Here is a 72,089-nt window from a genome sequence, read left to right on the forward strand (position 1 = left end):
GGTACTTTAAGAAAATAAAAATAAAGAGAACATTCTAGTTCAAATCTATCTATCCTATAGCACCTACTTTATAAATAGGCTTCCAGTCTTCTCACGCATAACATAGCAGCATAGATGGTCTGATGGAAGTAAAGATTGACGATGAAGGACAAAGGACAACAGTCCTCTTTAAAGAGATCCTGACCCAGATGAGTCCTGATTGATAGATGGCTGTGTCAAGCCAATCATAGGTTAGTCACATAGATCAGAGAGAAGGCTTGACACCTTTTGGAAGTTGGGAAATGGGCTCTTCTGTTGTCATCTGTCCTGCACTTTGTGGTTTCAAGGGAACAAGAGACTCTAAGCACTCTTAAAGCAACAGGCTAGTCTGAATTGTAAACTACCTCAGATCTACCTCTGGTGATTGCACAAAAGAGGTGCTGTAAATTAAAGCATTCTCATTGAACTCAATGGAGAGTAAAGCTCCACAACCCCTTTCTCCACTCCCACAGCAAATACAGAGATTACTCTGATGTTTTTAAGATGTTTTTTAAAATGTTAAGATGTTTTGTTTTTAAGATTTTTTAAAAAGATGTTTTGTTTTTAAATATGTTTTTAGTGTTTTATCCAGGAGTATAGTGAGACAATTTTCATTGGGTGGGCAGAGACAAAAAGGGGGGGGGCAGAAGGATTGGGGCATCACTCACTATAAAAGAGGTTTCGGGGGGGAAAGTTTTCATAGGTAATGACAAAAATAAACCCTAATTTATGCACTTTAATTAGGAACTTTGACTTGTGACGTTTTCAAAAAAGCAAATAAATTTAAAATACATTATTTTCCACATGCAAAATATTTGTGTAAACTAAATAGCTGTGATTAGGAAGTAAATGTATATTGTGGAAATCATCCTACCACAATGATCTGAACTGTTAATAAAACTTAATGAACCGTGATTTCTCTGCAAACGTGTGGAGGAACTGTTCACTTGGGGTTGGATCTGGGTGTGGTGTAACAGCAGGAACACCAACACAAGATAATAGGTCACAGTTGCAGAGATGGCTGAACAAGAGCCTACCTCTGAACAGCTGGGCCCAGATTGTGGCTGAAAATAAGGAGGATGAACACTCTGTCAACTACACGCCCCCTGCCCAAAAGAGCATCCAGGAGATCCAGGAGCTGGACAAAGATGATGAGAGCTTACGCAAGTACAAAGAGGCCCTGCTAGGAAATGTCACCATAGCTGCTGATCCCAGCACTCCAAATGTGGTGGTAACAAAACTGACTTTGGTTTGTGCTCCTGCTCCTGCTCCCTTGGAGTTGGACCTCACAGGTGACCTAGAGAGTTTCAAGAAGCAGTCTTTTGTGCTGAAGGAAGGTGTTGAATATAGGATAAAAATCGCCTTTTGGGTGAACAAGGAGATTGTTTCGGGGTTGAAGTATATTTAGCAGACATTCAAGAAAGCAATAAAAATGGACAAGATTGACTGTTCACTTGAAATTCCTTCAAATATGTTACTTTCAAAAGCCAAGATTGCTAAGTTTGCTGTTCTCTGATGAAGCAGTGAACACCTGTATGGTGTCAGAGCATGCGTCCAAGTTGAGAATGAATTTTCACACACAGCTGTAGATGCATGGAAAGGTAACATTATCAATGTTATTATTTATTAAATTTATATCCCGCCCTTCCTCCCAGTAGGAGCCCAGGGCAGCAAACAAAAACACTCTAAAATATCTTAAAATCAGACTTTAAATATATTTAACAAAACATATTTAAAAACATCTTTTTAACAAAGCTTTAAAAACATCCTAAAAAGCAATTCCAACACAGATGCTGACTGGGATAAGGTCTCTACTTAAAAGGCTTGTTGAAAAAGGAAGGTCTTCAGTAGGCAATGAAAATATAACAGAGATGGCGCCTGTCTAATATTTAAGGGGTGGGAATTCCAAAGGGCTTCTGCAATACCACAGCAGATACGACCTCCTGGAGCTTGGTCAGAGAAGCAGGACACAGAATAATGGGCTCAAGTTACAGAAAGCCAGATTTCAGCTGAACATCAGGAAAACTTCCTGACTGTTAGAGCAGTAAGACAATGGAAAAATTACTTCAGGAGGTGGTGGTCTCTCCAACACTGGAGACATTCAAGAGGCAGCTGGACAGCCACCTGCTGGGTATGCTTTAATTTGGATTCCTGCATTGAGCAGGGGGTTGGACCTGATGGCCTTATAGGCCATTTCCCACTCTATGATTCTCTGATTCTAAGCTGCTGGGCAGCAGGGTGGATGGTACACCAGCACCAACCCTAGTTTATTGTCTCCTTGGCCAGACACCAGGTAGAGGCCTTCACAGCCAGCTGCAAGACAGAGTGGTTTCCTGGTGACAGAGATGGAACTTCTGTAGACCACAACAACCCCTCCCCCCATCCCTGCAGCTTGTGTTGCACCGAGTATCCAGATGAGCACTGAGTATCCAGGTGAGCAAAGCTGAGTCACATCAACTCCTCTCAGCTCACCCACCCTGGTCTCAGTGATACACACCAAATTGGCATCAAACTGTGAACTGTGGGTTCAGTTCTCCTGAGGCAACTGCTTCCCAGAACTAACTACCCTGGTCTCCTTTGCCATGCCAGGAAACAAATTAAGAGAAGTTTCACTTTAAAAATTAAATTGATACCTATAAACATCCCTTTTCATCACTTGACAACAAGTCACATATATGTTTCTCCAAACTACAGGTAAGATCCTCCGTGGCGCAGAGTGGTAAGTGGCGGTAACGCAGCTGAAAGCTCTGCTCACTGCTGGAGTTCGATTCCAACAGAAGGAAGAAGTCGAATCTCCGGTAAAAGAGGTTGAGGTCCACTCAGCCTTCCATCCATCCGTGGTCGGTAAAATGAGTACCCGGCATACGCTGGGGGGTAAAGAAAGGCCAGGGAAGGAACTGGCAATCCCACCCCATATATACGGTCTGCCTAGTAAACGTCGCAAGACGTCACCTTAAGAGTCGGAAACGACTCGCACTACAAGTGCGGGGACACCTTTACCTTTAAACTACAGGTGCTGGAATTAACTGTATAAGCACACAATCTCTGCTCTACAGAAAGGCCCTGGGCCAGCCAGCTAACACTGCTTCTGATGGCTGTACCAGCAAATCTCACATGCCCTATTTTTGTAGTATATACATTTGCATGAGAAGTTATTTAAGGTAACATTTATAGTAATCATTTGCACAGTTGGGTGGAGGTCTAAAATGGTTGCAACTAAGGTTCTAGCCACATTATACTCTTCAAAACCATTTTGAAATGATGTCAGCTTGAAAGGATATATTTTTCATTAAAAAAAAAAAAATTAGGGAAAAAATGCCTCCCAAACACACACACAATATTTCAGCTCCCCATTGCCTGAGCTAATCTCGTAAGGTCTCACTAGGTTTCCTGGGCCTTGGAGAGCCAGCTCACTCACTTCTTTGCTTCTTCTCAGGTCCTGCTCTGGACTAGGCTAGGCTGCTGCACAGTCTTGCCCTAAAAGACTAGACACACCCACCTGATGAACTAATAACAGAGAGTTGTAAGGAGGCCTCTATTCATCTCAGAGAGCTATAATTCCTTGAGTGGCTTAACAATCAATCCCTTTTCCTAGGGAATTCTGGGAATTGCAGCTCTGTGAGGTGAACAGAGAGTCTCCTAACAACTCTCAGCACCCTTTACAAAGTACTCTACCCAGGATTCTTTGGGGAAAGCCATGACTGTTTAAAGTGGAATAATAGTGGAGTAAATGTACAGTGTGAATGCAGCCGAAGTGGAGACTTTTTCCCTTCCCTTTTCAGATTATCAGAGGATTGGGTTACTACGGAATTACAGGGGGGAAACTGCGTGATAGCTTCTGTTTGCCAGTAACGTTATGTGAACCATGAGGATTAAAAGGGGCTGTGAGAAGCACCGGGCACACACTAAACCTCCGTGTGAATCCTGCCCAAGCCTATGTGACTGGAAGCCCAATACCACTACTTAACAGTGAATATAAGGGCTAATTAAGGATCATGTCAGACATAGGATAGTACTACTTGCTCATACAGAAACCACTGTCCTGGGTTTTCCTATGAGCAAGCATGGTTTCCCTATTGGCAAGTAGTGCCCCATCTTTTAGTAGCTACTGTACAGTTTGTGTCTGATCAGGGACTTTCCTCCAGCTTTGCTTTTTTTAAATTAAAAGTAAATCATCCTTCTAACCCACTGCTCACAAGCCACCACTAACTGGCAGGGGAACTTCAGTGACAGTCTAGGACCCCTAATGGAATTCAGCTAGTGCAGCCAGGGTAAGGTGGGGACCAAGCATTCTGTTGCTGATCACGTTATTCTGATCTTTGGTGTTTAGGTGAGGTGCGTAATGCCAAATGCTGAAAGATATGCAAAACGGAAACATAAAGCATTTCAACAAGCTACTGCAAAATGCGTTGTTGAGGATATGTTGAGGAAGCAAAAAATACTCAAAGAATGGTACTGTATCAATTGCAAGTGGTGAGAGAGCTGATATTTGACAACAGATGGTTAGTGCGTGGCTAAATGTAGTTCTGAATAGGATTGGTACAGCCTATTATGATCCCTGGCCTGCTGTTGTCCATTTCTTTCAACCAGAGACAGAAGACAATGTCAGCCTGTTGCAGAGATTTATGCTGAGCAAGATTTTGTTAAAAAAGAAAATCTTTTGGAGGTCTCAGCATTTTTAGTTAATTTCAAATGCCAAGTTTCTTTAAATCTCAATAATTTACTATTAAAATATGTTTCATGACATTTCTTTATTTAAATTAATGTAATTAATTATTTAAAATGAAGATTAAAAATGCCTTTTCGCATGATTTTAAAGTGCCCTTTTGAGTTCATCCCCTTCCCCCCACGCAAGCTGACTGGGCTTCCTGGTCCAACCCCCCCCCCCCAACAACTATGGGAGAAGATACTCATGATGTGGGAAGCCGGGATGTGTGTGGCTATCAAGCACCTCAGATGAGTGCAGTTGCTGATTTTGTTTTTAAGAAAAGTCTTTCCTTTTAGCCTTAAAAAAAAACCTTTAGGCACTGGTTGCTTCAAAAGTAAAAAACTTCATTTAAAAAAACAAAACAGTAAACAATAGCCTGGCATGAAGTAGGCATAAGAACATAAGAAGAGCCTGCTGGATCAGGCCAGTGGCCCATCTAGTCCAGCATCCTGTTCTCACAGTGGCCAACCAGGTGCCTGGGGGAAGCCCGCAAGCAGGACCCGAGTGCAAGAACACTCTCCCCTCCTGAGGCTTCCGGCAACTGGTTTTCAGAAGCATGCTGCCTCTGACTAGGGTGGCAGAGCACAGCCATCATGGCTAGTAGCCATTGATAGCCCTGTCCTCCATGAATTTGTCTAATCTTCTTTTAAAGCCGTCCAAGCTGGTGGCCATTACTGCATCTTGTGGGAGCAAATTCCATAGTTTAACTATGCGCTGAGTAAAGAAGTACTTCCTTTTGTCTGTCCTGAATCTTCCAACATTCAGCTTCTTTGAATGTCCACGAGTTCTAGTATTATGAGAGAGGTAGAAGAACTTTTCTCTATCCACTTTCTCAATGCCATGCATAATTTTATACACTTCTATCATGTCTCCTCTGACCTGCCTTTTCTCTAAACTAAAAAGCCCCAAATGCTGCAACCTTTCCTCGTAAATGAGTTGCTCCATCCCCTTGATCATTCTGGTTGCCCTCTTCTGAACCTTTTCCAACTCTATAATATCCTTTTTGAGATGAGGCGACCAGAACTGTACACAGTATTCCAAATGCGGCCGCACCATAGATTTATACAACGGCATGATGATATCGGCTGTTTTATTTTCAATACCTTTCCTAATTATCCCTAGCATGGAATTTGCCTTTTTCACAGCTGCCGCACACTGGGTCAACATTTTCATCGTGCTGTCCACTACAACCCCGAGGTCTCTCTCCTGGTCAGTCACCACCAGTTCAGACCCCATGAGCGTATATGTGAAATTAAGAGTTTTTGCTCCAATATGCATAATTTTACACTTGTTTATATTGAATTGCATTTGCCATTTTCCCACCCATTCACTCAGTTTGGAGAGGTCTTTTTGGAGTTCTTTGCAATCCCTTTGTGTTTTAACAACCCTAAACAATTTAGTGTCGTCAGCAAACTTGGCCACTTGACTGCTCACTCCTAATTCTAGGTCATTAATGAACAAGTTGAAAAGTACAGGTCCCAATACCGATCCTTGAGGGACTCCACTTTCTACAGCCCTCCATTGGGAGAACTGTCCGTTTATTCCTACTCTCTGCTTTCTGCTTCTTAACCAATTCCTTATCCACAAGAGGACCTCTCCTCTTATTCCATGACTGCTAAGCTTCCTCAGAAGTCTTTGGTGAGGTACCTTGTCAAATGCTTTTTGAAAGTCTAAGTACACTGTGTCCACTGGATCACCTCTATCTATATGCTTGTTGACACTCTCAAAGAATTCTAATAAGTTACTGAGACAGGACTTTCCCTCGCAGAAGCCATGCTGGCTCTGCTTCAGCAAAGCTTGTTCTTCTATGTGCTTAGTTAATCTAGCTTTAATAATACTTTCTACCAGTTTTCCAGGGACAGAAGTTAAACTAACTGGCCTGTAATTTCCGGGATCCCCTCTGGATCCCTTTTTGAATATTGGCATTACATTTGCCACTTTCCAGTCCTCAGGCACGGAGGAGGACCTGAGGGACAAGTTACATATTTTAGTTAGCAGATCAGCAATTTCACATTTGAGTTCTTTGAGAACTCTCGGGTGGATGCCATCCGGGTCCGGTGATTTGTCAGTTTTTATATTGTCCATTAAGCCTAGAACTTCCTCTCTCGTTACCACTATTTGTCTCAGTTCCTCAGAATCCCTTCCTGCAAATGTTAGTTCAGGTTCAGGGATCTGTCCTATATCTTCCACTGTGAAGACAGATGCAAAGAATTCATTTAACTTCTCTGCAATCTCCTTATCGTTCTTTAGTACACCTTTGACTCCCTTATCATCCAAGGGTCCAATCGCCTCCTTCTAGAATTTTTTGTTGTTGGTTTTTATGTTCTTAGCAATGTGCTCCTCAACTTCTTTTTTAGCATCCCTTATTGTCTTCTTGCATTTCTTTTGCCAGAGTTTGTGTTCTTTTTTATTTTCTTCATTTGGACAAGACTTCCATTTTTTGAAGGAAGACTTTTTGCCTCTAAGAGCTTCCTTGACTTTGCTCATTAACCATGCTGGCATCTTCTTGGCCCTGGCGGTACCTTTTCTGATCTGCGGCATGCACTCCAGTTGAGCTTCTAATATAGTGTTTTTAAACAACTTCCAAGCATTTTCGAGTGATGTGACCCTCTGGACTTTGTTTTTCAGCTTTCTTTTTACCAATCTCCTCATTTTTGTGAAGTTTCCTCTTTTGAACTCAAATGTGACTGTGTTGGATTTTCTTGGCAATTGGCCATTTACATGTATGTTTAATTTAATAGCACTGTGGTCACTGCTCCCAACAGTTTAGTTGCTGTCATTGTTTATCAGCAGTAAGTCTGCAAGGCTTTCTGATCTGCTGCAAGTCACCAGAACATGTGTGGCCAGAAAAGTCATGTGAAAGGCAGAAGGGGGTAAACCGCGCACTCCTTGCATACTGCAGCTCTCTAACTTCCAACTGCAGTGACAGGCAGGAGAATAAGTAGCATTTACTGTAAGTCCATCACTCGCAATGACTGTGGCTAAAAATGTGTCCTTGAGAAAGTTCTTTTCCCCTGAAACACGTTGCACTCACAGAACACACTTTCTGTAGTACCTGGAGTTTCCTCCCTTCCCTTTTTGCTGTCAAAAGCCTGCCTTGAACCAGAAGTAATATTTTAACACCCCCAAAAACACCTCCCTCTTTTCACTTCACAGCTATTCTTGCAGCACTGGTGGCAAGAATGGCTACAGAGGAGAAAAAAGAGTCTTTCCCCTTCCTTCCTTCCTTCCTTCCTTCCTTCCTTCCTCTGTCACCTCCAGTTATGTGAGTGTCCTAACTGTGTGGCACTCCTAACTTACCCTCTGGAATTCCTTTGCAGACAACTGCACTCCAACAAACAGATGCCAGAGGAAGGAGACGGGATGTCAGAGGCAAGGCAAAAAGCACAGCCCCACTGCTGCTTCAACACACTGATGATCTACATGTGGGCAATGTGTGAATAGTGCTAAAGTGCAAGCTTTTATGGAACAGTGACTAGGTGGTCCTCCTGCAAGACAGAAGCAATCATAAATGTTTGACCAGAAGTAGCGATGGTTGGAGTGGAGAGCCTGGCATCCAGGAGCCCACTTTCTGTGCAGTTCGTTCTTACTGTTGTGTCAACTGAAGGAGTTAGAAATGTTTAGCCCAAGAGTCATCAACCTTTTGGGGGCTAGTCGGCACATTTGGAATTTTGAGAAGGTGCTGTGATTGTTGCTGTAGGGGTGTGAAAGAACACAAAATGGATGTCATTGGAGTAGGGAATAACAAAAAAATGGCTGCCACAGAAAAGAGGTGGGACCACAAAATGGGGCACCAAGCCTTCCATGAATAGGAGAAAGAGAGAAGGCACCTACATCATCATAGCTCTCACTCACAGACAGAAGTGCTTTGCATCTTTTCAGAAAAGAAAGGAGGGTAGGTGTCTAGTCCTGGCATCCAATGAAATTATTGGAAAGTCAGCAGAGTTCACACAGCAGTTGCAACAAATCAGTCTGTTAAGACCACAGGTAAAGGTGAAAAAGGAAAGCTAAGGTTTATTCACTAAGAACATACATAGCCATCTCTCTGAGTAAGAGCTCAGACACGTCCTCACAACATGGAGGGAGAACAAAGGAAGAATGTGGGGTCTGAGAAGAAGCAGGGAGAAGTTGCTCAAACAAACAAGTTACAAGGAGGTCAGTGAGAGGAAAACAAAATGTGACTCTTCCTGTCTAGCACCTCCCATTGGTTCAGGTAACTAACCACAAGGGTTGTTGCTTCATTCCAACACCCCTTCTCAACCAAGCTTGGTCAAGTCCACAGGGTTCATCTTCTCTTGCAGAAGCTGAAACTGGTCTCTAGGAAGTGGCTTAGTGAGAATATCTGCTATCATGCCTTTCATTGGGCAATCCTGCCTCTCAGTAAGTCCTTCCTTGTGCATGTGTCTTATTATGTGATGTTTCACATCAATGTACTTGGTGCATGAACTGTTTTTCTGGAAGGGGTTCAGTGTCTCTTTCCCCTTTCAGGTAATTTGTGTCCATGGGTGTTGCTGTTGTATAAGCTTCTATAAGCCCTAGGTACTCAAGAGTTTCTTGGATCTTTTGTTTTGGGTTGAGGAGATAGCTCTCATCTTCCTCTCTTTCTGTTTGGATCCCAAACAGTGGGCAACTTCTCCCAGTCGTTTTATCTTTATCTCTTGGCTTAAGTGATGTACAATGTCCTCACAGTCACTTCTGTTCTCACAACCCAAGAGTAGATCATCAACATAAATCACTAGATAAGTCCATTTTCCATTTCTGTATGGTGTGTAGAGACAGGAATCAAGCTCACTCTGCCTGAAATCTTCTCTAATAAGTAACTGGTTCAGTCCCTGGCAGCTTGCTTCAGACCATACAAGCTTTTCTGAAGTTTACAGACAAGTTCCTCATTTCCTGTTACTCCACATCCAAGAGGCTGTTCCATGTAGAGCTCCTCAATTTCTCCATGTAAGAATGAAGTCTTTACATCAAGATGTTCAACATGTATTTTGAGTGATGCTGCAATACATATTGTGGTGTATTTCACTACTGGAGCAAATGTCTTGTAAATCTCTTTGTCTTTGTGAAAAGTCTTTGGCTACTAGCCTTGCTTTGTATCTTTGTATCTCTCCTTCTCCATCCAGCTTGACTTTGAACACCCATTTGCAGCCTATGGCCTTCTTGCCGGCAGGCAGTTCTGTGAGAATCCAGGTTTGGTTCTGGTGTAATGCATCTATCTCCTCTTGTGCAGCCTTCTTCCACTTGCATGCTTCAGCTGCGGGCGTTCTCTCGATTTCTTCCCAAGTTGGGGGCTCATGTATTGTTGCCACTCTTGCAAGGTAGGACAGTTGTATAGGTGGGATTCCTCTGTTTAGTCAAAATGAGCGTCTCGGTTCCAGGACAGCAGGTCTAGCTTCTTGTTCAGTGGCCCTGTCTACTGGTGTAGTGACCTCTAGCTCTGGACTTCCCTCTGCTTGTTGTACACCCCCTTCTGCCTGTGCATTCCACCTCTGCTTCTCTGACAGCTCTGCTGCTAGATAGGTAAATTCTACCTCTTGTGTTAAGCGCTCTGCAGCACTTTGGTTTGTGCTTGTTCTCTCATTCTCATCAAAATAAACATTACTCACTGTTATTTTTCCTGTAGTCAGGTTCAGTATCCTGTAGCCTTTGCTTCCTGGTTCATAGCCAACCATTATGCCTTCTTCAGCTCTGTCATCTAGTCTGGATCTCTTCTCTTTTGGTACCTAACAGTAAGCTGTTACGGCAGCATGGGCTGTGGGAAATAAAGTAACGTGTGAACAGTCCTGCAATCCAGGGAAACAGGTAGCCAAGTTCTGAATATGTCTGGAATGTGTGTGATTTCCTTTTCCTTTGTTACTATGTTTTGCTGTCTCTTGGTTTAAAATAAGTGGGGAAATGTCCTTTAAATGCCGTAGTACAGTTTAGAGGGTAAGGTATAGAATTTCCTTGGCACATTGTTATCTCCCTCCCCTTCTGTCCCTGGCAATAAAGCTTTGGCAAACGGTGGTGGCAATTGTGGCAGAGCATTTGGCCAAAGATGATACTGGATAGAGAAGGTTAACCCACTAGTGGCCAGAAGCTACTAAGGGGGTTCCCTAAACTGGGTCCCATCCATTTTGAAAGCCCTTGATAACACTTGTGTCTCCCTCCCCTTCCGCGAAATCCTGGGAAACGAAGCCTTGCAAGTAGCTTGAGCCGGTGGTGCTAGGCACTTGGGAAAGGTGGAAACAGGATTTGCACTGGGAAGGTTCAGGGCTCTGGCTGGCAGAGACTTCTAACTGGTTCCTGTCCCTTTAGACACCCCCCTCTTGTTTTTCCTTTTGAGAGTCAATCTGGGAGAAAAAGCTGGTGGCAACAGCTTTACGTGTGAGTGACTTGATCTGGGAAAGTGGCATTTGAAGGTGGCTCATCCCTGAGACTTATTTTGAGACTAGGTTTGGTTGTTTGTGTGTGCACTGTTTTACTCATTGCAATTGGCTTTTGGTGTTAGACATTTCTAAACTTATGGCAAAAGTGGCAGCCATAGAGGGAACAAAACGCTTTATGAGTCCAGTAGAGCTCCTATCAAAAATAGAGAAATGGTTGATTAATAAGGGAAGGTGCATGTGGGGTGATCATTGTTTTAAAACAGATGACCCTATACAAACAATAAATGATGCATATGAGGGATACTGTAAAGAGTACAAGCCTTCCAAATCAAACAAAGGTGCTGCAGCTGCTTGGGGACTTTATAAAACATGCAGAGACTTGTCAGACCTGTTTAAGGAAGAACGTAAGAAGAATCAGGAGTCAAGGAGTAAGTTGGCCCAGTCAGAGGAAGTATTTGAAAAGGAGTGTTTGGAGTTAAAACAAAAGTGGGGAAATGATTGGGAGAGTTTGAATGAGAAATTTGAAGGCGAACACATCAGTTTGACTGAGGCATTTGATCAGGAAAGAGAGGCTTTTGCAAGAGAGCAAGCCAATTTGAATGAGACACTGGAAAAGGAACGAGAGGCTTTTGCCAGAGAGAGAAGTAGTTTGATTGAGACATTTAAAAAGGAACATGTGGACTTGAATGAAGGATGGAGAAATGATTGTGACAATTTAGCCCGTGAACGAATGAATGTGGTGGCAGAAAAAATTAGGTGGACTTCTTCTTTAAGACAAATGGAGAGGGAGCGAGACGAGGCATCAGCCCAGGCTGAGGTGGCATGTCAGGGTATGAAAGAGAAGGAGGAAGAATGTACAAGGGCTAAACTAGCAGCAGAACATTTGGCGTGTCATGTAAGATAGCAGAATGAGACAGTCAGTCATGATAAGTGCCAGGCTCAAATTGAGGAACTGGAGAAAAAAATACAGATTCAGCAAGGCCTTGTAGCAGTGGTAGTCCACCTTCCGGGTGGGGGTCAGTGTTGGGAAGATTCCCCCTCTCTTCCCCCCTCCCAGAAGAGGCTATATCATCTGCTCCTTTAAATCCTGAATAGAAGGAGTCACAGGTACTTGCACCCATTATAATGAAAAATGTGGTGCAAACCATTGGGATTGGGCTAGCTCATAATAAAATTGTCCAAGAAATTGTACATTGGTGCCCTCCCCAGGCAAAGGCAGTGGCATATAGTTTGGGTTCTTTGAATAAGGACACAGTGTTGACTTGGTTAACTAGGGCAGATGAAATGTATCCTACTGCTGATGCTCAAGATCTAATGCAGGTGGCAAGATATTGTGCCACTGAGTAAGATGCAGCTTCCATTGAAGAAACTTTCAGAATGGTGAATGCAGGGAATGTGTATGATTGGATGAGAATTGTGATTAAGGCTCTGTTGCCAGGGATGAATGTGTTAAAGGCATATGTGATGGAGAGTCAAGGTGTAGGGGAAAGCCCAGAGGTTTATGTGAATCAGAAGAAATTCCTTGCACGTTTATCAGACCATGTGAGACTTCGGGGAGCTGGCCAGTATGAGTATAATGACAGAGAATTTCTGCAAGCTGTACACATGGGGTTAAATGCTCAAACGAAGTTAGCAATAGGGAGAATGGATCTTGAAGGTGTTACTTTGTGGGAATTGAGTGTGGCTATTTCGCAAGTCTCTGAGCTCCTTCGAGAGGTTGGAGGGGGGCAAAAAGCCGCCACTATACAGAAGAAGGTTCAGCTTGAGCTGATTCAAACTGTCACATATACTAATCAAGGGCCTCATTCATCTGTTATACCCAATTCAAATTGGGGACCCCAGGGAAGAGGAGACTACCACTGTTTCTTGGCCCCTGGTTCCAATCGGGGTAATTTAGCTTCAACAGGGGGAGATAGGAGACCTGGGTTCAATAACTCCAGAGCAACCACAGCAACTTTTCTCCCTCCCACAAAAGTTATGGCCCTACTCAGACCTGACAGGGGAATGAACTGGTGGATTTTGTGGAACCCATCCATAATCACATTTGGAATGCAATTAGAAATTTGGGAGAAAATATGGATCAGTTCCACAAGAAACCCACTGAAGCCTTGACAGAAGCCTTACATAGGAGAGTAACGGCACAGGCTCCTGATATGGCCCCCTCCACCTCTGCTTCTGTCCCCCCCCCCACTGCTCCTACTGCCACTGTCCAGCTCAGCTCAGAAGAGCAGAGGCAGGCCGTACAAGATGTGCATGATCGAACCCAGGGCTGCCTAGTTCCTGCTGCTCCAGTCACAACTGTGTCAATGTTAGCACCAGCTTTGTGGGGCAGAATGAATGTGGAGGCCACCACTTGGGAACTGGGAACAGGCTTGGTTTTTCCAGACGAATCCAGCCTGCAAAAACCAGGGGTCTTTAATGCGAACTCTGTAGATACGGGGGGAGGTGATTCTCTCCTAAAACTGGGTGTCATGGATCACAGTGCAAAACCCTCTTTGGCAAAAAGGGAAAAGTTTTCTTTAACCAAAGAAGTTGAAACTCCAGAAACAGTTGGAACCAGGAGGGCTCCTGTCTTTGAGCAAAGTCCTATTAACGTCCTTAAAGAGGAACATACCAAAACATCTTCTGAAAGTGCAGGCCCTCGTTTAAATGCTTCAGATTTGCTTGAAAACACACAAGATGTGCCCATTTCCATGGAAAGAAATACTGATTTGAATGCTTCCCTTGGGTCTACTACACCACAGTCTCTTGCTAATGAACATTCTTTTCCTAATGAACAATCTGTTGCTTGCAAGCAGCCTTTGGATAAAAAAAATTAGAAGAGCTTCTAGCTTCAGGAATAGTCTGTCCAGAATTTGAATTTAGTTTGAACATTAATACAATTTGGCTTCCAAAACAGCAGCTGGTTTCTGATCCCATCTGCATGAGAATGGACCAGTTGCAAAGCCCTGATTCCAACAGGGAGCTGCTTTCTTCATTTTCACGCTTTGTGTGTACAAATTCCAGCACTGATGCAAATGTGTTATTGCATGCAGTCCCTGACAGGCTGAGTATCAGGGAACCCAGAGCAATTGCTCTGCAAACGGTGTTCACCAGTGAAACTCCCTGGCATGGTACAAATGGAAGCACAATTGTATTTGGAATGTTATATGCTGGTGCTACTGACTGTGCTTTGTTTTGCATCTGCAGCCAGAGAAATCCAAAAGAGGAAGATCCCACATGTATCAGAATTAAGCACAAAATTAGGGAAAGGAATCTCAGATTCAAATGCATTACACAAAAAAGATTTGGACACAAAAGCAGCAAAGGATCCTGTAAGCAAATCCAAGTCTAAGAAATCAGAAGATGCAGGTAAGCCAATAAAGTGCATTCAGATAGTGGACAAAGACATGAGGTTAAGACTTAGAGACACACCGACAAAGATGCCTGCAATACTAAACATTTTCTTTGTGCCTCACTGAAGGTACAAGTTCTTGTAAACAAGGAGTGGAAGGACAAACCACCTGATGTGCTTTCTTCCTCCAGTTCTAGTTGTGTGCATGCATTCCAAATTCAGGACTTCATTGCCCAGGATGTAATATGGTATCCTTCAAGGATGGCCACTTCTGTCCGTTATTAAAGAACGTCTGTGGCTACCAACATACAGTAAAGAGTTGCTGTTTCACCCTGCTTCTCTATTTTTCTTCAAGTAAATTGGGCACGGCATAAGTGTTGCAATATGCAAGGTTTTTTTCTTTCCCACTTTGTTAATACAAAGAAAAGGTTTGCCTAGTTTGTCTAAGCAAGTGATTAAAGGATGTGAGGATGGGAGAAGGGAGTGCAGAGGTGTTCATGGAAGTGTTTTAAGCTTCCCTATAGCAGGTAAAAGCATAGTGACATCACCTTTCATAAAGGGTGGTATGTTGAAGGAACCCCAGTTCCCATTGGACGGGGTAGTCTAAGATTGAGGCATACGGGATGTAGACAGAAGATTTGAGAGAGGTAGAAAAACAGTGAAAAGGATAAAGAGTCAGTGACTATTTGTGGTGGGTATGGAATGTTTTGGGCAAATTAGTTGATTGACTCATGGGAGGGGGAGGGAAAAGAATAATCTCTGTGTTGTTTTCTTAAAGCACGAGAACATGCCCAATATCCTGTTGATGATATTGGGAATCTTAGGAGCACATGCAGAATGGAAGGCAGGCATTCTGGAGAATACTGGCATAGAGCCTGTCCCCACAAATACTTGGATCTGTTATCAAGACCCAGAAGTGGAGATGGCCTGTCGATTTCTAAGGTTGCTAAGTAATGCTTCCAGGAGACAACAGCTGGAAAAAGATGTCCTCCCTCAGTTACCTGTCGCACAGAGCACAGCTTGTGAGGAGACACGGTTAATTAGATGCACCCAGGGTCCCCAGAAGCAGCAAGTTCATTTTTGCAATGATTCTTCTGTGGACACCAAGATTTCTTCCACCCCACGATTCGGTGAAATGTCCCAAGGCAGCGACAGGATTCATGAAGAAGTTTGCAACATTTTATTGATTTCTATGGTCACTTGGGGGGAGGGATCCCCATTGCACTTCCAGGTTTTTATGGCAAGTGCCAAGAAAACAAGACCCACCGATAAACTGGCTCTTGTCCTGATTTCATCAACAGGGCAAGAATATCCCAGAACTATAACAAACTGGAAGCGGTTCAATGGACTTATGGATGTAACAAAAATACACACTGTTGGTCCCCCAGACTGGATAATTCCCATCCAGGAAAAGTACTGCCATTATGGACAATATCATATTCCTTTTAGGTCAATAGGTTATGATTCTGTTATAGAGAAATATAGTACCCCAGGGTTTTATAGGCTGGAAATAGGTTTATCATTTTTAAAAAATCATAACACTTAATCTCCTTATTAAAGAAGTAAACGAATTAAGCCATTTGGAAAAAACCCTTATCGGATCTCACGTGATAAAATTTAATCACCCCCAGCAATAGAGCAAGGGGAGGAATCAGAGGTAGATGAGGCTTTAGAGGACAATGAGGGAGGGGGTGTAGGTGACAGTCTGCTGGTTCCCATGGGCAGTTCTTCCAAGAGACCTCGCTCGACCTACAGGCGTCCTAACAGAGCCATTGGGGGATGACCTGGCACGCATGCCAAATCTGCCCCACCAGGACTCCCCGCCTGGCACTTCAAACACTTCCCCGCCTTCTGAAGCCGAGCTGGCACCTATCGAGCCTGTATGTCAGGCCCAGGATGTGACTCAGGAACCAGACCAACGGCTGTAGTTAATTCGTGTTTTATTAGGGTAATGTCCAAACAAAGACTGCGTTTTCTCATGAAGCAATACAGGGATACAGGTCCTGCGGCATTGGGAGAAAGTTGACAGAGCAAGGGACTTCTTCCCGCCTGTTCTTTAAGAAGGGGCCAAATGGGCGCGCAATCTTTCGCTCCTCCTTAACTGCCCCTCAGGTACTGCCCGCCTTCCCCCCCTTCTCTCCTGTCTTTTCAGCTGTCTGCGTGTGCGCGGTGAGGGGGGAAGCATCACCCCCTCCTCTTCTGAAGTTTCCGATTCCAGGATGGGGGATAGGGGAGGAGCTGATGGTAAACTGCCTCCCCGCTTTTCGGCTGTGAGCAGCCCTCCGTCTTCCCCCTCTTGCTCTGAGCCTGAAAGAGGGGGAGGCGTGAGAATGTCCAGGGAGGGCTCAGGCTCCCCGTTGCTAAGCGACCTTATCACTGGCAGTTCCTCTGTTTCGTCTTCACTCCAAAGGGGGGAAGTTCCTCCCCCTTCCCTCTGCCATCCATCCGAATACTCTTCTCCCAACTCTCCGGGATCCAGCTGCCCGGGATTGGGACCCCAGCTCTGCCTTCCGACACCATCCCCCCTCCCAGGCTGTGCCCCCCTCCCCTTGTCTGGCTTAGGACGGTGGGGAAAACGTTGATGGAAAAGTTTTACCAATTCTGGAGCATGCACATCAGCTGCATCTTCCCATGATCTGTCAGCCACCCCATAGCCTTTCCAGTGAATCAAGTACTGCAGCTTGTGGCGTCTGATCCTGGAATCTAAGATCTCCTCAACTTCAAACTCAAGCTGCTCATTTACCAGGAGTGGAGCTCCGGAGGTTCCTCCGGCCGTAACTCACTGGGAGGGGCGGCTTTCGTTAAGAGGGATCGATGGAACACAGGATGTATTTTAAACGTGTCAGGCAGCTTCAGTCGGTACGCCACGGGATTGATTTGAGTTTCTATTTTGAAAGGACCCACCCTCTTGTCTTGTAATTTTCTACATTTGCCCGGCATCTGGAGGAAGCGGGTGGACAGCCATACCTGGTCTCCCGGTTGAAGGGGGGGGGCCTCCTTCCTGTGCGGGTCAGCAACTCACTTGTACTCCGTTTTGGCTTCATTTAACTGCTGTTTCAGTGTCTGTTGCGCCGCTTGCAATTCCTTAAGGAAGTTCTCAGCTGCCGGTACCAGCATTCCTTCTGAGCTGCTTGGAAAGACTTTAGGATGGAATCCATAATTAGCGAAGAACGGGGTTTGTTGAGTGCTGGAGTGCAGAGAATTGTTGTAGGCGAACTCTGCAAAATGCAAATATGATACCCAGTCAGTCTGTTGATAGGACACATAACTTCGTAAATATCTTTCCAAAACGGCGTTCAAGCGTTCCGTCTGCCCATCTGTCTGGGGGTGATGGGCGGAGGAGAGTTTTAATTCCGTCTGCAACTGTTTCCACATTGCTCTCCAAAATTTGGCTGTGAACTGAGTTTCTCGGTCTGAGACTACGCTGTTTGGCAATCCATGCAGCCGGTAGACTTCTTTTATGAATAACTTGGCCATTTCTTTAGCCTCTAAGGCCCCTGCACAAGGAAGAAAGTGTGCCATTTTGGTAAGTAGATCCACCACTACTAAGATGGCTGTTATTCCTTGGGACTTGGGTAGATCAGTTATAAAATCCATGGAGAGGTCCTTCCAGGGTTCGTGTGGGACAGGCAACGGTTGTAACAGTCCTGCTGGTGTCCCTGTTTGTGTTTTTGTCCGCAGACAGACAGAGCAGGACTTTACATAACTCTCAATATCCCGACGCATTTTAGGCCACCAGAAGTCCTTGGCCACGTTCTGAATGGTCTTGTAAATCCCAAAGTGTCCCGCTGTGATGGAATCATGACACTGGCGTAGGATTCTGAGCCTTAATTCCCCTTCTGGCACATATCTGGCGGTTTTGAACCATAACAGTCCATTTCTCCAGTGAAAGGTTACTTCTGAGTCTTGACCTTGTCCCGTCTCCTGCTGATATTTTAGCATGTCTGCATCTTCTTGTGCCTTTTTGAGTTCCTCTTCCCATGAAGGCTGGCATACTCCCAACGTTAATTTCTCTGGTGGGATTACGTACTGAGGCTGGTCCTCGGATTCACTTTCTTTGTATTGTGGCTGTCTGGATAAGGCATCCGCTCTCTGGTTTTTGGCTTGGGCATGGTAAGTAATCTGGAAGTTAAACCTAGTGAAGAACTGGGACCATCTTATCTGTCTCTGGTTCAGCTTTCTGGCGGTTTGGAGGCTTTCAAGATTCTTGTGGTCGGAGCGCACTTCAATTCGATGAGAGGTCCCCTCTAGGTATTGTCTCCAGTTTTCAAAAGAGTCCTTGATGGCCAGCAGCTCCTTCTCCCAAACTGTGTAGTTCTTCTCTGCAGGCTTTAACTTCCGAGAGAAGTACGCACAGGGGTGCAGCTCCTTCCCTTCTTGGTCTAATTGTAGCAGGACCCCCCCCCGATGGCAAAATCTGAAGCATCTGCTTCCACTACGAAAGGGCGGTTCGGATCAGCAAAGTGCAGAATGGGCTCAGTAGCAAACCTTCTCTTCAGCTCCTCAAAGGCCTCGGTGGTGTTCTCTGTCCATTGAAACTTCTTCTTCCCCCTTAAACAGTCAGTCAGAGGAGCTGTTAATTTGGAAAACCCTGGAATGAACTTTCTGTAATAATTGGCAAACCCCAAAAACCGTTGTACATCCTTTTTGGTGACAGGTTGGCCCCAGTCCAATATGCAGCTTACTTTCCCTGGGTCCATCTCCACGCCTTCCGCTGAGATTCGATATCCAAGGAAGTCTAGAGACTTGAGGTCAAATCCACATTTCTCTAATTTAGCATACAGGTGATTTTCTCTCAGTCTCTTCAACACCGTCTTCACATGCTTCTTTTATTGTTCAAAGCCGGGCCATGTGGCCAGAGACTGTGGATTGAAAGGGGGGAAAGCCGAGCCGTCGGGAAACTAGAACACCCAGTCCACGTGCAGGCCGGTGCAGGCCGGTGTCCACATGTAATTGGACAGATTACATACGTGTCCAACAAGTCTCTAAACACGTCGTTCATGAATTTTTGAAAAATTCCTGGACTTCCACAAAGCCCAAACGGCATGACCAGGTATTCATACTGTCCGTAAGCGGTCAAGAATCCTGTTTTCCATTCATCTCCCTCCTTCATTCTGATCAGATTGTACGCTCCTCTCAAATCCAACTTCGTGAAGATTTTTGCAGAGCGCAGTCGGTCCAGCAACTCTGAGATCAGGGGCAGCGGGTAGCTGTTGGGGATGGTGATCTGGTTCAATGCGCGATAGTCGTTACAGGGTCTGAGTCCCCCCCCTTCTTTTTCACAAACAATAGTGGCGCTCCAGCAGGGGATTGTGAGGGGCGTATGAATCCTCGCCTCAGGTTTTTATCCAGGAATTCCTTCAGGGCCTCCCTCTCATTCTCTGTGAGAGAGTAGATTCTCCCTGATGGGATGCTGGCTCCTGGCACTAGGTCAATCGCACAGTCGTAAGGGCGGTGGGGGGGTAAAGTCTCTGCCTCTTTTTCATCAAACACATCTTTGAATTCTTCATACTTTGGCGGCAGGGTCACTTGCTCGATCTCTTGCACTGCCCCCGCTAGGGTGTTCTTGATTCCTTCAGGTTGACAGTTCTCCTGGCAATACTGTGAGGTGAACCACACCACCGCCTCCTTCCAACTTATTTTGGGTTCATGCTTTGCTAGCCAGGGCATTCCCAGAATCACCTCAAAGTTCGAGAGATCTGACACGTATAGCGAAATGAACTCTTCGTGCCCAGGGATTTGAAGTTTCACTTCCTCCGTGGCTTGTGTCACCCCTCCTGACTTCAGGGGTCTCCCATCGATAGTCTCCACAGCTAGGGGAGCGTCCAGTTTCCACCGGGAAATTCCATGACGCTTGACTAACTTTGCATCAATAAAATTTGTGGAGGCTCCACTGTCAATTAAGGCAGTGGAATTAAACACCACTCCTCTGGAAATTGTAATCCGAATAGGCAAGACCAACACCCCCTTTGAGGGAGGTTGGATCGTTGGGGGGCCTTTATACAACGCTGCCCCCAGTCCACCGGCCTGCACGTGGACTGGGTGTTCTAGTTTCCCGACGGCTCGGCTTTCCCCCCTTTCAGTCCACAGTCTCTGGCCACATGGCCCAGCTTTGAACAATAAAAGCATAAACGTTCCCGGAATCGTCTTTCCTTTTCTTCTTCCGACAGTCTTGGCCTAGCCCCTCCCTGTCCCTCAGTTGCATTACCTGCCATCCCTGCAGTGGGAAGGGTCTTGTTGCGGGATGCAGAGGCTGAGTATCTCGGGACCTCCTGCTTCCTTTCCAGGCGCCTTCCTTCCATCCGGTGATCTATCTGTAGGCATAGCCGGATGAGCCCTGGTAGGTCAGCGGGGGGGGAGGTCCTGGCCAACTCATCCAGGATTTCAGCATTTAATCCACTCCGGTACATAAACATCAGGGCGGCGTCATTGTAACCAGTTTCCTGGGACAGAATTTTAAAAGCATTAGTGTACTCGGAAACAGTCCCTTTAGCTTGCTTCAGAGCGCCTAGTTGCCGCGCTACTGTTTCAGCCCTTTGCGGGTCTTGAAACATCTCGGTCATCTCCTGTATAAATCCTCTGTACCTTCCTAAGACAGTATCCTTTCTCACGAGATACGGAGTCACCCATTTTGCAGCTTCTCCCTCCAGGAGGCTAATCATGAAAGCTACTTTAGCCCCATCGTCTGGAAATTCCGTGTGCCTGACATCCAGATATAACTCACATTGAGCCACGAAGGTTGCCAACTGATCACTTTGTCCCGCGTATTTTGGGGGCAATCCAATGGGAACCTTTACTACGGCAGCTGGAGGGGCTGTTCACATCTGGTCTATCGTGGCCTTCAAGGTTTGATTATCCATCTTCAGCGCCTTGACTGCTGCTAGCAGGGCTTGAACATCCGTCTGCAAATCAGCTACCTTAGTCCTCAAGATTTCCACTTCTTCCGTCTCAGAAGTGGGGTTCGTCCCCCCCGCTGCTCCCTTTGACATCTTGTCCCAGTCAAGTGAAGAGAGCGTTGAGGGTGATTTAGGTGGCTCTGTCAAGCTGTCTGGCCCAGGATGTGACTCAGGAACCAGACCAACGGCTGTAGTTAATTCGTGTTTTATTAGGGTAATGTCCAAACAAAGACTGCGTTTTCTCATGAAGCAATACAGGGATACAGGTCCTGCGGCATTGGGAGAAAGTTGACAGAGCAAGGGACTTCTTCCCGCCTGTTCTTTAAGAAGGGGCCAAACGGGCGCGCAATCTTTCACTCCTCCTTAACTGCCCCTCAGGTACTGCCCGCCTTCCCCCCCTTCTCTCCTGTCTTTTCAGCTGTCTGCGTGTGCGCGGTGAGGGGGGAAGCATCACCCCCTCCTCTTCTGAAGTTTCCGATTCCAGGATGGGGGATAGGGGAGGGGCTGATGGTAAACTGCCTCCCCGCTTTTCGGCTGTGATCAGCCCTCCCTCTTTCCCCTCTTGCTCTGAGCCTGAAAGAGGGGGAGGCGTGAGAATGTCCAGGGAGGGCTCAGGCTCCCCGTTGCTAAGCGACCTTATCACTGGCAGTTCCTCTGTTTCGTCTTCGCTCCAAAGGGGGGAAGTTCCTCCCCCTTCCCTCTGCCATCCATCCGAATACTCTTCTCCCAACTCTCTGGGATCCAGCTCCCCGGGATTGGGACCCCAGCTCTGCGTTCCGACACTGTACTGTCAGATGAGCTGGCAGAGGCTTGCCCCACCCTTTGTCCCCCGCGAGACGCCGTGAGAATCAGGTTGGCCAGAAGGTGGAACTTTGGAGGAGTCAGAGATTACGAGCGAAGACCTTCCCTATTTAAGGCAGTGCCCCCCCCGATTGGGGTACTGACTCAACTTTCTTCACATGCTGCAGAGTATGGCTAGATACCATAGCTAGGGACAGCAGTGAGTTAGTATAGTTAAGTCTATGAAGCGCACTACTTTTGATGTAACCGTTACTCTAATAAAACAAGAATTAATTCCCATCTCACCTCCATCCCGTGTCTCACACTCTGGGCAGGACAGCTTGACTCAGCCACCATCCCTGTTCTCCGACGTCTCCATGACCAAGAACATGGAGGCTAGTGGCAGTGCTGAAGGGGGAATCCCAGTGACCCTTGAGACCTTGTACACCGAGCTCCAGAACCTCCAAGCCATGGCTCAGAACCTCCAACTCGAGAACCAGAATCTCCATGCCTTGATTGCCCAGGAAGGTGTGATGCCGGCGCCAGCAGCACCTGCCAGAATCAAGTCTCCCATGGGGATGCCCTCCCGTGGGGATGCCCTCCCGCTACGGTGGCCAGAGTGACCAGTTCACCACATTCCGTGCCCAGTGCAAATTGTACATGCGTGTATGAGAAGCTATCTCCAACAGAGGACTCAAAGGTGGCGTTTCTCATCAGCCTGCTAGAAGGAGAGGCTGCCAAGTGGGGCACCCCATATCTGATACGAAATGACCCTGCGCTGGGGCAATATTCCGTTTTCATTGCAGCCACGGAAGAGATGTTCTGAGATCCACAATGGAAGGACACAGTGTTTTGCCAGCTAGGAACCCTGAAGCAAGGAAGGGGATCCATGGGGGTCTATACTAACACCTTCCGTGTCTTGGCCCAAGAGACTGAGTACAATGACCCGGCCCTGATGTACTTCTATTGAAATGGTTTGAACTCCGAGGAGTTAGATGAACTGGCGTGCACCTCCCCACCAGGCACCTTGGCCGAGCTAATCCAGTTGTGTCTGCAGATAGACAGTCGGCTCGAGGGCCATTGGTTGGAGTGCAGAGTGGAGCCGATCCATTCCCCGGCACCTCTCCCTCTCCCTCGCATCCATCACCTCCTAGCGTGGGAACCTCGACTTTGTCAGGGGTGGAGCCCATGCAAATTGGTGGTGTCCGACCACATTTGTCAGAGGAGGAAAAGGAGAAGCACAGGAGGGAGGGGCTATATGCCTGTACTAAGGTAAAGGGGGGCATCTGGGCTGAGGATGCCCCTCCAAGGTCGAGAAGACATCAGTGCCAGAAAACTCCAAATCCCAGCTCTTGTACAGGCCCAAGAGTTGGGAGCCAAGTCAACGAAGCAGTCTCATCAACAGCCCCTGCCATTGCAACCTGCCCTGCTCATGCCAGTCTGACTGAACCTGCCCACAGGACAAAGTTTCCAAGTCAAAGCCATGATTGACAGTGGGTCATCATCAAGTTTCATGGACTATAATTTTGCCCGCAAGCATGGTGTCCCCATTCAGACACTGGAGCAACCCTTGTCCATCGAGACCATTGATGGGCGGCCTCTAAATTCGGGGACTGTGACCACAGTGACCGAGTTGTTGGGAATGCCTTACTTCTCAGTGGTGAGAATCAGTCAGTCTTAAGTCTGATAAAGAGCCATAAAAAGAGAGCGTTGGGGTGCCTTGGATTGCCCATCAGTAGTCAGCAGCTCGACAGCAGCGTAAGCAGGCACACAGGTCACCTGATGAGATGCCTTGGATTGCTATGTAAATATGATGTGTTGTAGTCTATCTAAATGTGCATCTCTACATATTAATTAGCATGCAAATATTATGCAAATTATGTCATCTTGTCTCTTCTGGTGATGCTTTTCCTTTGTTTGGTGATACCTCCCTAATTGACACATTGCTTCCTGGAGCTGATGTGGGTCACTAGAAACAATCACAAAGCGACACTCAAGTTGGACCATAGGCCGATGGCTGCATTCACTCTAAGAATCAGCATTGTGTGGGGTCATCCATCAGGGTGTGTTGCCCCACATTGTTACTGTCTTGGAGTCTTTTTAGACTCTTCCCTCTCACTTGAGGCTCGAGTAGCCTCGGTGGTTAGGAATGCATTTTACCAACTTCGGTTGGTAGCCCAGCTACGTCCCTATTTGAGTAAAGAGGACCTTACATCAGTGGTACATGCTCTGGTAACCTCACGTTTGGATTACTGTAATGCGCTTTACGTAGGGCTACCTTTGAAGACAGTTCGGAAGCTACAACTAGTGCAAAATGCGGCGGCCAGATTGCTGACAAGGACCAAGCGGTCCGAGCATATAACACCTGTTCTGGCCAGCTTGCACTGGTTGCCAATATGTTTCCGGGCTAGATTCAAAGTGTTGGTATTAACCTATCAAGCCTTATACGGTGCGGGACCACGATACCTTGCGGAACGCCTCTTCCGATATGAACCGGCCCGTGCACTACGTTCTGCTACGAAGGCCCTCCTCCGGGTTCCAACTCACAGGGAGGCCCGGAGGGTGATGACAAGATCTAGGGCCTTCTCAGTGGTGGCCCCCGAACTATGGAACAGTCTCCCCGAGGAAGTACGCCTGGCGCCGACTCTGCTCTCCTTCCGGCGCCAGGTCAAAACCTTCCTATTCTCTGAAGCATTTTAAGTTACACTGATTTACTTTTTAAAATGTTTATTGTATTGGATTGATGATTGTATTTTAGTATTATTTTGTTATTCATTGTATTTTTATGCTATTTTATGTTCACCGCCCAGAGAGCTATTGCTAGTCGGGCGGTATATAAATTTAATAAATAAATAAAATAAATAAATAAAATAAATCACAGAGGCTATCTTTGGGCTCAGCCAGCGATTGTCTGCTATTGGATCAGGTTTATTTATTATTGGCAAAGCCAAAAAATGATGGCTCTGAAGCACAGGACAGTGTGGACGCAGAGGAAGACGGCAATGCTGCCGTAGCAGTTGCTCATGGAGGCGTCCTTGTGCTTGAGAACATGGTCAGCGTCTTCCCCATGACAACCCAGCCAGTTCCAGGATCCAACAGCTATTTCTACTGTCCTGAACAGAAAGTACAGCGGCTCTTCTTCAAAACGCAGCTTCTTCTGATATCTCTTCTTCATGGGGCAGCTGCAATGCTATCTTGGCATGAAGTGTACATTAGGAACAAACCAGGGGGGAAATAAGAGAAGCTAAATGAGAAATGTGTGTGGGTACTACTGATGTTCAGTAGTTCACTAGAATTGCCAGTGGAAAGGGGGCTGGAGTAAATAAAGACATAAAAATATAAAATATAACCAAATCTAGCCTAACCCTGGGTTGGACTGATTCATTAATTGATTGCTGATTCATTAGAATCAGATTCAATTTGATTATGTGTCGGATTATATTAAGAGTGCAATCCTTTACGACCACAAAAGTGTGTATAGGATTGCAGGCATTAATGCTATCAGCGTATTAAACTGAAATGGATTTACTTCCACGTGGACATGCATGGGTCTATAAGTCAGACATGCCGAGAAATCCACATGTATGTTTAAACTGTCACATGTGGACTATGGTTTTCAATTTTGCAAAAGCTTTCCTACCTGGAAGCCAATATTATTCATGTCACCAGGCAAGTAGCTATTTAAAATACTGCATTAAGTGCTTTTAAAGAAGGGTTGGTCAACAAGTCTCATGGGCCAGATCTGGTCCTCAACTTAATTTTACTCACTTCACACAAGGTGTCCTGCTACGTTTTGATGCAGATGTAGTAAAATACTTGTCCTTGGTTTTGCTTAAAAGGAAGATTGTTTGGGGGGATTGGGGTGCATCTGAGAGAAATTTCACATTTGCCCTTTGGATTTTCGATGTAACATCCTATACGTGTGACATTCTTATCACTAGGTAACGTTGACTTTATTATGGAGCCTGACTTCTGGACTTCTAACTGGCCCTGCTTTTAACCAGTAGTGTAGTGGCATATTCAGAAGTGCAGGGTCCCTTCATGTTAGTCAGCCATGCCCCCCTTTTTTTGCTGTAGAGCTGAGAATGAGATCGTTGTTAATGCCTTCTCCCACAACAGACATCCCTAGGAGACAATAAGTAGGAAACAGCAGGGAGGGATGGAGGGAGGCAGCGGCGGCAGCATGGCTCTTGCCCACCCCGGGGCTGAAACATCCCCTACCCCACTCTCCTCTGGCCATGTTCCTCAGAGTGGGAGAATGGGATTTTTATGAATCTCTGCCAAAGTTATCCTTATTATTATTACTATTGTTATTATTCATTTCATTTCATGATTATTACTGAAAATAATTTTGTTGTATAGAGGAGGAGGGTGTTAAAAAATGATCCGCTCTGGGTGTCAAATACGCTAGGTACGCCACTGCAACTATGTAAAATATTTACTTCATTATGACTGGGGAGAGGCCCTGTTATGTCACAATTATATGTTGAGATTCAGTGTCATCTTACACTCTAATATACCATTGCCTCTTTTTATGAAAACTAAACAAAATCCCAAGAATTCTGGTGAGCAATGTGGGAGGGTCGAGGCAGGGGCCAATGGCATGCACAGAAATTGGGACAAGGGCCCCTTGCTTAGTGGGGGCCTGGGGCAAATTGCCCCAGTTGTCCCAGTTGTCCCCTCCTCTTGGCAGCCCTAAAGCTTTGCAGTGTTACCAAGTTGTATGGCTTGTGTAACAGACCCTGTTACTCCCACGCTTTGAAAAGGCCCAGAGGAATCTACCTCTTATTTCTTGCTCATACTTTGAAACATAGGTTCTCCCTTCCCTTGCTTAGTTATGTGGGGTGCCTTTTCCTTCCATCCCAAGTTGGAGGAGTGAAGCTAAAGTTCTGTTTGGGGTGTAGGGATGGGCAAGAAATTCAATTCAGTTCACATTTCAAGCCGAATCTATGAAATTGGCACTTTCTGAAACAATATGAGACCGAAACACAGCCATCCTTCAAAATTCACACTTACTTAAATTTTGCAAAACTTGCTTGCAAAAATGTGCACACTATTCCAAACTGCCTACAAAAATATGCTTGTTAGGAGAAATTGCATGAAGATGCTGGGAGACTTTTCATGAGGATTTTTTTAAAAAATCACAAATTACTCCAGAAATGTGGAGAACTAAAAATGAGAAGCTGAGAGAAGCAAAATTAACAGATCTTTCCATCCCTTGTGTGTGCGTGTGCGCGTGTGTTGAGGCAGAGACTCAGTAAGGATTCTGAGAAGACAGGCATTAGCAACATGATTTTTCTATATTTGTTCTGAGGTCAGGCTGTTTGTGCGCTTTCTGTACAGTTCCTATCACCATGGTTTACCTGTGCTGCTCTAAGGATACACACAATATGATATGAGAAGTATTATGTGTGCCCCATCATCTGAATAAGAGGTTCTCTATTTGCACACTGGTATGGATTTGTTGTGGTTGGGTACAGAGCTAATCAGAATCCTAAGATCTGTCATGGCAAAGTGGGAGAAGGCTAGGTGGGGGCATGTGTTTCGGCTCTACACTGAGTTCAAAGGAAGTGTTGTAACTTACATCATAGTTTTGGCCAGCATGACTTTACACCTGAAGTGTGTGAGGGACTAAACCCACTCCTTCCCCAACATGCTCCCCCTCCCCATTGTTTGGCTCTTCCTCTGGCCAAGTGGCGTCAGTGGTAGAGATAGGATGGCAAAATCTTAAATTGCTCTATTCATGACAATATGCTGGTGTCAAGAACCTAGCAAAATCTCACAGAACAGGGTTATTAACACCAAATCCTAAAAAATCCACCCAGTGTAATTTGAACACAGCTTTGTGTTGCCATAGAAGGTAAGAAATGGTGGAAAGAACAAATTTCCTTTTTAAGAACAAATTCCTTGCCCTCATGCTCAGAAAGAAAAACATGAGGATGAGTTAACAGTTGCAGAAGAAGAAGAAGAAGAAGAAGAAGAAGAAGAAGAAGATGAAGAAAACGAAGAAGAAGAAAGGAAGGGTCCACACAGACAGCCCCATGGCTGGAATGTGGTCCCTTATCCCTCAGCTTATCTTCTGAATCTTGTTCATGGCTCTCCTGGCCCCTAGATCCCATCTCTCTGCCTCAACTAGGGACTGGGGAAAAATTTGATTCAGGTTGCTTTTAAAGGTGAACATATTTAATTTGCACTTTCTGAAACATTATGCAGACCAAAACACACTCATCCTTCAGAATACACACTTACCTGCATTTTACATTGTGTACAAAAATACATATAATATGATAAAGTGTGCATATAAATGCATATATTAGTGAAAGTAACATACAAAATGCATTAGGGAAAATTGCATAACAAGGTATGCATTAGGAGAAATTAGCACTAAAATGCTGATGAATTGTAATTAGTATTTTTTTAAAAATTAAAACTAATGTGAAAATGTGGAGAACCAAGCTTAAGATTAGAAAAATAAGAAACAGAGAAGCCAACATTTAAAGATTTGCCCATCCCTAGCCCTCACAAAACCAGTCTAGATTTTTGAAAGATATGCTTCCAAATAAGCACTAGCTGGATTGCAAAGGGGGTTACTTTTTTCTTAGGAACAAGCAATGGAATGTGAGTTTCTTTCTCAGCCGACACACACGCAGTGAACAAAAACATTCTCAAAAAATAAACTGAAAACAAAGCAAAATCTTCCCAAGATGCAATTCAGTAATTGGATACAAACTAATTCACTTTTCATACTTGCATTCAAAACTAGGCCTGCAAATTTGTTGTTGTTATTGCAGAATTCCAGTGGTAGGAGTGACATCATGACCTGCACTCTTCACCTGAAAAATCTGTATTCAGATTTTCTACATGTGCTGCCTTGTCTGCTGCAAAGCGTCCTGACTACATAAATAATCATGCTAAGTATTCTACAGAACTGGACTTCAGTCAAAGTAAGGTGCCTCATGTAGTTTCATTATTATTTGGCTTGCAGTGTGTAAGGTATGAAGCCCTTGTTCTGCTCTTCTTCCAAACAGTACAAGACACCTGACGGTTTCTTAAAAGATTCCCATTTTTAAAAGTTCTAACGCATGCCCAATTCTGTCTCTTCTTCTTTGTTATGATTTACCATTTTAAACAAGGATATAAACTTGAAGCTCAGGTAACTATGCTGCAAATTTTATTTTGGAAGAGTTTTAGATGAAAAGCCTAAACATGAGACACCAGACAAGGCTGTATGCATTTTCCACGGACATGTACTGTGGTATCCAACTTTGTACATGCCACTCACTGTGAAGTGCAAAGCACCACACACCCAAAAAGAAAAAGAAATCTAAAACTGCACAAGTGAAGTTGTTTGTGGTCTCCAACCTCACACTCATGTGCAAAAGATGGACACAGAAAAGGGCATTTCACGTGACCCACTGCTTCCATGTGTCCATTTCACTTACAAGGGAACAAGGCATGGGGTAGGCAATCGATTTACCACTTTGTCACAGCCAGAAAGTTCACCACATGTACCACATTCAGTCTCCAACCTGAGCTCAGGTGTTATCAGATTTTCTGATCAGGAAGCATTCTTTATCACAGTGTTTTGCTGCCCCCTTTGGCCTGATAGAGGTAGAGCATCAATATTTTTAACTCCTAGAAAGGTAAATACATTTTGTTTGGACTTTATGCAGCAAGTTGTGTTTTCTTCTAAAAGAATGGGAATTTGATGCCCCTGTAATGTCTTTTGCATAATAAGACATCTTTCAGTATAATCTTTGGTGATCCTTGCCTCCAAAGTGTATATTATTCTCGCCAATCCCAGGTCTAGATGTCCATAGGGCTTGAAGCCTCGCACTTCATGCTTCAAATGACAGCCAGTGTTGCTGCCTATTGCAGTTGCTTGAGTCCTGACTCAGACAACTTTTTGCAAGCATTAGGAAAGAGAAAGCTGGTTTTCAATACCCAGGCAAATAAATCAGCCCCATTCAAATCAGGATATGGATGGGGAGACAGCCTGGCTGATTATTGTATAAAAGCCCTTTGTTTTTGATTCGTAAATTGTAATATAATACATCTGCTCGGTATGTAGCAATTGAGGACTCTTTTCTAATGAGACTGCCTCCTCTCAAAGTGTTAGACAAGGGTGTGTCCTTGCTCCTATTCTGTTTAATTTATATCTGGCTGACCTCCCCCTGCTCTGGGGACAATACCATCCCACTCACTTAAAACTAGCCACACAAAATCTTTGTTCTTCTCTACATTGACGATGCTGTTTTAATCTCTCAGACATACTTGGGGCTTAAGAGATTAAAAAAAACAGAGACCACTTATGATTGTTTAATTATTTTTACACCAACTAATTTGTATTTTCATAATTTTGTAGTCTGTTTTAACATGTGTATTTGTTTAACATGTGTGTATTCAGTATTATGTGTTAGTGGTCAGGTGACCATAAATAAAGATTGAATAAAGAGAGCGAGAGAGGTGATAGTGGTAGTGGTTCAAAATCTAAAGGGTGGGTGGTATAACTGGGTCTAGATAAGGAGTCTCAGAGTGGAGGCTAGTGCTGGTGGTACCTCTGCCTGCACTTATGGAGGGTGGAACTGGGAGCTTAACACTAGAGGCTGACAGAACTGTTTAACCTCCAGCCCATCTGACCTCCTCTGACACAGTGGATAGAGGTTTGGATTGCAACCTTACCTGTCATCTTTTCTCTATACTTAAACCCCCAAACTCTTTAACCTTTCCTCATAACTCCATCCTTCTAATTATTTAATTGCCCTTTTCCAGTGCTGTGATATCTTTTTGAGGTGGGGCTTCCAGAACAGTACACAGTATTGCAAATGTGACCACAGTTTTATTGCAAGGCCTTCCCTAATAACCCTTAACATGGATTTTGCTTTTTTTTCAGTGCTGCTGCATACTATGATTTCAGTATGCTTTCTACCATAACTCCTAAGATTTTTCCTGGACGATCTGAGATTCTATCAGTTCATTTGTGAAATGGGGACTTTTTTGCATTTAACATTGGCCATTGGCTACTCATTCTATTGGAAGGAAGTCTTGGTTGCAGCTCTTCACAGTCAGCTTTTGATTTAATTATCCTGAATAACTTGGTGTCATCTGTAAATTTGACTATCTTACTGTTCACCCCTGACACCAGATAGTTTAATATGTTAAATGGCACTGGTCCATCCTAATATAAATTTGTGGTGGACTGCACACCCTCCATTTTGAAAATTGTTTATTTATTCCTACCCTCTGCATGCTGTTCTTTAACAAGTGATGATTTGCATATCCAAATGGACCATCATAGATCTAACGACTCAGACTGGGATCACCTGAAACACATTGCTTTTCAGTCACACAAGTGTATAGAGTAATCAAGTACACATTGGTTTGTGTACTTGTGATGGTATGCTTCTATAGATTGGCCAGGACTAAACTGCGTGCATAGTAAATTTATTCTCTGAAGTGCTTGTAACCAGCACAAGCTGCAGTGGCATATCACCACAAACTTTCTAATAGTTTTATTATTTATTTATATATAAGATTTCTTACCCACCCTTCACTATAAGGTTCCAGTACAATAGCTACAACAGAATATACAATTATAAAAACAAAACCATTGTAATAAAAAAAACAAGTAAAACATTCCAAATGGAACAGAACAGTATAAATTCAGCAAAAGATGTGGATCCGCCGGTATGAGATGGGTCTTCTTATAGTGAAAGCTGTACAACGAAAATGTCTACATCAATATGAGTTAAATTTGGAGATGGACAGATCAGCCTATTTCCATTCTGGGTCGGTTTTGCATACACTCAGTCCATTCTATCCATTGGTGTGTGTATGGATTTTTTTTAAAAAGCATGGAAAATGCACATTTAAATTGTATGCATTTTGTATACATAAGTGCCTTGTACCCCTAAATATACATTTTTGTATGCTTTTTACTGCATTTTTCTATATAATGTGCATTTTGTGCAATATTGTGCAATTTCTTTGAACCAAAACTGTATTGCAAAATTCAGAGAAATGTGTTTATCTGACCAGCACCTGCATTCCTATACCCATATAAGCCCCGCACCACCAGATTTGGTCAGTTCACTTCAAAATGTGGACCAAGTGAAATTCTCCTCCATCGCTAGTTGAATGGAGGCAAAATTCACACTCTGCATTTGTGATGAATGACTAAGATTCAAGTGTGCTCTAGTCCTGATGGAACAGAATCAGCAAAAAAGCCCTGGCCATTTGCAGTGCAAGCATGTGCCTGGTCCCATATGTGTGTGTGCAAATCTGTTGGAGAATAGCAGGGATGGTCTAGCCAAACTAGGGCACAGAAATGCCTTGTCACTCACAGACATAACTCCCAACAAGAATTAAAGGATGGATCTTCCTTGCAGTTTCAGACAGATGAAGCCATTGCCCCCCACTTCACCTCACCTTTTCTAGCCACACTGTGGAACTGAAGTAGCATACAAGGAGAGAATGAGGCAGCTATAGCAGCAGTATAATGTATGGGGCACAATGGTGCAGAAGGAAAGCAACAATAAGGTTACTAGACACTGTGGGAAAGTGGGGATAAAGCTGTGGTGTAGGATGACTGAAAATATCAGGGAAGGGGAAGCAACAGTGGCAGGGGCTTTGGAAGAAAGAGGAGCATGGGAGATTATTAGTGTCCTCGGTGCAAACATTTATGTAAGTGCCCTTATTTAGTTTATAGCAGGGGTGGGCAACATGCAGCCCTCGGCTTAATTTCAAAAGCCCTCTCCAAGCAACCACTGCAGACCTCTGGCAAGAGTGATCCATTCTTCTTTCATCAGCCTGCTTAGGAGAAAGGAAGAGGGACAGAGAGGATCTGGCCCTGCCCACCACTGGCTTCAGCCCCTCCTAGGGATGGAAAGATCTGTCCATTTCTCATGTTTCCAATCATACGTTCAGTTCTCCACATCTCTTCTGCAATTTGTGGTTTTCTCCAACATTTTAGTATGAATTTCTCCTAACAAGCATATTTTTGTAGGCACTTTTGACTAGTGTACACATTTTTGCAAACAATTTCTCCTCATCTAATTCATTTTTGCATGTTATTTTTCACTCAAATGTTCATTTTTATGCACCCTTTCCCCAACATATGTTTTTTTGTAAACATTCCTAGCCCCACCCACAGCTGACATGGAGCCCCCAGCAGGATCCTGGGAGAACACAGGCCTTGACCACAAATTTTTCTCCACTTCTGGCCTATAGAATTATAGCACACAAAGAAACCAGAAAGTCCAACTTCTACTTATAAGACAGGATCTTCTAAAGTAGTCCTCTGCTGCCTGACTTTAAATCTGAATTCCTGAAAATCTCAGGCTTCTTTTTTCCACTTTTAACTTAAAAAATAAAAAAATCTCCACATGTGTTTTCAACATTTCATATATGGACCATAGGCATTATAATAGCATTATGGTATAATTGTTTCATTGTGTACATCTTTCATTTGAGCATCATGAAAACCATGATTTGAGTTTCTAAGCTTATCTGCTTTCATTTTCTGCCAGCTCAGCTTCCCCTTCTCGGGGCTGAATGGCCTCTGAAGGCACCGTGACAGCCACAAGGTTTGCCAATTTAGACATCGGGTCAACCCGTAGTTAGACTTCTTCAGTCCTGGTTTGGCATAATGTCCGAACTGACCCCCTGTTTCTATTAACATAATAAAAATGAAGAACCATTCTAACAGCAAAAACAAAAAAGCATCATTAAATTGGCCACAAAATGTTATGACAATGTGGGCAGGCTGTGTTTACAAAAAGGAAGGTCAACAATTTCTTGAACTTTAGGGCCCAAAAGAGTCTCTCTCTCGATGTCTTAGATGCCTTTCCTCTAACCTGACTGTCTTCTCCCACTTAACCTGGACTTTCTGTCTGCTACTGTGTTGCTCCTTTGCACAAAACAGCAAATACTATAAAGCCTCACGTGTAAGGTTCTGAAAAACAGAAGGGGCTCAGGATGCGTAGAAGGAACAACCAGCTTTGAAGCCAAGTTTCTTTAAATCCACTCAATTTCCGTTCCAACCAAGTGTTGCCATATAGAGCAAAAGCATCACCTTGTGGCCAGACACAAATATTTCATCTTTGTATTTCTTTCTACTACAGAAAGATTTGTCACAGGCACAGCCAGCCAGGACCTACTCTCTTGAAAGACTGTCACCAGGTAGCTTTCTCACAAACCTCTTGAAAACACATGCCTTCTGTTTTCCCTTTCTCACAACAGCACAGCTAGCTGTCTTACAAGTAGTCAACACTTTTACAGCAAACTGCAGATGCTGCCAGCTTTGAACATCTAAAAGAAGTAGATTCATAGCTTTATCCTCATTCTTTGAGGCCCAAGAACAAAAGATCTGGCCTTTGGCATGGCTGGCCTGGGAGACAGTGTGACTAAACTGGTGCTAGAACCTGTGGCTCTACCAAAATACAACAACACATCAGAAACCTACATGTGGCTCTGGAAGGGGAAAGTAGAGGCTCCATAACTGTTAAACTACAGGGGCTCATTGGAGCATACCACCTATTGATAACTGTAGTGATTATGTCTATGTTGGGGATTGTATATGCAAGAGTTTCGTGTATGGCTTAAGCCAGGGTTCACATAAAGTGGAACATCAGTGCAGTTGTGTTTAGGAACCTCACTACCAGAAAAGATCATCTGCCAGACCATACTACTCTAAGAATCCAACCATTAATTCCTTATCCAGGGAAACATAACCCTTCGTCTATTTTTACACAGGCAGGTTACTTTGGCAACAAAAGACACCCATTTTGTGCCACCTGAAGTCACAAGTATGGGGATCCTAGAATTTGTTTCAAAGATGAATGCTGGGCGCTAGGATCGGAGGCAGGACTATTTGCGTCCACATGTGCAGGCTGGATGCAGGAGAATACCTATATGCCTATGGGGCATAATGGCAGCCCTCTCCAAAACAGAAAGAAGTCAGAAATCAGGGTTTTGAAGTAAGGCTGAGTGCTTACATCATTTTGCTGTGTAAAAGAAGCACTTAGCGATACCAGATATGGCAGAACAAATATTTTAAAATGTGCTCCAGGAGGAATAACCTGTAATTGAAGTTGGAGAATGGCTGTTGGGTGCTTCCAGACTGTGGCTATTTTTGGGTGGGTTTGAATCACATACCTGCACATTCAGGTTGCACAATTAAAGTTGACTTGGCGCTCTTGCACAACAAAGCCATACAAAGCCAACAAAGCCCCATCTGACTTTTTGTAATAAGGAAAGTGATGGGAAAATGCACTGGAAAGTGTGGGATAACAATTGCATGATGCAATGTTGTAAAATCTCCCCACAAACAAATCAAAAGGAATGCTCAACAACAACTGGCATTATCTAACCTCCCTGCAAACACTGTGCCAACAAATCAGGGTGAATGCTCAATAAATAGATTGCTTGGAAGTGACCTAACACTGAAATGAAGCCTGCAAAGTGGTTGCCGGGCCCAACACCCAAGACAAATGTCCTGAAAATGATCTTGGGGGTAGATATGACTTCTGATGAAATTTCACATTAGGTGGTATGAACACTGCAAAAGTGTGTGTTTTCCCCGGAATGCTGCTGTTTGGGTAAAGCCCCAGACCCTCTGGCATTTCCTAAGAGTACTGTGATTAAGAACAAGAGCTATGAATTGACAGTTGAGATCTCTACTTATTGGGTGTCCTTAGGCAAACCACTGAGCTTTCCACTCTCATATGTAAGATGGGAATAGTGACTGATACAGGCTGATTTTACAGGTAAGCTGCAAGGAGTCCAGTGATATGTGAAGCTCTGTGCTCTCTTAAAGTGCTACATAAATACTGCTACTATTAGAAGAAACAGCTGGTATAGCACAGTGGGGAGGAGGGCCTGGCTGGGAGTCCAGAGTCTGTGAGTTCAAATCTCCGCTCGTGTCTCCTGGGTGTCAAGGACCAGCAAAAGATCACCCCCACAGTGAGTGGCTCAGGGGTTACCTGCCCTGCCACCTGTGCAGCCATGGGCAAGTTGCATAGTCCCAAGGAGCCCAGTTGCCCCCCAGCTGGCAGTTGTGGACAAGGAAGGGGCTGGCTTGTGCAGCTGTGGCAAGCTGAGCAGGGAGAGCTAGCCTCAGAGGGAGGCAATGGTAAACCCCCTCTGAATACCGCTTACCATGAAAACCCTATTTATAGGGTAGCCATAAGTAGGGATTGTCTTCAAGATGGTCCATTTCATTTTTCTTTTTCACTATTAGAAATAGTATTTGTGGACACCAATGTCAAGAAGGCATTTCAAACTTATCCAGAGATACCATTTCCAGAAGAACAAGTCACAGACTCCTTATTTTAAAAGAAAAATACAAAAACTGAAGCAGGAAGTTATGGTCCAAATATCTCCATTTTTACCATACTGAACATTCTCAAATTTACTTCGTAAAAAGCATGTTGAGTCTTACCAGGTTTAATGAGGACAAAACAAAGATGCATGCGTAATAAACTTTCATTAAACTAAGAGAGTAAAAATTATGTAATGGCTTGGGAAGAACAGCTTCATTTTGTTTTTCTTAGCCTTCGTGTCGTCGTCGCCCCCACCCATAAAAACTTGACGAAGAGTTCATGCAATAGTCCTACAAGGCACAACTTCCACTGTAAGACTGCGGAGAACGTTTTTAATGCCCATCTTAAGCAGATATTTGTTGGTGAAAGCAACATCACCCAGTAGTTACTTTTCTACCTATCTTTTGGCATTTTGCTTTCTTTATCTGCTTTTTTTTCTGTCTTCTTTTCTCTCACACACACTTTTCTTTTTGGGGGGAGGGGAGCAGCTCATACTTTCTTAAGGAACTGGCCCCAAAACTGGCAGCCTGGCAAAGAAAGGCACCTGACTGTGACAAGGAGCAGAGATCAGAAGTGCATAAACTTCACTGGTCTATACCAGCAAACCTATGGTTCCTCAATATGTGGGAGTTCCTCTTCATGGAGAGGTTCTGACAGCCAATCAAGGGAATAACATGCCATGATGATCCTGAAGATTACCTTCTAATGAAGATGGCCTTTGTAGCTTAGAAGTTAATAAGACAAGCTGCAAGCTTGTTTACCTTAACCCTTATGATCTACAAAAAGGACACTCATCACATCAAGCCTGAACTAGGAGAGATGGGGGTGGAAGAATTAAAAGTAAGCATATCCCCATGGGTTGGGTTTAATTGTTCTGTTACAAACAATGTAAGAGTTAATTTTTGTTCTAGCAAATATAGTTATACAACAAAAAAGGTAAATGTCTTGATAGTTCCTCTCAGAGAAAACATCAGAATAGAGAGCAAATACTGACATATATCTTATGTCTCCCAGGGCAAAGCCCTTCTTAACACATCCCACAGCCTGCAATAAAAGAAATTGCTTTTAAAGGGTTCCTGTAAACCAAGCACAAGAGCAGCTCAGTGGATATAAAGCCTTCGCTCCTGCAGCTGCAAAGGATCAGACCCGATCAAAGATAAGAGCTGGGAAGAAGAAAGGCAGGAAGGAGCCTTTCTTTTTGCTCCATCGTGGGTAGGGCAAACCTGACCAATTGTTCAGAGGGCGACAGATAATAACACCTGAGCTGGGACTGAAAGGCAGAGTCTTCAGAGTTGCCAATAGGCAGAAGGCAATAGCTACACAGCCGCGCCACCACGCTGTAACCAGGCAGCCGCTGCAGGCATGATCAGCCAATGACCTGACAGCCGTACGGCTCCTCCAGAGGTGACAGGCAATAACCGTAAAGCTGTGCAGCCACTGCAGAAGGGACAGGTAATAATCACCATACAAACATACACCACTCTGGAGGTGTCAGGCAATCATGGCACAGCCGCTCTGCAGCTGACAGGCAACGTTTCTGACAGGTGTACAGCTGCTACCATCAGAGGGAAGAGGGAAAAGGCAATTCCCCCCCATCCCACTCTTCGCTCTGATCTGAAGCTACTCAGCTTGGAAGGAAAACAGGCATACAGCATTGTAGCAAAAGCAACTCCATCAAGTGAATAAAGGCTACCATCGTTCGCAAAGGGCATGGATAAGTAACACCACATCAGAGGATTCATTTGCTCTATTGGACCAACATCAATCTAACCCAGCACTCAGCCTCCAAGACTGACCAATCAGGAATCTTTGGAAATTCTGGGCAGGATCCTGGTGGCCTCTTTCACTTGTTTCTCTCTGCTGTACCTTGTACTCAAAAGATATGCTGCTCCTCAGGGCTCCATTGATCACTGGAGTCTCCCTTTATGATAGCTAATAGATATTGAGAGACTGATATCCTCCATGAGTTTGTCCAGTCCCTGTTCAAAGCCATCTAAGCCAGTAGCACATCTTGTGGCTGCAAATTCCACAAATTATTAAGTGTTGAGTGAAGGAGTACTTCCTTATTTCTGCCCTCAAACTTTTGCCCATTAATTTTTGGGGTAACCCCCAAGTTCTAGTTTTATGGGATGAAAGGGAGGAGGGGAATCTAAAACTAGAACTTGTGGATGCCCAACGCAGCTGAATGCTGAAAGATTCAGGACACACAAAAGAAAGTACTTCTGCACACAGGGCATAGTTAAACTATGGAACTTCCTCCCACAGGAGGAAGTGATAGCCACCAACTTGGATGGCTTTAAAAGAGGGTGAGACAAATACATGGAGGGCAAGGCTATCAATGGGCTACTAGCCCTGATGGATATGCTCTGACCCCATGGGTGGAGGCAGCATGCTTCTGAATACCAGGTGCTGAGCAGCACTAATGGGGAAGAGTGTTGTTGTCCTTCTGGTGAGCTTCCCATGGGCTTCTGTTTGGCCACTGTGAGAAGAGGATGCTGGACTGGAGGAGCCATTGGCCTGATCCAGCAGGCTCCTTCTATATTCTTATCTCTCTCCTCACAAACCTTTATCAAGTCCCCCCACCTAATCATATTTGTTTCCTAAACTAAAAAAACCCTAAATATTTCCAATGATATCCATTGTTAGTCATACTCAGAGTAGGCCCACTGAAATCAATGGACTGCCACTTCTTTCAATGGCTCTACTCTAAGTATGCCTTAGCTGGATATCACCTTTTATCCCCAATGCCATGATTATTTTGACTGCACTGTTTTGCACTTTTCTCAGTTCTTATTATTGCATGCCTATCCTGTAAAGTAATTTTTATGAAGGCTGCAAATATTCCAAAAGTTTACAGAAATTAAAGGGAAATTTAAACCAAGACTAGGGATGTTGAATAATCGACAGGGGAACACATTGACTGACCAAGATAAAATAAAAAGGAAGATGGAAGCAATACACTGAAGAACTCTATAAAAGAGATGCAAGGATGACAGATTCATTTAAGGAGAAATCATGTGATGAAGAACCAGAAATTTTAGAATGTGAGGTTGAAGCTGCTCTTAAAATACATGGAAGAAACAAATCACCAGGAACAGTTGGCATACCAATAGAGCTGTAACAAGCTGCTGAGAATGAATCTGTCCACATTTTGACAAAAATCTGTCAAGAAATATGGAAAACAATGGCCCACAGACTGGAAATGTTCAATACACATCCCAATTCCAAAGAAAGGGGATCCCAAGGAATGAAGCAATTATCAAACTATTGCCTTAATAGCCCATGCAAGTAAAGTAATGCTCAAGGTTCTACAACAAAGGCTGTTATGAAGTGAGAAATGCCAAATGTCCAAGCTTGATTTAGAAAGGGAAGAGGTACCAGAGATCATATCGCAAACATACATTGGATAATGGAACGGACCAAGGAATTTCAGGAAATCACTCTGTGCTTTATGATTACAGCAAAGCCTTTGACTATGTAGATCATGAAAAACTATGGAATGCTTTAAAAGACATGGAGGTGCCACAGGATCTGATTGTCCTGATACACAACCTATACTCTGGACAAGAGGCTACTGTAAGGACAGAATATGGAGAAGCTGATTGGTTCCCCATTGGAAAGGATGTGAGACAGGGGTGTATTTTATCACCCTATTTGTTTAATCTATGCAGAACATATCATACAGAAAGCGGGATTGGACAAAATGAAGGTGGTGTGAAAATTGGAGGGAGAAATATAAAAAATTTAAGATATGCAGACGATACCATACTACTAGCAGAAACCAGTAATGATTTGAACGAATGCTGTTGAAAGTTAAAGAGGAAAGCACAAAAGCAGGACTACAGCTCAACATCAAGAAGACTAAAGTAATGACATCAGAAGATTTATGTAACTTTAAAGGTGACAACGAGGACAATGAACTTGTCACGGATTATCAATACCTTGGCACAGTCATTAACCAAAATGGAGAGAATAGTCAAGAAATCAGAAGAAGGCTGGGACTGGGGAGGGCAGCTGTGAGAGAACTAGAAAAGGTCATCAAATGCAAAGGTGTATCACTGAACACGAAAGTCAGGATCATTCAGACCATGGTATTCCCGATCTCTATGTATGGATGTGAAAGTTGGACAGTGAAAAAGGCAGATAAGAGAAAAATCAACTCATTTGAAATGTGGTGCTGGAGGAGAGCTTTGCGGATACCATGGACTGCAAAAAAGACAAATAATTGGGTGTTAGAACAAATTAAACCAGAACTGTCACTAGAAGCTAAAATGATGAAACTGAGGTTATCATACTTTGGACACATCATGAGAAGACATGATTCACTAGAAAAGACAATAATGCTGGGAAAAACAGAAGGGAGTAGAAAAAGGGGAAGGCCAAACAATTATATTTGATTCCCTAAAGGAAGCCACAGACCTGAACTTACAAGATCTCAATAGGGTGGTTCATGACAGATGCTCTTGGAGGTCACTGATTCATAGGGTTGCCATAAGTCATAATTGATTTGAAGGCACATAACAGCAACAACAGGCTGCCCATAAGGGGGAGGAAAGAAGATGACGACAAGCTCAGAAAGTCATGAGCTAGCCCACTGCGCATCATCTACAGGTAAGAGTAAGCTATCATTTAGCAACACTTCAAGTTAATGGACAGGTGCAAAGGCAATGCAACCCCCCCTCTCCACCCACAAAATCAATTTTGTGCAGTGTTGAATTGTTCTTGCAAGCAATACAGATAATCTCCAAAGTAAGAAACATTAACAGCTCTCATTTCAAAGATTATTACATTCAACTCCAAAATGTCTCCAAAAATGCCTCTAGCTGCCATTGGCTGAGCTACTCCAGTCCTGGATATGGTAAGATGGGGGGGGGGGAATGGTCCAGGTGAATGAAAGGGAGAGGGGAAAAGGAAAGGGAAAGTTGCTTCAACTCTGGCCATTCATCAAACCTGATTTGTAGTGATTTATTTTCTCCTGAAAATATAATTGCAGTGCCAGCCTGTCCAATGCGGACAGGCAAAACATTACTGAGGCTTTTCAGGGCTCCTTGTGCTTCTAATTGCTTTCTGTTCAGAGTGGCATGGCATTAGTGATAAATTGCCTGTTCATTAGTCAATTCCTGTTCACGACTGGGGTTGTAGGCTTTGATTACTAGTTTCTTTTCATTCTGTTTTTCTTTTTAGTTGTAAAAATAGCGCTCTCATAATACTACTACTACTACGAAGAAGAAGACACCCAGCTGTAAAGAATCTACCTCCCATGGAGAACAGGAATGACTAGACTGAGGGGCAAGTAAAGGGGCAACAGATCACTAATTACCTGTATGAGAGAACTGGCCTGTTTTGCATTACTAAAACTTGGATAAGTGAGCTGAGAGGTTTTGATCTTTCCAAGCTCTGTCCATTTGGATTTTCATTGCAGCACAGGATCAAGAGCTCGGGATTCCCTCTCCCTCTCCAAAGTTTCTGTGAAGTCAGGACAAGCTTATGAGTATTTTTAGTTGCAGCTAGGTAATCAGAACATATTGGGAATTATTCTACTGTGTTAATCACCCCATTGTCAAGAACTCTCCCTGCCTTGGCTGATGGAGGTAGTCTCACATGCTGTCTTGAGGACTCGCTCAATATTGATTTGGAGGACCTGAACATATGTGTAGCTCAGGACCTCATGGAACAATCCCAGTATGTAATTGGCCCAACAAATGTAGCACAACTAGCATTGAGCCAAAATATGCTGATGATACCCAGTTCTCATCCTTTTTATCAGTCAGATGGTGTTTGGAATCAGTAATGGCCTGGATGAAACCTGATAAAAAGCAGGTGAGGTTCATGATGAGGTTCATGATGAGGTCCAGAAAAAAGGCAGATGAGGTTCATGCTCATCCTGAAGAATCAGGTTCATAGTTTGGGAGTGTTGCTGGATCCAGCTTTGTCACTGGAGGTACATGACTTCTGTGTCCGTCAATACTTTTCAAAAGCTTAACTGATGTGCCACCTATGATCACCATCTGGGTAGAGACAACTTGGCCACTGTTACCCATGCACAGGTAACCTCTGAGTTAGACTAATGCACAATGCAGTATGTGGACTGCCTCTGAAGACTTTTCAGAAGACTTTTGCTAAATGGCTGGTGAAAAAGACCCTATTGCCTTCTATAACTCAGACACCTTCATGCTTACATACATGAATTCTTCATACGCACAATCCTACAGCGGGCCCCAGAAAATGACCTCTAAAACAGTTGTCCAAAAATCTAAGCGACTCAACTTTCATTTTTCAAAGTAAGTTTCTTGCACTCATGGTTGTAAACTAGGAACATCTAAATGCATGCTTGCAGTTTCTGTTAAAGAATGAGATTCCAGGAAGGATATGGTTAGAGTTTTCTGATAAGGTAGGATTGGAAGGTTTTTCTACTCTATACATTCCCAATCTCTTTTCAAAATGTTCAGTCTATGTCCAAATGAATTCAGCTCAGTCCTTTCTGAACCCTTCACTCTCAAAATGAATACAGCATATTAAATTATCATCATCATCATCATCATGAGGCCTCATCTTGAGTACTGCATCCAGTTCTAGACACTGCACTTTAAGAAGGATGCAGACAAACTGGAACAGGTTCAGAGGAGGGCAACGAGGATGGTTAGGGGACTGGAAACAAAGCCTTTTGAGGAGACTGAAAGAACTGGGCATGTTTAACCTTGTGAAGAGAAGACGGAGAGGAGACATGATAGCACTCTTCAAGTACTTGAAAGGTTGTCATACAGAGGAGGGCCAGGATCTCTTCTCGATTATCCCAGAGTGCAGGACATGAGTTACAGGAAGCCAGATTTCAGATGAACATCAGGAAAAACATCCTAGCTGTTAGAGCAATACAACAATGAAACCAATTACCTAGGGAAGTGGTGGGTTCTCCAGCGCTGGAAGTATTCAAGAGGCAGCTGGACAGCCATCTGTCAGGTATGCTTTAACATGGATTTCTGCATGGAGCAGGGGGTTGGACCCAATGACCTCATAGGCCCCTTCCAACTCTATGAGTCTATGAAAACAGTTAGGTAGAATGAGAGGGCTCAGTTACAGGGGTGAGGAATCCCATGACTTATAGACTATCACATGCTTGATTGGATGCCAGTGTCCACTCCAGTCCACACTATGGCATTCTGATTGCCTGCTGCATCTCAGTCAATGCAATGAGACGCCATTACTGTATGGAAGGGCACTCCTTGAAGATGAGACAGTGAGGTCAGGAGAGGAGGCTGATTGTGCCAGTTTTCAGCTCATGTTCCTTAGAGTGAACACTTGCCTTGCCTACCTATCCAAGTGCCCCACCAGAACTTTGAGAAGAGATTCAGAAATTGTGAGGATTTCGTAACCCAGCACTGTATAGCATATGTTAGAGCTTTGGTGGTAAAGCTCACAATGCACATGCTCTATTTTCCCTTTCCCTCTAAAATGTGAGACCAACTGAAATTAGTGATTCAAGCTCACACCCTACACGGGTATTTCATTCGTTTGTGAATGCACACCCTTTATTTGGGTTGTTTTATTTTCCCTCCTTGTGTGAAATCATTCCCTCTTGGGCACAAAAGGTCCCCTACAGTTGCCATCTGGCGTGCCCTCTCCACAGCCATTTTGGAGCTTGGCAGAGAGATCTGTGTGTGAGAGTGCATGAAGACCCACTGTTTTCTTCTGCATTTAAAACTTGTCTCTCCCTGTGTCCAGTTCAGAGTGGGAACCACCAGTCGGAGACGAGGGTGCAATCAATTCTTGTTTTATTAAAGTAATGGATACATCAAAGGTTGTGCGCCTCATAGAAACCCCTATGCTAACTCACTACAATCTCTAACTGCACTCTAGACATGCTCTGCAACTTGTGAGGAAAGTTGACTCAGCGCCCACTTCTGGGCGCGGTAGTCTCAAATAGGAGAGGTCTTGGGGCATAACCTCTCACTCCGTCGCACACATGCCTCCTTCTGCCCTGTCCGCTTCTCCCGACGTCATGAGGGCTCATCGGAAAGCACAGGTTCCTGATCGGCAGGCGGGAGAGAGGAGGGCAGGGAAGCGTCAGGCGTTTCTAAGATACTGCTTGGTGAAGGAGTGTCTACTCTCTCAGGAGCATCCCCCAACAGTCCCGTGGGAGTGCTGGGGGGCTGAGCACTGTCCCATTGAGGGGCAGGACCAGCCGTGAGAACTGGCGGGGCAGGCGACTCGCTGTCTTCCCCAAGGTCGGGGTTAGACTCAACAACAGCTGGATCGTCCATGCTCCCTAACGGCTGAGGCTTCTGAAACTCATGCCTTCCCCTTCCTTCCTCGGGAAGGAGGCTGGGTCCATCACCCCTGGGCTCAACGCCCTGGAATCATAAGCCATTGCAGAGAATTCACCATCCTTCCTAAAGACCTAGAGAAACCAAAGACAGAAACTGCATGGTGCATTTCAGTCTTTGAATTGCTCCAATGAGACACTGCCTACCTTGTGCTTGCAAAGTTCTTCCCTGATGCCCACAGGGTCTCCCCCCACCCCCAGCTGAAGTTTGACTTGAAAGAAGCATTCTATTGAAGTCATTAGAACTATATCCAGTTTTCAAATGTGCTCACAGGCTTCCAAAGAATGTGCCAATGCAAGTGGAGGCCATCACAAGGAGACACCCCACGGGGGATTGCCCCTGTGGTGTCTTCCCTTCTGAGACACCACTGAAGGGCAAGGAGTTCACCCACATGAAAGTGGCAGACAGAGGAAGGACCCAGCGGAGTGGAGATCTCACAGGGTGAGGGACTAGGAGAGGAGAGGAAAGCTCCCAGGTGAGAGTGGAAGGATCTGTCATTTTCTGTGAGGATGGAAAGGGGGAATTAAGAGCTACTTTTGTACAGAGAATAGATTGTGTACTTCTGCATTGCTTTTGGATTTTATATATCCTGCTCCTCATTTACTCCTCCCATATTTATTTCTTAGGTTACTGCTGTTATATATGTATTAGGTTTTACAGTTGTGCTTGAGATAATAACTTGTGAAAGTTTTTATTTTATTGTCTATTTCTTTTTGTTATAATTGCTTTAATTTTTTGTATTGTATGATGTTAAGTATTGACATATATTGTTTATTGTGTTTTATGTTGTAAACCACCCAGGGGTCTCTTGAGGAAGGGTGGTATATAAATAAAATAAATAAATAAATAAATAAAACTGGGTCTAACTGTTCAAACGTTGGCAGCCAAGTTCACTATGCGCTATTGGGACCATAATAAGGCCATACCATCCAACCCTAAATGCCTCTAACAACCACTTACCTGAAGCTACTGAAGCCTCTGTCAGGTAGACCTGTAAACTCGGGTGACAACCCTCCAGATCCAGCCTACTAGCTAAAATTGGTTCAAAATCCAAATGGCTGCTAGGGAGTTCTGTGGTTTTGCCACAGGTACATGCTGGCACTTCCAAAACCTCTGGTAGCAGCTGCCTGGCACAGAAAGACAAGCCTTGTTGAGCGTAGCTGAGTAATCCTGTCAGTGAAGCTGCATGAATTCTCATTCCAAAGCAAGGCCCACTGCCTCCCCGAATCACCCCATTAAATTGCTAATATCTTATTGTTTTTTAAGATTCTGCAACTTGCTGGGAAATGTTTATAATTTTTTTTCTGCCTGCAGTCACTGTGCCTAATGCCCAGTCATTGAGTGCCATATGTGTTTATATGCACTGCAATTTTCCACTTGATTACATTTTACCACAACCACTTTGAGCCACTCTGCAAAGGAGGCAAAGCATCCATAACGCCCACAGCAGCCCAGACAGACACAGCCCAAGAATCTACACAACTCAGATAGCGTGGTTGCTAAGCATGCTTCAAATCCCCAAGGCTGGAGGTTGGGGTGGGAAGGTTAGGTGATCAGACAGTCACTTAAAAATGGAAGCCTGTCGCTTCTCCAGGATTGCAGTTAAACCCAATCTTACAACCTCCTGTAGTGGCATAAAAAAAATCAGAACCAGGGCTTCAAACACTGGCCTTAAGTAGGGACACATGAGAAGCTTTCAGGCAGCTCCCAGTTGTCTAAACTCACTCAAGTGGGAAGGAGAATCAGGGTCAAAGGACTCTGAAAGGAACGCAGTGGAGTGGGTCATACAGTTACTTCCCCCCCATTAATCTGGGAAAGCTTTTCTGCTATTCTTAATTGACTGCAACTGAGGTCAGTTGGTCTTGTGAATCTGCTCTCATTCAGTTGCCACAGATCAGGGACGGGGAACCTTTTTCAGCCCCAAGGGCCACATTCCCTCGTGAGAAGGTTTCTGGGGGCCATATGCCAGAGGCAAAAGAGGATAGAGTAATTAATACAGTTCTGACCTTTGTATAGTCAGCTACATATCAGCCATATAAAGGTCAGAGGTCAACACACACCCCTTCTTCCTTCCTTCCTTCCTTCCTTCCTTCCAGCAGGCTCTGCAGGTGGCAGATTGCAGTTCAAGGGCACACTCGAGGCAGGCTAACAAACTTGATGAGGATGCACAGCAGGGCCAGTGAGGGGGTGTGAAGAGCTATACAGAGAAGAGGCAGGGGCACATTTGGTCCATGGGTCTGAGGTGCCCCACCTGTGCCACAGACAGACAGTGCCAGCACATACTGTAGCTCATGGACCGAGGGAAGTTGCACCAGCAAGAGAAGGCTTGGCAAGAATGCATGGTTTTTTTCTTACTCAAAAGTAAGCTCTGATTCAAACTGGAATCACAGTGTCCAGGGAGGGGAGGTTTCCAGCCACAACCCCCCTTCACCTCAGTCCCCCGCTTACACTGTACTTAGTGATGGGGGGAGCCCCCATCGGCTCTAATAGGAGCTTTTCTTTCTGTCGCTAACTGCCACACCGGGGGAGGGGGGATCATGGCTGGGGAGGGATTAACCTTGACCTCCTAGATCCAGATTGGAGATCCCCATACTAAAGTTATGTGTGCACACTAGCCACCTATAGCAAAGATTTTCCATTGGCCCCACCTGGAGGGGCAACGGGTTGATCTGCTGATCAGCTGTGAAATCTCTTTGAAGCTGATTTTTTTTTTAAAACCCACACTTAAGCAGCTCCTACCAGATTTTACGGTAAAAGGATGTGGAGTTTGACCAGTGTCATGTGCCCGTTTTCAGAAAAGAGAGGTCGATATGCACTGGAACTGGAAGAACAGTGAGTGTGTCTCTATCCATATTTCTGAGTAAGAAAAAAAGCACAAGCGTAGCTGCAGGCTACTTTTAAACTTTATATCATCATCGTCGTCGTCGTCGTCATTCCAGTAGCAGCCCAGGGCAGCAAACAAAAGTACTAAAAACACTCTCTAAAACATCTTTTAAAAACAAACTTTAAAATATATTAAAACAAAACATCCTTAAAAATATCTTTTTTTAAAGAAAAAATTTTTTCCCACTAAGTGGCAATACAGACTGCCATGTTGTTTTTAGAATCTGACCACCAGTCTGCTTTTAACCATCCCAGCTGCATCTGTCCCTCCCTGTGGATCCTTGTTTCTTTGTGTCAGAACTCCCCATCCACAGGCAGCTACTGCCTGCCGCAGAACTCAGCCAAGGCCTGACCATGACCCTGCTACCCATGCTGCCTTTCTCCTGCTAACAGCACTGACAACTATGCAAGTCTTCCCACAGTTAAGACTGCAAGGGAGTCTGAATTGGCGGTCCATGTGAGGTCAGCATGAGTTGGGACGGCTCAGAAAACCAGCCTTTCAAAGGGGCTACAGGCCATATCCCCCAACCTGTGGGTCAACTTACAAGTGGCTGGGACCAAAGATGGTATTTTCTTTCCTTTTGTCTCTGCCCCCAGTACCCAACAAAATGGCTACCACACCTGTGTTGTTTATTTAAGATTACTGGACTTCTGATTACAAACAACACATTTTCTTATTTATAGAACACTGCTGAGCATAAGATTTCCAACTAAGGCCTTGCTTCCTTTAGCCCAGTCTGCTGACTGGTTTCAGCCCATCCTGACTAGCAACATTTGCTCTGCAGTTCGTAAAGAGACAATTAACTATTCCCACATCTCCCTTTTTAAAAACAAAACAAAAATATAGTAATGTTACATTGAAGCATAAATACTAGCGTTGCTCAATAAGTCTTTCTGGTGCTCAGCGTAATCTGTCTGATCTGCGTGGTGCCACTCCACCTTCCTCTGTCACCATCTCAGGATCTAGTTCCTTTGGTTCCTCATTGTTTTCCAGTGTACCACTGTTTGTAGGCAGCTTGTTCATGTTTTGTTGCTGATTACTGATCCTGTCTTCTGGCCCTGGAACAAGCTGCAAATGTCTTCTGTTACGGTGATAAGAATGTCCATCATATGTGTGTACCTCATATGATCGCGGAGCTACCTCCCACAAAATATGTGCCTTCTGACTCCACAAGTCACCACTATGTATATGAACTATGCCATTGGGTTTCAGTGACTGCAAGGCCCTAGACCCCTCAACATAGTACATTTGCTGTTTCAGTTTACTCATGCTTTGATATTTGCAGAGATCAGTAACACCCTTATGACTATCCCTCACCAAGCCAGGCAGTCTAGTTCTCAGGTTTCTTCCAAATAAAATCTCAGCAGGTGACGCACCATGTACCAAAGGTGCCGATCAATAATGCAAAAGAGCCAAATGTGGGTCTCCACCTGAAGCAGTGGCTTTCTTCAATAATCTTTTTATGATCTTCACCCCATTTTTCACCAGCCCATTAGACTGAGGGTATCCTGGTCTTGATGTGACATGCCTAAAACCATAGTCTTTTGCAAATTTCTTGAACTCATACCCTGAAAACTGAGGGCCGTTATCCGACATGACCAGATGTGGAATCCCATGTCTTGAAAAAATAGATTTAATGTGCTGTATAACCTGTGGTGCTGTAATACCTTCTAACAAAGCCACCTCTGGGTAATGTGAAAAGTAATCTACACCTAACAAATAGTCTGTACCTGCCATGGTAAACAAATCAATTCCCACTTTATACCATGCAACCATCCACATGGGTTCTTTTTTATTCTTGCGCTGATACGTTTGGCATGCATTACATTTGTGGACTACATTTTCTATATCCCGATTCATAAGAGGCCAATATAATACCTCCCTAGCCCTCCTCTTGCATTTTTCAATGCCCAGATGACTCTCATGGATTCGCTCAAGCATGTCCACTCTTAAACTGTTGGGGACTACAATCCTTTTACCCTTGACCAAAACACCATCTATCACTGAGAGCTTCCCTACAAATTGAAAATATGGGCCAGCAATGCGATGACCAGACCATCCATTGGTGACAGTATTTATTACCTGCTGCAACATCACATCCTGTGCGGTGGCTAGTGCAAATTTTTTCCACATTTCATCTGAAACTGGGAAATACCTCCTTATCTCATTGACATGCACAACATCTGTTTCCAGTTCAGCAGCAGCAGCAGTGTCATCAACTGCCTGGGACAATGTGTCCACAATCACCAGATGCTTACCTGGTTTGAATTCTAATCTCAGATCATATCATATCATTGTAGCTGGAAAAAAAGTCTGTCAAGTCTGGGCAGTATATCAGCAAGTCTAGCGATAGTGACCAGAGGTTTGTGGCCTGTTTCTGCCACCACTGACCTCCCATAAATGGAAAAATTGAACTTTTTGCATCCATGCACTAGGGCCAATGCTTCTTTCTCTATTTGTGCATATAACATTTCTGTTTTTGTGAGAGCCCTAGGCACATATGCTACCAGCCTCCAATGATCACCATATTTTTGCAAGAGAGTGGCTCCAATGCCCTCTTTAGAAGCATCAGTGGACAATTTGTCTCCCTGCTACTGTCAAAACACCTTAGGACAGGAGCTGTTTCAATTAGTTTCCTCAGCTTTGCAAAGGCTGTGTCCATATTTGCATCCCATGTCCACTGGGTATTCTTTTTTATGAGTGCTTTAAAACTACTGCCAGGTTTCCAATGTTCTGCCAGGTTTCCAATGTACCTTCCTACATGAGTTACCATCCCTAGAAACCTTTGAACTCCTTCTTTATCATGGGGGGGGGGCATGTTGGAGATTGCTCTAATTCTGTTTTAGTCAATTTGTACACTGTTTCCAGATATTCTTCCCCCCAGGTATCTGATTTCTTTAACTCTAAACGTGCATTTCTCCCTGTTGAGTTTCAACCCAGCCACCCTTGTCCTCTCTAAAGCCTCTTGTGACCTCTGATCATGTTCCTCTTCAGTTCTGCCCCATACACGGACGTCATCAATGTACACTTTGACTCCAAGAACACCCTCAAATATTTGCTGTACAGTCCCATGAAAGACTTCAGGGGCTGCCTTAAGGGCAAATGGGAGCCTGCAAAAACAATGTTTCCCAAAGGGTATATTAAAAGTGCATAACCTTGCACTTCAGATATCCAATATTACTTTCCAAAAACCGGAAGATACATCCAAAATTGAAAAATGTTTTGTACCTGCAAAAGATATCCTCTCTAGTAGGCAAGGGGAAATGTTCCCTTTTAAAATATTCATCGAGCTCTTTGGGATCAAGACACAATCTAAGTGTTCCATTTTACTTTGCTATGATTACTAATGAGTGCACCCATTCGGGGGGGGGGGCTCTACTTTTTCAATTACTTTTTCAGTTAACAATCTGTCTCTTTTTAACCTCTCTTTTAAGGCCAAAGGAACCTTTCTTGGAGCATGGATGACCGGATGATTAGGTTCTGCTAACTCAATTGTATATTTAGTGTTTAATATATAGGGTTGCCATATTGCCCGGTTAGCCGGGTTTTACCCAGATTCTTTGCATGCCACCTGGTGCCCGTTTAGCCCCTTAGGTGGCCCAGATTCTCAGCTGTAATTTTTTTAAAAAAATAAGTTTCTAGGTGGTCCGGTTCTCGAGATATACATAAAAACGTCAGCCGCCCCCGACTGTTAAATCTTTCTTTAAACAGTACTGTATAGCACTTCCTAGCTTTAACCCCGCCTGCTCAGGATTGCAGCCAATCAGTGAAGCCAGGGTTCTGTTTCAGTTTCACACCTGAGGCAGTGTCTAGAAAACCTCATTGCAAAGTCAGAAAATTGTGGTTTCCCCCCGTTTATCTGAAAATCTCATAAATTGGGTAAGTATATACATTTCAGTTATTTTTCCTCTTGTGTGCAGGAGTCAGATCCTGGGCAGTGTTTTGAAAACCTTCACAATACTTGTTTTTGTAAAAGCATTGCTAATCCCATAAGCCCAGAGTAAATCCCATTGAATTCAATAGGACTTATTTTGAGTAGACATGGTTATGAATGTGCTGAAAATCAATGGGACTTTGGAGGGAATGTAAAAAAGAATTGTGTTTGTGTTCTAACTCTTTCTGTCTCCTCTCCAGTCCTATTTTAAAGCAAGTAGGCAGGGCTTACTTTGGTATTACAGTTTTTATTCTGTAGGAAACTAATACTGATTTTTTAAAAACTAATACTGATTTTTTAAAAACGATTACTGATTTTTCTGCAATGACCAACTGGTTTGACAATAAACTGTTATATGGGCTGTATATATTTATACATCTGCAGTGTGGGCGTGGGCGTTTATGGAGTCTTATGATTCGGAATTTTGGGTTGTGTGAATGAAGTTGCTTATCACTTGAGGTTGCATTTCTGTCCCTGAGTAAGTTCCACTGAATACACTGGGACTTGCTTCTGAATAAATAAACCTAGGATTGCACTATAAATATCTTTAGTTTGTGTAAATAATAAATATATTTGATAGTCATGCTTATATAAATATTTCTTCATTTATCCTATTTTTGGTTTTTGGTTAGGAATCCTGACTGGTTGTGAGATGCTTACTGTTCTGCCTTACTCATAGGAATCTTGTTGTGGTTGGTATGGTATTACATTTAGGAAAGTGTTACTGCCTTCTGTGTTTTTTTTCCTATTTGCATTTCACTTATCTTTAACCTCACTCCGTTACAGCCATAGAAGCAACAGCAGCATATGCAAGATAATTAACTCCCATTAGTGATAAGAACAAGAATTTATAATTATTATTTCAATTAAAACAAGAGGCTTATCAATACTTTGAAGAGGACCAGATATTTATTTTGTTTCTGAGCCCAGGACTGGGTCTTTCATGATGCCCGGTGGGGGGGGGGGGAGCAGGAGAGTAGTCGATAAGACAGACATCCTGGCATTGGTAATCTAATTAGCAAGGTATGTGTGAGGTTGTTGCACACTTCCAGGCCCAGTTTCATTTTGAGTATGGAGGTGGAACCTGTGTAAATGTGGCGGATCAAAGGGAGAAGAAATTTTGAGTTAAGCAAAGCTCTGCTTTTATAAAACCTAAGAAACATACAGATACTTTGAATGTCTGAGTGCCTGCACCAGTGGAATACTGGAGGAACTTGTAAAACTTGCTGCAACAGTATGCAGAACTGAGCATGTGGCGTGAAAGACTCCTTTTCCTAACATTTTGGCTTCTTGTTTTTCTCCACCCACCACATCTCTGAAATATATCGTATATGTAATGGTTAACCGTACTGCTCCCCTGACTTACTTTATGTTTGTTGCTATTTTGTGTTTTTATTATGTTTTTATATTGATTGTGCATTTTTATTGTTTTTATTATATTTGTAAGCTGTCCTGAGCTCTTTTTTTAACAGCAGAAGGGCAGGATATAAATCCTCTTAATCAATCAATAAATACTCCATAGTGTTGGAAACTAGAGTCTAGGCATTTAAGGCTGAAAATGTTGCTTTTAAAAAAAAGATTTCTCACATCTTTCCCCAGTTTTTGGTGGTAATTCCTAGGCACAAAAACAAAACAACTGGACAATCCAAATATTAATATGCAAATGATATGCAAATACTTTGCATAATATGTATAATATGCAAATTAGCCTGCCTGGATTTATGGAACTGGAATATGGCAACCCTATTAATATACCAATGCCCTCAAAAACATCTGCATATTGATCTTGTATAAGCAGACCCTTAGCATTAGTTACTGTACAACCCAGTTTGATTAAACCTAATTCTTTACAGGATTGGCACGGTATTTCCTAAAGCTATTACAAAAGTTACTATTTTTAGTTGATCATTTACCTTTACCTCTAGTTGATACACTCCTTTAGTGGGAATAACCTTCCCATTGTAAGCTCTGGGTTTTATTTTTTTACCCTTGATCCAGTTTGGCTTTTTGTATACCTTTTTCACAAGTAGTTCAGGAAGCACATTTACTTCTGCTCCTGTGTCTGTTTTGTAATTAATGACTCTTCCATTAGTCTTGAGTGCAACAGTCCAGTCCTCTCCTTTCTCTGCAGCCACTGTTCCCACACAGAACTCCTCCTCAGTATCTTCATCTGTACTATCCTGATAGACTGCATTAGTTTGCATGTTTTGTCCTTTCCTGTGGTCGCTGCTCTTGGTTCTATTGTTTGCATATGTTGCACCACTTTCCAAGTGCAGGACATTGCCTATTCAGGTGATTTATTCCACATTTTCAGCAAGTGGAGGCTCTTTGCCTTGCAGCCTCTTCTTTTGGTGTTTCTCTGAAGAGTCCTGTTCTCCTTGCTTGCTTTTTTACTTCTTGTTTTTGCTTGCTGCAGCTGCTTGTTTTCCCTTCCATTTTGGGCAGAGTTCGAAGAGTAACTTCTGCTGCTTGGCAAACTTGCACTGCTTTGTCTAAACTCAAATTCACATCTTATTTTTTGCCATTTTGAATCTCTAATTCCTATAATAATCTGATCTCTTATCAGACTCTGTAAACTACCCAAAGTTACAATTCTGACTCATCAACTTCAGGTCTGTTAGGAATTCTTCACAAGATTCACCTCCTTTTTTAGTTCTTTTGTGGAACTTATATCACTCAAATGTCTCACTTGTTTTGGGTGTGCAATAGTCTGCAAACTTTTGTAAAACTGTTTCATAACTATCTCTCATTTTGGGTTAGCTGCATGCTATTAAAGACATCCACAACCTCATTTCCAGTTGTTATGGAAAATTGCTATTTTCTGCTCATCACCCTTTCTTGCATAGCCTGTTGCTTGCATATATATCTCAACACTCTGTTTAAATTGTTTTGAAGATTCAGCAGCTTTACCTGAGAGTTTTAGCTCCTTGGGTAGTTTTAAGTGCTCCATGTCTTCTGGACTTCTGATTACAAACAAAACATTTTCTTATTTGTTATAAATGTAGAACACTGCTGAGCATAAGATTTCCAACTAAGGTCTTGCATCCTTTAGCCCAGTCTGCTGGCTGGTTTCAGCCAATCCTGACCAGCAACATTTGCTCTCCAGTTCGTTAAGAGACAATTAACTATTCCCACAACACCAGTATAACTGAAACAGGAAGTCCACCTCCCATGCCTCTGTCCAAGCAAAGAAGCCTAGTCTTGCTCTTCCTGTGGAACTCTTTCTAAGCAACAGTTATCAATAGATGTAACTCTCAGAAGTATAGCCATTTTTAGAAGCTTGAAAATATCATTCTTACTATACCGTTTTGATGGTAGCGTTTTAACCTACAGACAAAAGAGCAGAAAATGTGGTTTAAAATATATGAATGAAATTAAAACAACAGCATTCTGTACTCCGCCCAACCCACCGTTTATACCAAGCTACTAATTGGTTACAGCTTGACTGGCTTTGTACTGAAAACATGACATGGAATTGCACTGCCCTCTGCTGAGTGGAAGGGGAAAGCTTCATGTTTTACTGTAAGCGTAACCATTGAATAAGCACATTCTCTGAACATACCTCCAAGTGGTGAGAACTTTACCACATCCCTAGATTTCTGAGTGTGTGATGCGTTATCAGTTAAACAAGAGGTCAGATGTATGCACTCTGTGATAAACTACCTCATGGTAAATGATCAGCAGCATTCAGCCAATTGATAAGCAGTTCTGAAAAGAAGGTATTACGAATTAAACATCAAAGTTGAGGGGTTGTGGGGGGGTTAAGTTCAGCAAAAAGTATGATGTCCTTAGCAATGCTTATGGATTTGTTGAAGAAATTCAGCAAGCTAAACTTGCCAATGCACAGATGTGATAAAGTTCTGTAAGTTGAAATCTCTCTTCATAGCCATGTATTGTTCCTAGAGGAAAGCATTTTTGCTGATGACCTTGCATGCCTTGCCTTATACATTATTATAAAGAAAATTAAGCTTTTTGGAAGCTTGGACAATTTGAAGACAATTTAATGCATCCAAATGCAAGGCCATGCATTTAAAATTGAGGTTGTAGCGTTACATCTATAGGAACAGCAAACTGTCTCTTAGAAGGCAGTCTCTGTGGGGAAAATCCTTAGCCTCAGCAGCTGACGGACTAGCAAATATATTACCAGGACAGCAACAAGTCTCAGGATAAACCCTGGGGTATAGCATACTTGGGCATAAATCCCACTTTAAATCCCACATTTTCCTAAATTGTTCTCTCTCACCTGTAAAAGTGGAAAATTGGTATCTATGCAATTATTCTAAGAACCATTAAGATGAAGGATTTTGCATATTAAACTTACTATATAAATTAATAATAAGACAAAAAAGAAATGTTTATTCATAACATTGATGTGACCATTGCAAGATAGGGTTGCCAGGTGTCTGGTTTTCGCCTGCAGACTCTGGATTTTGGGGCCAGTCATCTCTCTGGGCGAGTCTCCTTAATTTCTGGACTCTCAGCTTAAATTTTTTAAAAATTAAGTTTCTAGGTGGTCTGGTTCACGAAATATACACCAAAATGTCAGCCCCCCACCCCGCAACTTCTGTTAAATCAGCTCAAGGCAAGCTGCTCTATCCCTGTCCTTTCAGGTTTGTAGCCTATAAGTGAAGGTAGGGTTGTGATTTGTTGGCCGCCAGGCAGTGCCTAGACCCCATTGCAACACCAGAAAATGGTTGTTTTTTTCCTGTTTATCTGAAAATCTCATAAATTGAGTAAGTATATAGCTTTCAGGTTTTTTTGTCTCTTGTGTGCAGGAGTCAAACAAGTTTAAATTTTCCTGGGCTGTTGAAGAGGGCAGCATTTTGAAAACCCCAATATGAAGCTTTAATCCAATACTCACTTTTCTGGGAGTAAAGCTACAATGCTAATCCCACATACCCGGAGTAAACCCCATTGAATTAAATAGGGCTTACTTTTGAGTAGACATGGTTAGGATTGTGCTGTAAATTAATGGGACTTTTGAGTGAACATAGCAAAGAATTGTGTTTGTGTTGTAAATCTTTCCCGCCAATCCTATTTTTTTAAAAACAATTAGTCAGGGCTTACTTAGATATCACAGTTTTTATTATGTAGGAAACTAATACTGATTTTTAAAAAAAATGTTCTGCAATGACCAACTAGCAGCTCACAATAAGAAAAAAAATCCCTTGAAAATCCAATAGCCATAAAAACAAGTATAAACAGTTGCAAAACTTCTTAAAGTAACATGATGCTGAATTTTGGGTTGGTTGAATGAAGTTCCTTATCACTTAAGGTTGCAGTTCTCTGCATGCTTCCCTGTTTGAGTAAGCCCCATTAAATACTTGCTTAAGCATTGGGACTTGCTTCTGAGTAAATAAACATAGGATTGCACTATAAGTATCTTTACAGGTTGTGTAAATAATCAACATCTTTGACAGCCATGCTTATATAAATATTTCTTCATATTGTGTCCCAATAAGTATTTGATTTCACATTATGGTTGCAGATTATTACTTTCTCTACATTTTAAGTGTTCCCTTCTTCCAGTGTGGTGTAGTGGTTAGAGAGTTGGACTACGACCTGCAAGACCAGGGTTTAAATCCCCACATAGCCATAAAGCTCACTGGGTGACCTTGGGCCAGTCACTGCCTCTCAGCCTCAGAGGAGGCAATGGTAAACTACCTCTGAATATTGCTTACAATGAAAACCCTATTCATAGGGTCTCCATAATTCGGAATCAACTTGAAGGCAGTCCATTTCCATTTTCTTTCTTTCTTGGGGTGGTCACAGTTTCCCTCCATTGTTTTCATCCTGAGGAGCAGAATGGTGAGTAGCCCATAGTCACCTAGTACACTTTATAGCTTATATCCATTTGGAAAAATTAATTAAAATGATTTACAGGCAGGCAAAGTTTATTAAGTAGATCCACACAATCCATTTAAAGCACTTCGAACTTGCATTTAAGCGCATGACTTCCTCTAAAGAATCCTGGGAAGTGTAGTTTCACCCTCATAGTTCTCACCACCCTTAAACTACAGTTCCCATGATTCTTTGGTGGGATTCAAGTGCTTCAAATGGGTGTTGAATGTGCTTTAAATGAATGGTGTGGATCTGCCGTATGTATGATGTGTATTCAAGAGTGAATTGAAAAGAACAATTTTAAAATATCATTTTTTAAACAGGGGAAGGGCTGTAGCTCAATGGTAAGGCATATGCTTTGCATGCAAAGGTCCAAAATTCAATTTCTGGAAAAGACTATTGTCTAGAATCTTGGACAGCCAATGCTAGTCCATGTCATCAGTACTGAGCTAGATGGTACCAAACGGCCTGAGTCAGTATAAGGCAGATTCCTTTGTTCCTAAAAGTGGGAAGAGACCCAAGGGCCACAGTGACTCCAACATTTATTTATGTATTTTATTTACAACATACAGCTTTATTGTAAAAATTCTCAAAGCAGTTTGTTTTATTTATTTATTGTATTATATACTGCCCCATAGCCAAAGCTGTCTGGGCGCCGAAAAGATAACAGTGTGGGCGGCAGGCACACCTCATCAGGGAGATCATTCCATAATTTGGAGGCCACCACTGAGAAGGCCCTCTCCCTTGTTGCCAGACTCCTAGCTTCCCTCCGAGTAGGCACCCAGAGGAGGGCCTTTGATGTTGAGCGTAGTGTATAGGTGGGTTTGTATCAAGAGAGGCATTCCATCAGGTATTGTGGTCCCAAGCCATGTAAGGCTTTATAGGTTAAAACCAGCACCTTGAATCGAGCTCGGAAACATACAGGCAGCCAATGCAAGCGGGCCAAAATCAGTTTTATATGTTCGGACCGTCTGGTCCCTGTTATCAATCTGGCTGCTGCATTTTGCACAAGCTGCAGTTTCCGAACCGTCTTCAAAGGCAGCCCCATGTAGAGCACATTGCAGTAATCTAGCTTGGAGGTTACCAGAGCATGGACAACTGAAGCCAAGTTATCCCTGTCCAGTCAGGGGCGCAGCTGGGCCACCAACCAAAGTTGGTAGAAAGCACTCCATGCCACCGAGGCTACGTGAGCCTCAAGTGACAGAGATGGTTCTAGGAGAACCCCCAAGCTATGAACCTGCTCCTTCAGGGGGAGTGCAACCCTATCCAGGACAGGTTGGACATCCACCATCTGGTCAGAAGAACCACCCACTAGCAGCATCTCAGTCTTGTCTGGATTGAGCCTTAGTTTATTAGCCCTCATCCAGTCCATTGTCGCAGCCAGGCACTGGTTCAGCACATTGACAGCCTCACCTGAAGAAGATGAAAAGGAGAAATAGGGCTGTGTGTCATCAGCATACTGATGGCAATGCACGCCAAAGCTCCAGATGACCACACCCAACGGTTTCATGTAGATGTTGAACAGCATGGGGGACAGAACTGACCCCTGCGGAACCCCATACTGGAGAGTCTAGGGTGCCAAGCAATGTTCTCCAAGCACCACCTTCTGGAGCCGACCCGCCAAGTAGGAGCAGAACCACCGCCATGCAGTCCCACTCCCAACTCAGCCAGTCTCCCCAGAAGGATACCATGGTCGATGGTATCGAAAGCCGCTGAGAGATCAAGAAGAATCAACAGAGTCACACTCCCCCGTCTCTCTCCCGACAAAGGTCATCATACAAGGCGACCAAGGCTGTTTCCGTGCCAAAACCAGGCCTGAAACCCAACTGAAATGGATCCAGATAATCGGTCTCATCCAAGAGTGTCTGGAGCTAGCCTGCCACCACTCATTCCAGGACCTTGCCCAGGAATGGAACATTTGCCACTGGCCTATAGTTATTAAGATTTTCTGGGTCCAGGGAAGGTCTCTTCAGGAGTGGTCTCACTACCACCTCTTTCAGGCAGTCAGGGACCACCCCCTCTCGCTGTTCCATCCCTGCTAGCTTTTATTAGCCAAGAAGGGCAAGGATCCAGCACAGAAGTGGTTGCACGAGATTTTATCCTGGAAGTGCCTAGCAAATTCATTACAGTGGGCCTCAGATGGTTCTACCATGTCCCTGGGGCCAGTGTGCAATAGCCCCTGGAGAATTCTGAAGAGCTCCGCTGGGTGGCAAATCGATGATTTGATAGTGGCAGCAAAATATTGTGTTTTTTTGCTGCCCTCACTGCACCTAAATACAGCTTACCATAGGCACTTACCAGTGTATAATTGCATCCACCAGGAGTTCATCTCCATCTGCACTCAGGAATTACAGAAGGAATTAACACAATACAATTATTGGCAAAGACAGTTAAAGACAGGTATTTTAAAACATTCAAAATAATAAAAGCAACAATGAGTTAAAAACAGATAAAAAACACAATAGCTTCTACATGTCTGGATAGGCTTGTCTAAACAAAAATGATTTTAGCAGGTGCTGAAGAGTACAATGAAGGCGTATTCCTAATGTCAATAGGCAGGGAGTTCACAGCGCAGGTTCTGCCACACTAAAGGACTTATGTCTTACAAGAGCAAAGCAAGTACTATGTGGCACCATAACATGGAAAGCACACCTTGAACTTGGCCTGGTAGCAAATCATCAACCAGTGCAGATTTCAGAGAAGCATTATGTGCTGATAGGGTCTCACTCATGTCAGCAATCGTGTCAGAGCATTCTGCACTAACTGCAGCCCCCACGTCAGGTTGTGCTGCACGGGGGTTTCTGTGACCTTGGCTAACTGGCTGCCAAGACTTTTTTAGTTTTGGTTTTTGGTTAGGAATCCTGACTGGTTGTGGGAGGCTGAGTTTTCTGCCTTGTAGGAATCTTGTTGCGGTTGGTATGGTATTGCATTTAGGAAAGTTTTTCTTTTCTATTTGCATTTCACTTGTCTTTAACCTCACATCCATAAAAGCAACAACAGTAGTTCCATGCACTCAGCAAAAACCCCTTAAACCCACTGATGATGCACGTTGTTATTTGCATGACAGTTTGTTCCTTGCCCAATAGTGGTAAAAGAGAATTCATATATTTGGAAGTGTGGCTGCAATTGTTTTTGTTCCCAAGCTGCTGACTGTGAAGGTAGACCAAACCATGTGTGTTTCCTCTCTGTCAATTATTACTCACTGGAATTGGGTTGGCTGTCAATGTGGTTTATAGCAGCCCACAGGGTAGACAGAAAAGGGCAGGGAATCTTACTCATTTCTCAGACCTCTTTCTGAAGTGAAGGGTCAAATCTATATAGAAGTTTGGAGCAGCCATGTTAAAAGATAAGGGCAGGGCACTGCAGGCAGTGGGTTGCCAACCCTGCTTGGATATAGATATATTTGGAGAGGATTCCTAGTCAAGCTTTACCAACAGCACAATCCAAACTATATCTACTCAGAAGTAAGTCCTGTTGAGTTCTATGGGGCTTAGTCCCTTAGGAAGTGTGTTTAGAATTGCAGTCTTCAGGGGCATCCACCTACTCCTGAGTGCTCCCATCTAACATCTCTACAACACTAGGCTCCTTTCTTCCTACAATGGCCTTCTGGTGACTGGCCTGCTAACTGAGGGCACTTAAACCCTTCTTGCCAGAAGCAAGTTTGTTGTTGTTATATGCCTTCAAGTCAGTTACGACTTGTGGCGACCCTATGAATCTTTTCGATGTATTCATAGGGTTTTCATGGTAAGAAATATGCAGAGGTGGTTTACCATTGCCTTTCTCTAAGCCTACGGCATCTGGTATTCCCAGGCAGTCTCCCATCCAAGTACTAACCAAGCCTGACCCTGCTTATCTTCTGAGATCAGACGAGATTGGGGGTGACGCCTGGCTATCACGAAAATCACTCCAGTCTCACATAGGGGAAAAGGTTTAATGGAAAGCTCAAAACATACATCTAAATAGGGAATGCTAGACAAAGCACTTGACTGATTAAATACTTTTCACCTGTGCTCAGCAAGCAATTCGTAAGTCTTAAGACATTACACCACATCTCCATTTCCTAACAAGGACACATATATTTAAAAACAATAAATTCATATTTAGCATATATCAAAACAACTCAAAAAATAAAAAATAAAACAAAATACTACAATGGGGGCCAGAGGTCACCAGTACTGAGCCCAACACCGAGGATGGTCTTTACCACCATCCTTCCTCAATGGACATAGTCCCTAAATCTTGCTGGCAAGATGACAGGTCTGCCTCAAGATGTTACACGGACAGGAAGCCTTTCTTGAACAGGAAAAGCACTTGCCTCCTGAGGTACGATGTTGTCCTCATTAGCGTCTTTAGTGTCACTTACAAAGTTGTCAAGAGGATTGTCCAGTTGAATATCCTGTTCCATGGCAAGAGATTCATCCTGCCCTAATGAATCACCACACTTTTCAGATGTCTGCCTTTGAAGCTTTAAATGGTGCCTATTGTGACAATACTTGCAACCATCTGGTGTCATTACTTGATACGATCGAGGCTGCTCACATTTCTCTGTAACAGTAGCAAGGAGCCAGCCTTCGTTGGACTCTACCAATACTGGATCTTCATCTTCTAGGGCCTTGAGGTGCTTTGCTGTACGGTCATAGAAACGTTTTTGTTTGTCCTGTATTTTCTGAAGGTTCTTGCATACATCAGTGGGTATATCTTGGGATATAATAAATTAGTAGTTACTGGAAACTTACTCCTAAGCATCCTGCCCATCAACATTTGAGCAGGCAAATATGGCATTCCGGTAACTGGTGTATTACTATATTCCAGCAATGCCAAATGTGGGTCCACTTGAGCATCTTCTGCTTTTTTAATAAGCTGTTTGATAGACTGGATTGCTCTTTCAACCATTCCATTGGATTGCGGATACCCTAGGCTGCTGAAACATTGTTCAAACCCCCAATCACAAGCAAACCATTGAAACTCTTTACTAGCGAAGGGCATATTATCGCTCACAACTATCCTTGGAATTCCATGGCGAGCAAACACAGTTATAAGCTTAACAATCACAGTTCTTGCTGTCTTGTCAGACAAGCTCAATACTTCTGGATACTTTGAAAAATAATCAATGTCAAGAAGAAAAAGAGAAGAACCATATTCAAAAATATCTACACCCAACTTCTCCCATGGAAATTCAGGAATCTCATGTGGTTTAAGTGGCTCCTTTTGATTACGTGGACCAAACTGAGCACAAACAGAACAATTTCCAGCCACCTTCTCAATATAGTTAGACATACCAGGACAATACATCTGTCCTCTTGCCTTAGCTTTAGTTCTCTGAATACCTTGATGAGAGCCATGAGGTTGCGAGACGATACTTTGTCTTTGAGACACAGGAATATCCACCCTGTCTCCCAAATAAACAGTATCATCTCGACAATATAAAGAGTCCTTTACAGACCAAAATGGCTTTGCAACAGGAGAAACATCTCTGAGATACTGTGGCCATCCATTCTTTATGAGGGCTGCCTCTGCTTGAAGTTGAGAATCTTGTAATGAGGAATCAAATACTGGAGATTTTTAATCTTTGATTCACCTCTGTAAACCAGAGTTTGGAAAGCCTGCAACAGCAAAGATTCCTGGGAGACAGCCCCTCTGTGACCCCTGAGTACATATCTTGAAAGCCTGAAGGTATAGACTTCCTGACTCCTATGGAAATTTGGGGAATGTTGCCCAATAAGAATCAGGCACTCCTTTCAAACAAAGAAACGGTTCTACATAAGGATTATAATCTTAACCTTTACATAAGGATTATGATAATCTTAACCATCAGGAATCTACAGCAGGGAGATCACACCTATTATCTGGGAATTTATCAGGAAATGGGTTGGTTCACATCTTCATGGTCACATTTACATTGGAGTCAGTTTAGTGAGAAAAAGGTATAAAACAGGAGGGGTCAGCAGATCCTTCTTCTGGAGGGCTCAGCAGCTGCTTTGCTTACCAACGCACCCGAGCATCTTTGGGACAATTTCTGCCTCCCGCGGAATATATTTTGACAGATATTGCACAGATCCCAAAAATCTGAGCACATGTTGTCTAACTTGTGGATGCATCATATCTCGGATAGCCTTGATTATCATCTGGTCAAACTCCCTGAGCAGTCACTATTTGACCCATGTATTTCACAGAGTCAACCTTAAACTGAATCTTATCCTTATTCCTTGATCAAGCACTTTCAGTAAATTTGGATAATTGTGCTATTTACCATACCTGTTATAGCCAATAATTTATTGTTAATACAGTCTCATTTTTCCATTATTTTATTTTATTTCAGCTATGACTAATTTGGCTACTGTTTTAAAAAAGAAAGATAATTTCATTCTGCTTTTGGGGATACGTTTCTGGAATAATCACATTCCAAAAGCATTCTAATGCCAAGTCAAAACCTGTTATCCTCTGAATGTCCCTCTATACTTAATTCCAGAAATTATTAATTGCAGGGCAGTGCCACCATATATGGGCATAGTCTGCTGAGATCAAGTCAGACTTCTAGCATCCATGTACTTTGATATTATACATCATATGTAATTTGTTTGTGTGAGATACCAGCCATATAGAAACTTACAATAATAACAATCCTTTATATTAAACCCTGCATGTAATGGTATTTGTGTGCTGTTTAAAAGTGGAATATTTCTTGTTCTATGTTTGTTGTGGTGATGGTGGCTAGTATTCTTTAACATCTCTAAGTGGATACCGGGATGGTCTCAGCAGAGCTGGGATGACAAGGAAAACTTCCACAGACTGGAAGGGCAGAGGGATATACTTTGGTTTCACTCTTTAGCAATACCTCAGTCATTGCCCTTCATTCAGTGTCAATCACACTTCTAACTCTGCTTGATTCCCATGTGAGCTTGGTGGATGTTTTTTCCCCAGCACTAGCCTGAGCAGCAACAGAGTCTTCCGGTGAAACTGGTGCACCAAAATCAAGATATGTCAGCGAAGAAAAGAAATTGAAGGTGAGATGATGTACACATCACAGTTAACAGTGGTCCATCTGTATGGTAACCAGTACAGATGCCTTTATACTGCCCGTTTCCCAGTTTGCAGTGATAAAAGTTTTCCAGTTCACAACACTGTCAGTCCAGCAGAAACATTTAGGCTGATTGGTGGGAGGACATGAATGTCAGAATGGTGCCAATAGACATTTCTTGGCTCCCCCAAGGAAATAAAGGCCATCGCTGAGCCTGTCAAAATGATTAATAGCTTATGGAGTGTGGGAGGAAGAGAAGTGGAGGAGAAGCAAGAAAAACAAAATGGGAGGGATGACAGATGGGAGATCTATAAATAGAGATAAATAAATGCAATATTATTCTCAATGCAGAGATGAAAGGAGGGAAATCAACAACAAAATTAACTCAGAGTTTATTTCACCTAGTAAGCAGAGTAAGTTGAGAAAAGGTGTAAGAATGGCAGATTCAGTCTGGTGTGTTACAAATGTTTTTTAAAAAAGAAAGTTGAAGATGGCATGATAGAATGGAAGTTGCCCATGGTGAGCTCCGTGGTGACCTTTTTTCTTTTAGTGCTTCGACATCTACTCGCTCAGAGATTATGGTGGGATGAAAACAAATCAGTTTGCATGCCTCAGATATTAGCTCTTCAACTCTCTTGAGAACTCATGTCAGTCTCCAGCCAGACACACCTGTAACAGGGAACTCCTAACCAGCCCAGGTGGAGCCTTCTTAATGGAGCAAAATAATTAGATCATCAACACAAAGAAACATAAACTTTGCAACAACAGTGAGCACAAAGGATTAATGAAAAATATGTGATCAATGTTTCAAGGAGGCATGATGTAGTAGTAATGGGAGACTTCAATTACCCTGATGTCTGTTGGGAAACACATTCTGCCGAACACGGCCCCTCCAAGAGATTCCTGACTTGTGTTGCTGATCACTTCCTCCTACAGAAAGTGGAGGACGCAACCAGAGGATCAGCTGTCCTTGACTTGCTTCTAAACAGTAGAGATGACTTGGTGGATGAAGTGGCAGTTACGGGAACTCTGGGGGAAAGAAAGAACCCATGTTGTACTTGAGTTCTTGATTTTTAAAGGAAGCAAACGCTGAGAGTAGCCATACACGTACCCTGGACTTCAGGACAGCTGATTTTAATAAACTCAAAACAATGATTTCTTTCCTTCTTTCTTTCTTGTATTTATATACCGCCCCATAGCCGAAGCTCTCTAGGCGGTTTACAGAGAGGAGGTCAGTTCTCCTGCTCCCCTGGTGCATTCACTATAGCTGCTCAATTTCCCTGCTTTCTAAAGTTTGGTAGAAATATCTGTGGGCTATAAGTTTTCCAAATACAAGGGTTTTTTGCCTATTAGTGAATTTCTCTGCTTTTTAATCCGGGAGGTAAGAAATAGGATCCTGTGCAAGTCTGCTGAGAATGGATTGATCATTTGCATGCTTATTGAGTTCAGTGGGATTTACTCCTATGCAATCATGCTTAGGATAGGTAAAGCTGACCATGGTGGTGGAGGAGGGGGAGGGGAAAGGGGAAGGAGCAGATTGGGGGGGCAAAGGAAGGGGGAGGGGAGGGCAGGTTTCATCATATGCATGCTTGTAGAGTTCAATGGTATTTATTCCCTCGCAATCATGCTTAAGATAGGTAAAGCTGACTATGGGGATGAGGAAGGGGAGGGGGAGGTAGGGGCAAAGGAAGGGGAAGGGAAGAGGCAAGAGGGCGGGGATAGGAGAGAGGAGAAGGGAGGGTGGGTTTTAATCATTTTTATACTTTTTGAGTTCAGTGGGATTTATTTCTGTGCAATCGTTTGAAAATGGAAATGGACTGCCTTCAAGTCGATCCCGACTTATGGCGACCTTATGACTAGGGTTTTCATGGTAAACAGTATTCAGATGGTTTTACCATTGCCTTCCTCTGAGGCTGAGGGGCAGTGACTGGCCCAAGGTCACCCAGTGAGCTTCATGGCTGTGTGGGGATTCGAACCCTGGTCTCCCAGGTCAGAGTCCAACACTGACCCAGGGGAGGGGCAGGGAGGGTAGGAGGAGCCTATAGTATACAGCCATTCTTGCAGCTGTATTATACTGCAAATGCAGTACAGTAGCCAGAGAGGGTGGTGGAGGCCACTTTGTGTGCCAAGTGCAAACACAGTTCACAGACACAGACACACACACACACACACACACTGTCATCTTTCACCTCCACAGTTCTTTATCTCCATTCTGCTGCTGCCTCCTTCTCTTCCTTTATCCATGTTCTTGCCCTCCGGCTCCTTTTTCCCTCCACTCCATTCTTCACCACCACCATCCATTTTTTAAAATAATTGTTTTCTCCACTCCACCCCGTCTCACTCTCCACCTCCTCCCTTGTCGCCTCCTACCCACCCACAGAGTATGAGGGAAGAGCGATGCTGCACAGAAGCCCAGTTTCAGGCACATAATTTTCATCCACAAATCAGAGGAGCAGACTTCCCCTGCTTCCCTCGCCAAGTAATGCCCAAAAGTAATGCTGGAAACATTACAATTACTCCACAAAAGTAATAAAATTACTCCTAGTTCTTTTACAATCAAAATGTAAAGGAATTGCCCACTCATTCCCCCAAAAAGTAATGAATTACAAGCTCTGGTCTAACCATATTGGAAGTGGAAGGAAAGCCAGGCCACGAAGTAGCATGGAATTGTAGGGGTGGTGTCAGGAAGGCTAAAGCTGAGAATCAGCTGAGGTTAGCAAGGGATGCTAAAAGCAACAAAAAAGCTTTCTTCAGGTACATGCATGGTAAGACAGAGAAAGGAAGTGGTGGTTCAGCTACTCGGTGAGGATGGCAAAATGATAAGAGGACAAAGACAAGGCAGAAATGCTCAATTCCTACTTTGGCTGAGTCTTCTCCCGAAAGAGGGTCTATGACAAACTGGCAAACATGAAGTACAAGTTGAAGGGGCAGGATTGCAGCTTGAGATTGATGGACAAATAGTCAAGGAATACCTAATTATTTTGAACAAATTGAAATCTCCAGGGCCTGATTAACTGCATCCTAGAGTAATGAAGGAACTGGCTGAAGAACTATCAGAACCACTGTCTATTATCTTTGCAAAATCATGGAGGATGGGTGAAATGCCAGATGACTGGAGGAGGGCTAATGTTGTCCCTATCTTCAAAAAGGGCAAAATGAAGGAACCAGGGAACTACAGACCAGTCAGACTGGCATCGATCTCTGGGAAAATTCTGGAGCAGATTATAAAGCAGTCAGTCTATCAGCACCTAGAAGCCAACATAGATTTGTCAAGAACAAATCCTACCAGACTAATTTTATCTCATTTTTTGGATGGGGTAACCTCCCTGGTAGACCGTGGGAATATTGCGGACATAATACATCTCGACTTCAGCAAAGCTTTCAACGAAGTGCCCCATGATATTCTGATTAGCAAGCTAGCTAAATGTGGGCTGAATGGAACTATCAGGTGGATCCACAGTTGGCTCCAGAATCGTACTCAAAGAGTGCTTACCAATGGTTCCCTCTCAAACTGTGGGGAGGTAACGAATGGGGTACCACAGGGCTTAGTCCTCGGTCCAATGCTCACATTTTTATTAATGATTTGGATGAGGAGGTGCAGGGAATGCTTATCAAATTTGCAGATGACAGAAAATTGGGAGGAATAGCTAATACCCTGGAGGACAGAAAAACAATTCAAGGTGATCTTGATAGGCTGGAGCATTGGGCTGAAGAAAACAGAATGAAATTTAACGGGAAGAAGAACAAAATTCTACACCTAGGAAAAGAAACCAAATGCTGTTATAAGATGGGAGACACTTGGCTCAGCAATACTACATGCAAGAAGGATCTTGCAATTGTTGATCACAAGCTAAATATGAGCCAACAGTGCAATATGGCTGTAAAAAAGGGAAATGCTATTTTAGGCTGCATTAACAGAAGCATAGTTTCTAAATCACGTGAAGTACTAGTTTTCCTCTGTTCAGCACTGGGTAGGCCTCATCCTGAGTACTGCATCTACTTCTGGACACCACACTTTAAGAAGGATGCAGACAAACTGGAACAGGTTCGGAGGAGGAGGATCAGGGGAGTAGAAACAAAGCCCTATGAGGAGAGAGATGAGACTAAAAGAACTGGGCATGTATAGCCTTGAGAAGAGAAGAGTACTTGAAAAGTCACCACACAGTGGATGGCCAGGATCTCTTGTTGATCGTCCCAGAGTGCAGGACACGGAATAATGGGCTCAAGTTACAGGAAGCCAGATTTCAGCTGAACATCAGGAAAACTTCCTGACTGTTAGAGTGGTACAACAATGGAAAAATTACTTCAGGAGGTGGTGGTCTCTCCAACACTGGAGACATTCAAGAGGCAGCTGGACAGCCACCTGTTGGGTATGCATTAATTTGGATTCCTGCATTGAGCAGGGGGTTGGACTTGATGGTCTTATAGGCCCCTTCCAATTCTATGCCTTTCTGCAAATGAGGTATTCTCTCTCTGCCCCCCACTTACCCCTAACATCTATTTAGAAGAGCAAAGTTTTGCAGCTGAAGCTGGACACACACACACACACAAGATGTCATGTCAGTGTTTTAGTGGCTTCCAATCTAACTTCGTGTTTTGTGTTCATTGATTAAATTTTAAGTGTCTATTTGTGTCCATTGAGTGTGTTCAAAAGCTGGGACTTGTGTCCATTTTGACAAACTACTACTTAAAAATTGCCTTGCCACTATGTGATCTCACTCACATGTACACACAAACACACAAGTAATTAGATTGTTAGTTTAGTATCACAGTATGTCATGGGAGACTACCCTTTACACCAGCATGTGAGGGAAATTAATGCTCAAACAAGCTAGAGCAAAAATCAAAGAATGTACAGCTTTGTTACAAAGGATGTACAGTTTTTAAAATGGAAAATTTGATTAATATGACGGGTTGTTACAGAAGGGAAAAAAGGATTATTGGTAAAGCAAACAGCATTTCTATCAGGCTGGCAGCTGGGCTACAGGTAGGACAGTTTGTGGCAGAAGAGCCACCTACCAAACATGGAGAAAATGGGATGGCCAAAGATGCTAAGCAAACAAAGAGCCTAACTGGCATAAGGAAGGGAGTTAGATGAGAGCCTGCTGCTAGCCAGCAGTAAATGTGGCAGCTTAGACCTGGGAGAGAGCAAAAACAGCTGAGGTGAAATAGAAGCACCAACATTATCTCTCCTAGGCCTGAGAAAAGGATGTGAGGGCTGAGCCCAGCTAGAGATTGCCCTTGGCACCAGACTGGGAGTCTCTGGGTTTGGTTGCAGTGGAGGGTTGGAGCTACCTGCGGTTTGTGGGTCTCTGGAGCCTGGACCATTGTGACAAGTCCTTGAATGGGACTAGGAAAAATGTAGCATGATACAGTCCCTAGGATCTCTAATTGATCTGAATTCAAAACGAGAAGCAGAAGGGAAGGGAGTAGTACCAGGAGGCAGGAAGGGAAGGGGGCTAGGCTAAGTAAAAGAAAATGAGTTGGAGCAGCCTGAGTTGGACCCACTGAGAGCTCACTGAAAACTAACTGGAAATCCCTCTTATCAGTCAAATTAAACCTGGAGGAATTTTCTTCTACATGACAAAGAAAAGAAAGGCTGTTGATGGGTAACTAGGACTTTTTAGCTTCTAGTGATAATTCTGGTTCAATTTGTTCTAACACCCAATTATTTGTCTTTTTCACCATCCATGGTATGCACAAAGCTCTCTTCCAACACCACATTTCAAATGAGTTGATTTTTCTCTTATCTGCTTTTTTCACTGTCCAACTTTCACATCCATACATAGAGATCGGGAATACCATGGTCTGAATGATCCTGACTTTAGTGTTCAGTGATACATCTTTACATTTGAGGACCTTTTCTAGTTCTCTCACAGCTGCCCTCCCCAGTCCTAGCCTTCTTCTGATTTCTTGACTATCGTCTCCATTTTGGTTAATGACTGTGCAGAGGTATTGATAATCCTTGACAAGTTCAATGGCCTCATTGTCAACTTTAAAGTTACATAAATCTTCTGTTGTCAATTACTTTAGTCTTCTTGACGTTCAGCTGTAGTCCTGCTTTTGTGCTTTCCTCTTCAAGTTCTAAGAGGAATGAATTGAGGATGTGCTGTTGGACATGTTGATTCACTTATGAATAAAGTCATGGTGATGACGAGGAATTTGCATGTCTAGACTTGCTATGCATACCTAGTGAGAGTAGCTCATTAACCAATATAAACCGAGGTCAGCAAATACAAACTAAAACTTTATTGCCTTGGCTGTCCCTAAGCCTTGTGCTTCATCAGCCTTTCTCAAGCAAAATGAAAATAACTAGTCAAGCTCCCTAAAGGGACACTGAAAAGACCAGCACTGTTGAGCTGCCTGGTAACCTTGGAAACAGCATGATGGTTAAGTTGTAAGTGGACACAATATGTGAGACTATAGAACATGTTTACCACTTAAATAGCAAGATGAGCACAGTAACTTGCAATGTCCATGATTTTGTATACATAAGTGAATTTAAATATTCTCTTAAACTGAAGTGGGTTTTTTAAGATGAAAAAATATTTATTTGGAATGTTGTTCCAGTATTAACAGAAATGTCATAGAAAGATCAATTATACAGCCACAAGAGTGGCTGTATACTATAGTCAGCGGGGATTTTTCACATTCCGCAATGTTAAATGGAAAATATCCCCCCATGCCATTCTGAGGCTTCCCATAAGCTCATTGCAAAACAAAACCTTACAAAACTTATAGTTCTGAACTCAGAAACGCTTGCTTAACAACCCTGTAAACCTTCATGGCGATACACAAAAGTCAGAGAGAATCAAGAGTTCAAAGTGTAAAAAGAGAGAAAAAAACTCAGAGCCCTTTTGGACTTTTTTCTGCGAGTTCTCATAATCTGTTGAAATTCATTAAAAATCAGCCATGTTCACAGAGTACCTGTAATCCTAATACTGACCTTGCCCCATACTCTGACCTTCATCTACTGCAGTTTAAAAGTTAAAAAAATGCCTGGTTGATTTTTAATTAATTTAATAAATTTTGGCTGGGACCCAATGATAGCGCAGAGCATGCTCAGTAAGGACCAACTGTCCGTGTTCTAAAAGCCTCACAGCTGCTGGGCTTGGCTAATCAGAGGGCCACACCCATACCAGACTTGATTTCACTTGACAGTCATGGCTTCCCTCAAAGACTCCTGGGAAGTGTAGTTTGTGAAGGGTGCTGAGAGGAGACTCCTATTCCCCTGAGAGAATGGTTAACAGTCAGCCACTCTGATTGAAGGTCTGTGAGAGGAACAGGGCGTCTCCTAGCAACTCTCAGCACCCTTCACTAACTACACTTCCCAGGATTCTTTGAGAGAAGCCATGATTGGCTTTGAGGCCATGGCTTTAAGAGAATCCATGATAAATTTGTTTAAATTGTTTTTAAAATATGTGTTTTTAAATTTGTATATTTGTTTTTAATGTTTTTAGTTATTGTAAACCGCACAGAGAGCTTCGGCTATGGAGCAGTATATAAATACACGAAATAAATAGATAAATCAATAATGATTGTCCAAAGTGTAATAGAGGCCTGGTGTGGATGTGGCCAGGGACAGCTTTGTTTTAAATTTGGGTGGGAGGTAGGGTTGCCAGGTTCAGGACCTGAGGCTGATCCTGTATCTTTAGAAGAGAAAGTC

At 43.5% G+C, this 72,089-nt stretch overlaps 1 long non-coding RNA gene and 1 pseudogene across 1 annotated transcript in view; both read left to right on the forward strand.

Moving 5' to 3' along the window:
* Positions 1-1,035: 1,035 nt before the first annotated feature.
* LOC133388608 (rho GDP-dissociation inhibitor 1-like) lies at positions 1,036-22,727 on the forward strand (annotated as a pseudogene).
* A 32,400-nt stretch (positions 22,728-55,127) lies between these two features.
* Positions 55,128-72,089, forward strand: part of LOC133388308 (uncharacterized) — a 19,505-nt gene continuing 2,543 nt past the window's right edge. The window contains exons 1-2 of the long non-coding RNA XR_009763730.1: positions 55,128-55,283; positions 64,327-64,409. This is a non-coding gene — a long non-coding RNA (uncharacterized LOC133388308). The remainder of the gene's footprint in view (positions 55,284-64,326; positions 64,410-72,089) is intronic.

This window comes from Rhineura floridana, chromosome 7 (genome assembly GCF_030035675.1).
Source record: "Rhineura floridana isolate rRhiFlo1 chromosome 7, rRhiFlo1.hap2, whole genome shotgun sequence".
NCBI classification, from domain to species: Eukaryota; Metazoa; Chordata; class Lepidosauria; order Squamata; family Rhineuridae; genus Rhineura; species Rhineura floridana.